General features: G+C 41.7%; 1 protein-coding gene and 1 long non-coding RNA gene across 2 annotated transcripts; one reads left to right on the top strand and one right to left on the bottom strand.

Annotated features, from left to right (window-relative positions):
• Positions 1–9,215: 9,215 nt before the first annotated feature.
• On the bottom strand, positions 9,216–34,906 carry LOC113938202 (interleukin 18 receptor accessory protein). The gene is made up of 10 exons (XM_027623480.1): positions 34,716–34,906; positions 31,937–32,237; positions 31,651–31,840; positions 23,571–23,721; positions 18,778–18,843; positions 16,988–17,111; positions 15,014–15,165; positions 13,752–13,889; positions 10,759–10,932; positions 9,216–10,007 (listed from the first exon to the last, which is right to left on the bottom strand). The coding sequence occupies exons 1-10, from the start codon at positions 34,783–34,785 to the stop codon at positions 9,592–9,594; spliced, it is 1,782 nt and encodes a 593-aa protein (XP_027479281.1). The 5' UTR covers positions 34,786–34,906; the 3' UTR covers positions 9,216–9,591.
• On the top strand, positions 25,519–42,058 carry LOC113938203. The gene is made up of 3 exons (XR_003524851.1): positions 25,519–26,144; positions 34,858–34,935; positions 41,936–42,058. It is a non-coding gene; the product is annotated as an uncharacterized LOC113938203 (long non-coding RNA).
• Positions 42,059–51,843: the final 9,785 nt, after the last annotated feature.

The raw sequence follows: 51,843 nt of genomic DNA, 5'->3' as shown, positions 1-51,843 counted from the left end.
GGGGGAGCTGAAGAATTGTCATTCCCACAGCATCCTTGGGGTTTGGATGTACAAGGGTTAAAAAAAAATCTTGGGGGAATGTGGCATTTCTCCTTTGGGATTCAAAGATCAGACTGGTGCCTGACCCTCAGCAGAATGTCATGGGCAGTGGGAGGTCAGCTGGGGCAACTGCAGTGGTGGAGAAGGTGGGCATCTGATTCCTCCTGGGCCAGGGGAATCACGCTGAAAGAATCGGCCAGTTGGGGCTTCACTGCACGGGGCAGGAGATGGGGGGATCCAGAGTAGGCATCATCTGCAGCAGATGCATCCCAAGCAGTGGGGGTCCTGGTGGGGCTGCAGGGGAGGAGGGGAAGTTGTCCCCAAAATTCACCGGAATGCCTCACCCAGAAGGAGCTAGTGCTTTGGCATTAGGTAGAAGAAAGGGCACTCCACCATTCAGAGAGAGTTTCAAATACCATCTGAGTTAAGATTTGTCCTTCTCTATTCCCTTGTCCCGCCAGACCCAGTGAGGAAAAAGGCAGAAGCAGACAGGAGTACAAAGAACAAGGAAGGAGAGGTAGACCTCATTCCTCTGTCCCGTTGCCTGACTATGGACTCATAGGTTGGGTCCAAACCAGGGTAAGGGGAGAAGTTTGAGATGGATTCGAAATTCAAGTTTTGATATTAAATGGGACTAGACTTAAACTTTTTATCTTAAAATTAAATCTAATAAAATGAAAATAATAGAATAAAATGAAATTAAAATAAAATATAGTAAAAGACAACCATGTGAAGGGTAAAACACACATAGGTTCCCATAATCACCAAGACAATCAGGCTCTCTCTATTTTTGTGTCCCTTTGTCACACCCACCTTCATTTTTAACCCCTGGAAACTACAGATCTGTCCTCAGCCACAGTTTTGCCTTTTTTAAACATATAGTATCAATGAAAAAAATCTAATCTTTTGAGATTAGATTTTTTTCACTCAGCATGATGCTTTGAGATTCATCCAAGGTAATGTGTCTCACTAGGGAACTCTTTTTTATGGATGAGAAGTATTTAATTTATTGCATGAACAACTATTTACTCATTGATTTGGCCTGTGCCAGTTATCACTTTATTACCTGTCAGCCCCGAATTTACCATTCAGTACCTGCTCTGCATAACGGACTGGGTAAGAATTTTGGAGCATTTATCCTTTACAGTGAGCGCAATGTTAAACTCTGTCAGTAGAGGGAGCTGGAGGGGCATTGCAGGAGGGTCTTCCTGGTTCCAGTGGCTGCTTGTGTTTTTCTTGCTCAGGCTGCAACATCATTCAGTGGTGTGGGTGTGTGAGACATCTGTCGGGCCCTACAGAAGCCATGCACCCAGAGTAAGCAGTCTCTCAGTGACCTTGCCGTCCTGGCCTGAGTCACGTGGCTACCTTCCCACAGCCTCCTGCCACGGACACAGCGCTCCCAGCCTCATGCCCACGGTGGCACTCCACCTGCCCCTGTGCACCCCCACATCAGCTGCAACTCTCCTGTGCACCAAAGCTTTGTTCCCTGAAGCTCCCTCAGTGTGGACACCCTGTGTTCCAGACCTCATTTCCCCAGCCGTGTCTTGATCCCAGAGGTCCGCTTGCTGCCTTCCAGCAACTGTGGGATAGCTCTGACTCAGGCAAACAAGAGAACTTTGCCGTTTCCTGAACAGTACCTACCATATCTTCTCTAACAATATCTGGGCCCCAGACTGGAGGAGGGCTCCCTTCCAAGTTTGTCTTCCCACCCTGCTTTGGCCCTAAGATACTCTGGAGTTCTATTCACATTTTTTAAAGATACTCTCTTATAGCCAAATAATTCTTTATATTAAAGTTTCCCTTTTAAAATTACTGTGTGGTTTCTGTCTTCCGATTGGACCCAAACTGATACATTAGTTGAAGGTCGTTGAGTTTTTTCCAGATATTGATGATGTGAATAGAACTGCTATAAACATTCATGTGCAGGATTGTATGTGTGTGTGAGGTAAGTTTTTATTTCTCTGGGGTAGATTTTCTAAGAATGGCTTTTCTGGGGTATATAGTTAAGTGGATATTTCACATTATAAGGAATTGTTAAGCTGTTTTGCAGAGTGACTGGACCATTTTTCATTCCCGCCAGGAGTGCATGAGAGTTCCGGTTGCTCCACATCATCACCTGCATTTGGTATTGTCAGATTTATTTATTCTTTCTTTCTCTTTTTCTTGTTTTTTTTTAGCCAATTTAATTTGTCATTTTATTTTGCATTTTCCTAATGGATGATGTTGTACATCTTTTCGTGTGCTTATTTGCCATCTGTGCATCCTTTTCAGTGAATCGCCTATTTAAGTTTTGTGCTCCTTTTTTAATTGAGTAGTTTGCATTTTTATTATTGCATTTAGAGAGATCTTTATACATTCTAGATCCAAGTCCTTTGGGGGATATGTGATTTTACAAATATTTCCTACCAGTTTAAAGCTTGTGTTCTCAGTCTTTTAATAGCATTTTTCTCAAAACAAAAGTTCTTAATTTTGTTGAAGTCCAATTTATCCATCTTTTTCTTATAGATCATCTTTTGGTTTCATATCTAAGAACTCTTTGCCAAATCTCAGGTCATGTTTTCTTCTAAACATTTTAGAGGTTTAGGTTTTACATTTAGTTGTATGGTCCATTTTGAGTTAATGTTTGCATAAGGTATAAAGTGCATCTTATTGCATATAAGTATGTCTAATTACCCAACACCATTTGTTTAAAACTCTATCTTTCATCACTGAATTACCTATGAAACTTTATCAAGAACGGGCCACATTTGTGTGGGTGTATTTTTGCACCTTTGATTCTGTTCCATTGATCTGTCACTTTGCCAATATCACACTGTCTTCATTGCTGTAACTCTATATCCATACATAAAATTGAATAATGTAACTCCTCCAACTTTCTTTTTCAAATTGCTTTGGTTATTCTAGATCATTTTCCCTTCCATATAGTTTTATAATGTTTGCCTGGATCTATAAAAAATCTTGCTTGGATATTGATTGAAATTTTGTTAAACTTCTAAATCAATTTGGGGAGAATTGCAGATTTGAGAATATGTTGAATTTTTATGTCAATGAACAGGCTCTGCCTCTACATTTATTTAATTATTCTTTGATTTATTTCATAAGTATTTTGTAGTTTTCAGTGTATGGAACATCTGCATGTTCTGTTGATGTATCCCTAAGTAATTCTTTTTTGGAGGGAACTATTGTAAATGATGATGCTTTTTAATTTTTGGTCTTGAATTGTTCATTGCTAGAGGTAGAAATGTATTTGATTTTTGCATGTTAATCTTGTATGCTGGGATCTTGCTAAACTCACCTTTTAGTCCTAGGATTTTTTTTTTTTTTTGTAGCTTTCTTTCTACACAGAAAATCATGTGTCAGAAATAAGGACAATTTTATCTCTTCCTTTCCAAACTGTATGTACTTTATTTCTTTTTCTTGCATTATTGCACTGGTGGAGACTTTCAGTACAAACTTGAATAGGTTGTGAGAGCAAACAGCCTTGCTTTTTTCCCAATGTTGTGAAGAAAGCAAACAGTGTGTCACGATCAAGGATGATTTTAACTATAGTTCTTTTAAACTATGGTGAGAAAGTTTGTTGAGAATTTTTATGATGAATGGGTGCTAAATTTTGTCAGATGCTCTTTTGGAATTGGTTGATATGATTATGTGGATTTTCTTCTTCAGACCGTTAATATGGAGGGTTATATTGTATGATTTTTGAATATTAAACCAGTTTTGCATACCTAGCATACACCTAGGATACATTGGCTATGGTTTATTGTTGTAATTATGTATTGTTGGTTTCAATTTGCTAATATTTTCTTGAATATTTTTTGTGTCAGTGTTCATAAAGAATTTTTGTTGGTAATTTTCTAATGCTTTGTTTGGTTTTGGTATTAGGAAGGCTCTGACCACATAAAATAACTTTGGAAACGTTCCCTCATCTTCTGTTTTCTGAAAGAAATTGTGTAAAATTGGTGGAGGGTTTTTTCCTCTTTAAATGTTTGGTAGAATTAGGAAGTGAAAACATCTGGTTCTGGAGATTTTGCTTTTGGAAATTTTAAACTAGAAATTCAATTAATTTAATAGTTATGTGCAATTCAGTTTTTCTATTTCATCTTGGATATGTTTTGATAGCTTGTGTTTTTTTTGTTTTGTTTTGTTTTGTTTAGAATTTGTTCATTTCATTTAGGTTGCCCAGTATGTGTCCATATAGTTATCCATAGTATTCTCTTCTTAATCCCTTAAGATGTGCAGGGTCTGTAGTGTTACCATTTATTTCATTCTTGATTTTGATAATTTTTTTTAATATCCTTACTTTTTTTATTATGTTATGTTAATCACCATACATTACATCATTAGTTTGTGATGCAGTGTTGCATGATTCATAGTTTGTGCATAACACCCAGTGCTCCATGCAGAACGTGCCCTCTTTAATACCCATCACCAGGCTAACCCATCCCCCCACCCCCCTCCCCTCTAGAACCCTCAGTTTGTTTCTCAGAGTCCATAGTCTCTCATGGTTCGTCTCCCCCTCCGACTTCCCCCCCTTCATTCTTCCCCTCCTGCTATCTTCTTCTTCTTTTTTTTTTTTTTAACATATAATGTATTATTTGCTTCAGAGGTACAGATCTGTGATTCAACAGTCTTGCACACTTCACAGCACTCACCATAGCACATACCCTCCCCAGTCTATCACCCACCACCCCATCCCTCCCACCCCCCACCACTCCGATTTTGATAATTTTTTTTAAAAGGTTGTATTTATTCATTAGACAGAGAGAGAGAGCACAAGCAGAGGGAGAGGCAGAGGGAGAGGAAGTAGCAGACTCCCTGCTAAGCAGGGAGCCCAATGTGGGGCGTGATCCCAGGACCCTGGGATCATGACCTGAGCTGAAGGCAGATGCTTAACTGACTGAGCCCACCCAGGTCGCCCCTAATATTGGTAATTTGTGTCTTCTCTCTTTTTTTCTTGATCAGTGTTGCTAGGGATTTATCAATTTTTTTTATCTTTTCAAAGATCCAGCTTTTGGTGTTGTTAATTTTCTCTGTTGTTTTCCTGTATTCAGTATAATGAATATAATAATTTTGTACTCTTACCTTTATTATTTCCTTCCTCTTCTTGCTAAAGTGGAAATTTAGATTATTAATTTGAGACATTTTCCTTTTCTAATGTAAGCACTTAACATTTTAAATTTTCCCCTAAGCACAATTTTGGCCTCATCTGCAAATTTTGATATATTGCATTTTCCTTCAGTTGAAAATACTATTTAATTTGAGACTTCCTGTTTTAGCCAGGGATTATTTAGAAATGTGTTGTTTAATTTCCAAGTGTTTTGAGATTTTTTCCTGGCACGTTCTGTCATTAATTTCTAGTTTAAATCCATTATAGAGAACATATTTTGTATAATTCTTTTATTTTTGGTGATGTTTGCTTTATGACTTAGGATATAGTCTATCATGGAAAATGTCCTACATGTACATCAAAATAACATATATTCTGCTGTTGTTGAGTTTCTGCTATAATTGTCAAATAGATCCAGAAATTACCAATGAAACGGTATTGTTCAGTTCTCTGTCCTTGCTTAAGTTTTGTTTACTAGTTTTATCAGTACCTGAGAGGAGAATATTAAAGGCTCCAAGTACAAGTGTGGATTTATCTATTTCTTCTTTTAGTTGTCAGTTTTTACTTTGCATATTTGGAATCTCTGTTGTTAGGTGCATACCCATTTAAGATTGTTACATCTTTTTAGCAAATTTTTATCCTTTTAATCATCATATGATATTGTCTTTATCCCAGTAATTTTCTTTGCTCTGAAGTCTACTTAAACTGATGTTAATACAGGCACTCCAACTTTCCCTTAATTAATAATCATATAATATATTTATATCTAACTTTTACTTTCAGCCTACCTATACCATTATATTTGAGATGTGTTTATTGTAGAGGGAATATAGTTGGGTCATTTTTTTAAAAATTGTGTTCTAATAACCTTGGCCTTTTAATAGCTATGTTTATACATTTTACATTTAATATAATTATTGATATGTTTAGATTTATGTCTACCATTTTATTACTTGATTTCTGTTTGCTTTCTCAGTTTTTTATTCCTGTTTTCCTTTTCTTTCCCTCTTTTGGGGGGAAATTGAACAATTTCATTATTCTATTTTTGTTTAAATTTGTTTTTTCTTTGTTTGTTATAATGGTTGCCCAAGGCATTAAAACATACTTATGTTTTCACTTTCTATTTAAAATCAATATTTTACCACTTCAAATGATATGTAGATACCTTACCACCACATAAGTTCCCCTACCCTCCCTTCTTTATGTTGTAGTTAACTTTTATATTATGTCTACCTACATTGAAAACCCTATCAGAAAAGGTAATTTTTTGCTTTCAGTGGATTGTGTCCTGAACATTTTAAATATTATGTTATGCAACTTTGGATCTTCTTGAAATCCTGTGTAGAATGCTATTTTTGTTTAGCAAGTACTTGACCCAGTTGGATTCAAGCCCCAAATTCTAACCAGCCTTGTGGTTTCAATGTCAGTTCTGTTTCACTGTCTTTTAGTTCTTTTTAGATGTATTCCATATATACACCTTTCAGTGGTCAGTCTGGAACTCTGGAAGTGGTCTATCCTATAGTTCAATTCTCAAAATTTAGAGTATTCTATTTTGGGCCAGATTCAAGCATATGTAGCTTAGGGATGAGCCCAGGGGTTTGCAAACAACTTCATGGGTTTGCTTTCCTGGGATCCTTTCTGTCTGCAATCCCCATGGTACTTTCTGGTTCTAGAGGCCTCTTAACCTCTTTTTTGCAGTTCTCTGCAAAAAGAGTGTTGGTGTTTATATACCCTACAGTGCACTTCCCCAACTGCTTCTATCTCCATACCTAAATGGTAAGAGGACAGAGAAACCAAAAAAACAATCAAAAGAGGTTTGCCACACTCTGTAGGGACCACAACTTCTTGTATCAAAGTGGACAATTCTCCTTCCACAGAGATGGAGGCTCTTGAGGGCCCTCTCGCCTCTGCTTTTGCAGAATTGCCTAGAGGCTGGGAAGTAAAAGAACATAGAAAGGAAAAAATATAAGAGTGTTAGGAAACTCCTTCCCCGGTCTTCACGGTGAAACGAGAGGGCTTCTTCTGGAACTCTCTGTTATTACCAATATCCACTTTTGGGTTTCAGACTGCGTTGAGTCCAGGCCAAGGGATATTGGAGGAAAGTAAAATCATGAAACTTTGAATTCTTGTTCTCTCCAGTCATGCTGCTTTGATTTACATTTCAAAATCCTCAAACTGATTTTCTAAGCATTTTATTCAGATGTTATAGTTGCAATGAGCGGGAAAGATAGGGTGGTGTGTATTTACTCCATCTTACCTGGAACTGTAATCTGGAAATAACAGAGATAGAAAATGTAGGTATTAAACCCCAGAAGACCCCAGGATGATTGTGAGATTTGCCTGAGGTATCATCCACAGTTAGTAAGGCATACCTTCCAATGTGTGTCAGAGGCAGAGTGACAATCATCCAAAGTAAAGCATGTTTTCAGAGTGAGATGTTATAGTTAGACAACAGGTATAAACCAGAAAACCAGAACATATGGTCACCTTATCTAGAAATTGAAGTGGGAAAAGTATACTCTTTTCTCATTGTATTCCACTGAGTTCAACTGTTTAACTACCATATATAGGAGACATCCTATATATAGAAAATTTGTTTCAGTTGTCCACTTTGTTTTGGTTGATTTGCATGTAAGAAGTGTAAATCAACCTTTGTCCCTAATGCTGATTTGTCATCTTCAGTGTATCTGCCAACCTGGCAAGAATATATTCCATAAATGTTGGCTTAGATAGACCTCCCCCAGCCCCCTTTTCTGAGTATGTACAAACCTGAGGCACAGTGTGAGTTTCTGTTAAGCTAAGGACAAAACTCTAGACCACTGGATAGATCAGTTTTAGAAAAATTTATTTTAGAACAAAATAAACCTGGGTCAACTGGCCCAAAGAGGTTTCTGAATCTTAGAGCTCAGGGAGGAGTTGGCAGGAAAAGCAGAGATTCTGGCCATGGCCATAGCACAAGGGCACAATGGCAGCATGGACGCTTCCCCACCAACACCCTGCAATGAGCCTTCCCACAAGAAACTTCCTCCAGGAATAATTTATACCTTTTAACTCATCTTTAACTTCATCACTGAAATTCCCAGCAAGGATGTCGCTTGGTGCCAGAGCCACAGTGGTTTTTCTGATGTGGGAGCCTCTGTGGAAAAACCACTCAAGATCATTTCATACAGGCTCCAAGTGGTGGCCAGATGAGGATGCCTTTTCCCCATTCTGAACGTGGATGGCATTCGGACCAGTGAATGGGACACATTACATTTGAATGAGTCCAGAAGTTGCCTGTCTTTATTGCTCAGACGAATCATTCCATTCAGACAGGGATGGCAGAGTGTGAAGATTTTAGAGTCCTTGGGGACCAGAACACTCTTGTAACTATAGATTGAACTCCCCGAAGGAAAACCAATTTACAAGAATGAGATCGGCCTTGTCTATCAGGACAACTACTGGGGGCTCTAGCAAATCACCCTGTTACTCAGGACGGTCAGGAAGCACGTACAAGGAGTGCCAGCCTCGACAGGCAAACGGCTCAGACCAAAGCTCCGTTCAAGCTTCATTCTTGCTGTCTTTTAACCAATGTATACATTTACTTCCCAAACTCATACCTTGGCTGCTAACTCTTGCCACTGCCTTTCTACTTTCTAAGTGCTAAGCTGTTCCTTGTCTCCTCATTGGCCTGATCATTATGACCTACTTGGTCTCTACTTCCAGTGGCCCAGAGTAAGGTTGTGTACGTCATGCCCTGCCCAACGGCCAAGCGGACAAGGAGGGCTGAAGTTAGCCCTACTCTGCTCCCCTAGCCTTGTGTCCAGCACAAGGCTGCCTCCCTGCTGGCCCCCCACGTCCCACCCCCCACAGGAAGGGCTCCTTCCTCTATTTCATCTGCTCAGAGGGGGCACTTCCCTCAAGGACAGAGTAGAGACTGACGGTGGCCCTGTCTGCCCCTTGTCTCCCTCTGGTTTCTGCCTTTCCCACTTACTTTCTGTGCTCCAGAGTTAATGGGTGAACACGGAGTAAGAATTGTTGTTGTTGTTGTTGCTTTTTACAGAGAAGTTTTAGGCAAAGTTTAAATCAGTCACTTTGAATAAAATAATATTTATTTGATTGCAAATATATATAAATTTATATGTATAATAAATAGCAGACATGGTAGCCAATAGCCCCAAAGCAAAAGTGACTCTATCTGCCAATTCTGCTCAGACAGCTCGGAAAGTCTGAGGGGCATTGTGTGTTGAATGTGTGCGAGCACCTGAAGGATTTACTCTCCCTCGGTCCAGAGGCTATCAGAGGCTCTACCAGAGCTTCAGAGTCATTCCAGGGCCTGTCAGGCTTGCTCAGAGTCGACAAAACACTTCCCATCTTAGAGCAACTCGATCCGTGCTGTGTGGATCTCCACTCACATCCACATCTCTACTCACCAGGGGCGGGGAGGAGGAGGTTCAGGGTCCGCTTCACCGTTCCCTAGGCTGGGAGCTCCTCCCAGAGGTTTCTGTTTTACTGAGTCGTTTCCAGTGGAACAATTCGCGGATACTTCTGAGATGGTTCCACTGCAATTCTTTAGAGGTTTTCACTGGCATATGGTAGCGCATCTGAGTCCAGAACCTGGAATTGGGAGGGACTGATTTTAAGTTTCTCCAAGTGACTGTGGGCAAAACCCGGAGAGCTCTTTTCACAAGATGAGGTAGAGACCCTGGTTCTTGGAAGGAGCAGAACTTAATTAAAATTAGTTTCAGTGTTTGATCATCCAAAGCCAGATTCACTGCAGCTTGTAGTTCAAAGATACTGGGTCCATTGACATAGTTGGGGCTCAGGATAAATATTCCTCTTCGACTTTTCTTAATCACGTTCACAATGTCTTCGGCATACACTGGAAATAAAGAATTTAAGGAACTGTTATTGCTAAACCTGGAGTCTCACTAACCCCAAATCTCCGAATCTCCCAGATCTACCCCGAGGGTTCCTTGCAAAGGCACTCTTGGGGAAGGAGGAAGGGAAGCATGTTCGCTATGCCGCTTTTGCTGTTATCAACGCTACTGACAGTTGAAGATGTACTCTGGTGTCCGGTGACTCCCAACTTCACATTCCTCTCTTTGTGTTCCCTGTCATCAAATTCTCAGTTCCTCTAGGAGCCCAGCTTGTTGGCACAAGGCAGGCTGGGATAACAGGGGGACACGGAATGCTCCAGGCTCCCTGGTGGGGTGCCTGGGGCAGAGGAAGGGGGGGACGGAATGAGATCCGCACATTTGATGAGTGGCCATTGTGCCCGGCTTTATCCAATGCTGAAGGGTGTGGCCAATAGAGTCCTACAAAGCCGGGGGACCGCCTGTTTGGGATGACAGAGATGACTTCCTCTGGAGGAGCCAGGAATTCTATCTTTGTTCAGGAAGGCCTGCCTAGGGCCTAATAATTTTTTTCTGAAGATGGATTTTTTTTTTTTTTTGGATGACGGAACATGTCTCTGCAGCACATATTCTGTGCTGGGGCCCAACATATTCTAAGCTCATGGAACTTTCCAGAAGAGGTATATCCCAACATAAGGAATGATGGGAGAGCCCAGAGAGTGCTTGTATCCAACTGTCCTTTGTGTTCCAGATCTTCTCCTGGCATGCAGGACCTACCTCCTCCGGGGGCCACATCTCTTTCGAGCAAACACAGGTTGTATCCGTATTTGTTTTCCAAAACTTCAGGGAACAGATTCAGAGCCAGGTACTCCTCACTCAGAGATAAAGCGGCCTCACTCTCAAAAGAGCTCCATTTCGCATAGGATACGAAAGCATCAAATACCTTTTTATCTGAGGAAGAGAAACGATAAAAAAAAAAAGTCAACCATTTACCTATGTTTTACATACATGGGCCTTGTATCCTATGACATATGGGCAAGAATTAAGTGTTGGGCTCCTTACTGCATTGATTTAACAATAAAAAGCAGCAGCTGTGTCCATTTCAGAATCACACTGCTGAGTGGTGTCGATTATCCAACCGCATTCAAATTTTTTTTAAAGATTTTTATTTATTTATTTGTCAGAGAGAGAGAGAGAGAGAGCACAAGCAGGGGGAGCAGCAGAGGGAGAGGGAGAAGCAGGCTCCTCACCGAGCAAGGAGCCCGATGCGGGACTCGATCCCAGGACCCCGGGATCACAACCTGAGCCGAAGGCAGATGCCCAACGACTGAGCCACCCAGGCGTTTATGACGCACTCCTGCCTTTTCACTGAGGTCAGATCAAACAGCTGTGGCTTCTCTGATTAAATCACATATACCGGGGGTTCCTCTGAGTTTTCTTTGCACTGCGCTGTTGCTATCTCCTGAGTTACACATCAAAGAAGAGTCTGTTCCATCAAGGCGTGGTAACATCCAGCGAGCAAAGCACTGCCAAGACCCAGCACCTTGCAGAGGCTAGAGCTGACGGCTCATGTACCTATATTAGAATCGCCATATGTAAAATGCTGCAATAAGAACCTCCCGGTGGACAGTTTTCAGGGTTGCGTGATACAATGTATATAAAGTGCTTGGTGTCTGGCTCACAGCAGGCTCACAAGATAAATATCTTTTCCCCCTGATTTCTAGATGGGAAATCGTATTTATGAAGCTCATCTCAGGATATTCGTCAAGTCTCATGTACCTCTGTTGAGCGGAGTATTACAAATGCACATTGAGTACTGGGATGTGCTTCATAACTAGCCAGCCAAGAGAGGTAGAGAATCTCAAAAGTTAACTCATGGACATTGGCATCCGGGCATACCTGAGTCATATTCCAGTCCTTTGCACAATGACTGGCAAATAGCGGTGTTACAATAGCAAACAATAGCCCAGGGGGCCAATGCAATTGGCACTACACTTGCTGAACATGGACCCAAGGAGAGGCCCTGGTGGATGGAAATGCCAGCAGTAGAAAAAAGAAGAGGGAGCGGGGGAGGTCCAGGAGACAAGAAAGGGGGATGCCGAAGACTCGAGGCCCAGGAGGCTTATCTGCAAAGTTCCTCACTGCCCCGGTGGGAAGGAGGAGGCTCGTGGGGCATGGCCAGCAGGGAAGGGCTATGTGGTTTAAATGTGTGACACACCCTAGTCACCTCCATTCCTTCCATATCCCTGTGAAACTCCAGCGAGCGTGGCTTTTTCTATAATCTGGAAACATTAAATTTCTTTGGTAATAAAATTAGCCAGTGAGAGTATTAGAACTCTCCTAGGTCCTTTGCAGCTCCGCCCATCTACGTCTCTCTAAAATTTTGGATATTCAGCATTAACTTCATAGGAAACAGGCATTTTGCTATAAAACATTAGATTGGCCACAGAAGGGCACTGAATCACTGTGCTTTAAAACCGGGTTCTGCCTCCTCATCAGGTTACTGTCTGTGCAAAGTAAAAAGAGCAATTTAAAAGTTTTACGGTTGATTGGCTCTTCTGTACAAGCTCTAGAATCTTAAGATAAATATCATTTCAGTAAAAAAATAAAAAAGCGTAAGTCATCTAGGGGAATGATTATGACATTGGTTAAATAACTTGCTCAACTCGTAAAAGCTAAGAAGCTAATTTAAATAAGTAAATCTCAAAAAACACTCTTGGCTTAAGGACTGCTTGCATGAATTCTCAATAATTAGTCTAAAGAAAGATACGATTGATGCATCGCTTTACTCCTCCTTTTCCTATAGATCTGACAGCTCCTCGCTGTGTTCCCAGTGTGGGGCAAGCACTGGCGTGGGAAGTAATTAGCCTGGAATCCAGCAGAAGGGATCCTGCCCTTTCCAAGCAACAGAATCATTCACTAAAACTGCAAACCTTCTCATCTTAGGCAACTCCGGGGCTAGAAAAACACTCAAACCGGCTCTTTTATTCTAAAGAAGCAAACACCAATAAGCACTATGATCCCATCTCCTGGGGAAGTGGGCAGATAACTTCATTCATTGTAATAGGGGGGATTTTATAGAATTTCAACACTTTTTGAACACCGCCACCATCTTCAAAGCCCCTCGTTTTATAGATGAGGCTAACCGAGGTAATAGCTATTGGGGGCTCTAAGCCAAACCGCCTGGGTCCAAATCCTCAATTCTAGCACTATCTTGCAGTTCAGTTTTGGGCCCATGACTTTATGTCCCTCTGCCAGGCTTGCAGGACCGCTGTGACAGTTGAAGCAGCTAATACACCTGACTGGCATGCCCTCAGTACTCAAGAGATAATAACAGTTGGCTTCTACTGAGTGTTTACTACGTGCTAGATGCTGTTCTAAATGATTAATATGTCCTAACTCAATGAGTCCTCAGAACATTCGTTGTGATTGTGATTACAATCCCGTTTTACAGGAGAGGAAACTAAGGCGACGTGATGTCATTTGTCATATTGCGTTAGGTTGGTGAGCAGCAAGATTATGTTCAAGCCCAACATGCTCTATCTACAATGGCATCGTCGGTCAGCAAGATTCCTGGTAAATGGACTGAAAAAAAAGTTGTTTATCCACTGGCTCCCAGCTCTCCCAGGTGTGAAGCCACCAGACCTGGAAGAAGGTCTCAAAGGCTGAGGGGCATGACTTTCTCCATCAGGGAACACCCATTTCTGGAGTTTCTTCCTCGAAGTCAGTTCTGAGAGGAAAATTCAGAGGCAAGTTGGGGGTCACCTTACCCCCGAGCGTCTCATCCTTGCTCCAGTAGGTTCGGTACAGCAGGACTATTTCAATCCAGTACATGTAGAGCAGAACAGCTGCCATCAGCACGCCGGTCAGGGTCATGACGGTGCCAAGTAGGAGGTATATGAACACCACTGGGGGAAAGACAGCAGCCATGAGCAAATGCAGAGACAGCTTTCCTGGGACAAGGCCACATTCCAACCAATGCTGTGGGCCCACCCAGCACCTTTTCAGACCCTATTATTTTTATCAAAAGCACTTCTCTTGGAAGCATTCTCTTGAATCTGGAAATGCATACAATTACATCTTGCGGGAACTGTCTGACAATGAATTGGAGACAATTCACGGGAACCGGCCATTCCTGATTGGGGTGGCCAGGGAAACTGATCATGACCACTTTTAGTTATTTTTCCCCCATAAACCTCCACACCACCCACGTGCATCCCTCTCATTGTATCTTATAAATTATTTTCATGCACTGTCATCACCAGTAAAGTCTAAACTTCCTGAGGCCAGGAGCTCTGTGTGGCTTGGTTTTGTACCCTCCACGGTACCTAACACATGAGACCTTCCACACACCTCTCTTGACAGGAGCCCCATTACAGAGCATCCACTATGGCCCAGCACAAATTTTGTCTCATGTAAGCCTCAGTGGCATTCAAAACTTGCTTGTTCTTATAATCACTTACTAATTGAATGAAGGATATCAAGCTCATCATTGAGTGTCTTCTTAAGGAAATTTCAAAACTGTTCTTTACCAGGAATTTCCACTCCACCTTTAAAAGGTTGTGATCTGTGATATTACACATACCACCCTGAGCAATGAGCAAGATGACTCTTCTCTCCATTCTGCAATACCCGACCATCACGTTCTCTGGATTGAGAAGCCAGGAAAAGAAAACCCTAAAAAGAAGCTAGGTCCTAGCACAATACCTGTTACACAGGATATGCCCTTTAGGTATTTGTAGAATGAATAAATGAGTGAGTGAAGGAATGAATGAATGAATGACTGGCTTATCCAACACAGCACCCATACACAGGGTATTAGTTAAGGGGACCAGTTCTGGATCACTGATATGAAACTTAATAGTGATGTGCCCTTGGTCAAAGTATTAAATGGTTTACTACAAGCAAAGTGCATAGTGTCCGGCATCTAGCAAATGTTAATTGCTATCATCATCATTACAATTTAAGGAAAATTCCTCTCCTCTCAGATAAAAGCAGTTGTGTGCATGGTGTGGCAATATTCCAGGCTTACCTCCTTTTTTCTCTTTCAGTTGGATGGACTGGGTAGTGTTCCCGATGGAGTTCTGGGCAAAGCAAATAAGCTTCCTGTGAAGCTCCCTCTGAGTAACTTCTTTCAAGTGGATAACGCGGGCAATGACTTTATCCTTTTTGGTGGATTTAACACTAGGAAAGAAGAATGAATACTTTACTCATTCAGTAGCATGCGCTGACCACCTTTTGCAGTATTTGGAATCCATATTAGCAGCCAGCAGTTCGGCTTTCTGAAGAGCTAGGGGATTGTCCAGAAGAACTTGAGATTGACCATCTTATGATGGGGGTCCATTTTTTGATTATTGAATCTTCTAGGCATCATTTCATGCACTTACCCAAGAATTTAATTTACGGTGGGTCTCATCTGACCTTAATTACTCTAAGCATTCCCCTTGAAAACAGACAATAACAATAATTTAAGAATAGTATTGACTAGTGACTCCCTTCCACCAAGGGTTTACCACGTATCTGTGCTCACTCTTCTGAACACTAACTGTGGACTATGGAGTCTCCTGCATGCCTCACCTCACAGGAGCCCCCATGAGGTAAAAGTATGATCATCCTGACTTGGCCAGCAACGCAGACCACGCACAGAAGGTAGGTGGCAGTCCAAGGTCATTCTGCTTGGAAGTGACAGCCTGAATCCTGCCATTCTGCCCCATCCAGCAAGTTGTAAGTCTCAGTATTTATTCACTATTTGGGCTCTCTAAAGTTGCCGATCTACAGTCTGTCTTTACATGAAGGAATATTATTTAGATGGATGGTGTTTTAGGCCGTGTTGCTTGGAGCCTACAATACCAACTCATATTCACTGAATGCTTCCTACTGGCCAGGGACCATGACGAGCATGTCACCTCTACAGAATCAGCTCCCTACAGGGACCTTGCAAAGTGGACCTAAGTGTCCATAGATTACAGGTGGTGGGATGGAGTCTTGTAGGGGTCAAGGGTCACATTGCCAACAGGTGGAAAACAGAGATTCAAACCCAAGGGCTTGTGTGACTTCCCTTGTCTTAGAAGTTCTTGCTAAAGTCTATTACTGTTATCAAAATTTGTTCTTTTTGTAGTAATGCGTACTTTTCAAAATAGTACATTTGTTCATGGAAATGTTTTAAGAATCATAAGGAAAAGCTTAATCCATAGACTATTACTTTGGAACAGATTTTGGAAAAACAAGGAACTCTATTTTTTAGTGACGGCCCTGACCAATTGGATCCAAACCCTTAATCCTTCCAGGGACCAGAGTCCAGCTTCATGAGGCGTTGGTTAGCTCTGAATAGCTAGAGTTCTCCTTTCTCTTGAGCTAAAGTGTCTTCCCAGTAAATTCTGTCCACTAATCGGGGTTCTGTGCTCCAGAGGGGAACAAACTAAGTCTGGTTTCCATAAAACGTAATGGCTTCCAAGGACTTCAAGACAGATATCTCATCTTGGCATCTCCTTTTCCATTTGGATTGCTTCAACTATTCCTCGCTTCACCTATTTTTCGTCAGACTCATTAATGTGCGTTTTCCTCTGGGTACATTCCAGATTGTTCATAACTGAAGATTTGGATTCCTGAACTCACCACTACTCTAAGTGGATGGCACTGGGAAAAATGGGGTTGGGAGGGGCAGCATTCTTTCCCATTAGTTGGACGTGCTACTTCTATTCAGGCAGCCTGGGTCCGTATGCCTGTATGCTTGTCAGCTTGATGTTTAAAGCAGCCCCATCAAACTGTTGATACAAACTGAGCTTCACAACAACTTAAATATTTTAGGGCCTGTCAGAAAGGGCTGTTTAAAATGAACCTGCCCTTTGCATTTCCATGCTCTTCTAGTCACCACTAGTTGGCGCTAGTGGCCACACTGTGAACTGGGCCTGTTGGCTCGCCTCTGGGTGTACATTTTTAAGGTTTCCAAAGGTGAAAGCATTTAGTGTGGGCGGCAGAGAATATCGTCTGCTAATTTCCTTCTTACCCGATCTCTTCAGATGTTGGGAATTCCCACTCCTGGTCAGAATCTTTAATGTACCATTTTATTACAGGCATAAAGTTCTTTTGGTAGCCAAATCGTGCTGTGCAGTTTAGAGTTAAAGGCTTTCCTGAAAATGAAGGCGACACAGAAGATAGGAAGTCCGTGAGAACACTTTGTCCTGTGCAGGAGGAAGACGCCGCCCCCCCCAGGACCGTTCATGACCGCCATCACGTTTGTAGGTAAAAAACAGGTGTGCCAGAAAATAACCGAACAATCTAGCTGTCTCTCATCGGGAAACAAATAAGACCAGGTCTGTTTGTCTCCAAGTGGGCAATACTTATATCTCAAACCTGCGGCGATGTGGTCATAGCACTAAGCATTCTGATGTGGTTTAAGGTTAGACACCAGGAAAATGAGGAGTCCCCTCAGTGACCAGCCTGCTCTTCCAACACTGCTGTTGAGTACAAGGTGTGTCAATAAAGAACATTTTACTGCTGACCGATATTTGCATATTAAGTTAAAATTGTGAGGTTACTCTAACGTAGTTTAAAGAAGAAATTATTTAGATATTCAGCAGTTTCTTGAGGAATGCACTACTGTGGGGATGCAAATTATCACACTATCCTTTTTCTACCCATTTTTTCCAGTAGGGGTATCCAGATATACTCTGCCTCAAACCCAAATTTTCACCTTTAAAAAAATCGTCTTTGCACCTTAATAATGTCCCTCTGCCCTGAAATTCTTTAAAATTCACTGAAACCAAATGTAGCTTGGCTATTTTTGAATTATTAATTTTTTTTTCCTTTCCTCCTTCCTTGCATTCTTGTGATGCTGCTGGTTTTGCACATTCTATTTCCAGAATCAGGACACACTGATACCGCCATCTAGCGGTCTTTTATCGTAGTATCTATTTTGACATTTCTGTAATTCTAAATATTTTAGCATTTAAAGGAGCACTTATTTTATTGGAACAACCAGCACTTGGTTTTAAATAGAGCAGTCCTTATTTTACTGTGTGGGAAAATGTAGATGTTATTGAAGTTGATAAAATACAAGGAGACCAAGAGGAAAGTCACTCTGCAGCTCTACCCAAAAGACACTACTAGGGAATATGAGTTGCTTGAGCAGGGGATGTAGTTCCTCTCTAATTATCTTAAGACCACACCAAACACCATGTTTGCAAAGATTCATGCTATTCGTGTTGGTAAATTGGTTAAATTTACAGACTTCCCCAATGGACCTAATATACACAATCAGCTATTTCTGGGATGAGTAAGGAAGAATCTAAAATCTATTGATCATGTCCACCGCACCAGCCACCTAACAAACATTATCCTACATTTCTCTGTGCATCCAGATGAGGTCAGTTTTCTTCTGTCTGTTTACAGATTTAAAACCTGAAGCTTAGAAAGAATAAGTAACTGAAGCTAAGAAAGAATAAGTTATCTTAAGATCACAAAAGTAGCCAGTGGCTGAGCCAAGATTCACATTCAATTCTGTTTGACTTAAAATCCCAAGCCTTGGGATGCCTGGGCGACTCAGTCGTTAAGCGTCTGCCTTCGGCTCAGGTCATGATCCCAGGGTCGTGGGATCGAGTCCGCATCGGGCTCCCTGCTCAGCGGGGAGCCTGCTTCTCCTTCTGTCTGCCGCTTCTCCTGCTTGTGCTCTCTCTCTCTCTCTGACAAATAAATAAAATACTTAAAAAAATCATGAGGTTCTTTCCCTTATATCGCACTTAGACTTACTCCCAGAAGCACAATGTCATTCAAGGGTGATAACACAACCCACCTTACCAAGTTCTACTTCCAGTGTGTCCTCGATGGGATCCAGAATATCTGGTTTGTGATTAGTATCTTTCACTAAAAGATGAAAATAAAAATTATTATGTGCACTGGGAAATCTGAAAGCCTGCTTGCTGAAGATGTGTGTACAAAGGGGCACTTTGATCTCAATGCTTTGGAGCTTTCTCTTCAATTTTGATTCATATTCTATAAAGCTAGGAACTTAGGTTTCCATGTGAAAAACAAGCCTCCAAAAATGACCATGACATCAGGTCGTAGGTGCTAGCAAAACATTAGTCCCTGATAAACCCTATCCACCTGGGTGCATTTTCTTCTGCACCAGCCCTGCTCAACCACCGCAGACCTGAGCCCCCATTCCTGTCTTCTCCTACAAGATTGCTTGTAGCCCCATCTGGCTGAGTAATCCAGAAGAACACACCTGAGAAAATGCCCACATCAGCCAGACTGGAGGCCACCCCGTCCATCACTAAGTTCGTGGTTTATTTCAAAATAAAGGTGAGTCCGGCCCTCCATTACTCGTTTATCCCTCAACTTCCTGCCCCGAACTGTCAAATAGGGCTCTGTGGTCAAACTTCCTCCTGACTATGTCCCATCTCCTGATAAAGGGAAATTCATTGCCTCTGCTCTGGACATTGTCCTCCTACTTCTCAGGGACCTCCTTCCCTCAAAGATTCCATCTCTTCCCTGTATATTCCCCTCTCTCTCTTTCTCTCTCTCTCTCTCTCCTCTCCGCTCCCCCCACCCCGCTTCTTCCCATTGGCACTTATCCATGCTCAGTCTCTCCATCTTAAAAGAGAGAAAAATCCCTGCACCTCACTTCCTTGCTGCACTCATTCTTCCTTCGCAGCCACATTCTTGAAACAGCTCTATATGCTCATCTCCATTCTCTCACTTCCCTTGTAGTTCGAGTCCTGCCCCCATCACTCCACAGACACTGCTTTGTCTAAAGACCCCAGTGACTTCCTGGCACCTAAATCCACTGGGCATAACTGAGTTTTTCTTCAGCTTTATTTCCCTGCAGCCTTGGACACTTGTCAGGCACCATCTCTTGGAACCCTCTCGTCTTTTGTTTCCCTGCTCCCCTACTCTCTTGTTCACCTTCTGCCTCTCTGCTCACTTCCCGATGTGTTTGGGGGCCCCGCTTTCCCTGTGCTTCTTATGAATATCGGTTTTCTTCCTTGTTCTCTGTTGTGGTGCTGTTCACTCTCTAGGCTTCTTCCCTACGAAAGCTCTTGAACCTTGAGATGATCTCTCTCCCACGTCATCAATTTCACTTCCTTTACAGCTCTCCTCCCCACCCTTCCACCAGTACCCACTCGCTTATGTAAATATTGTCTGCCGTCTTCCCAAACCCAATGATGAGTTCTCAAACGCTTATGTAAATGATGTCTGCCGTCTTCCCAAACCCAATGATGAGTTCTCAAGCATCACTCCCTCTGCCCGGAGATACTTTAGTCACTTGCCCTAGGACAGTATCCCTCTGTTCTCACACCCCTGCTCTGCCCCCTCAGGGGATCCTCCTTTTCCTCCCAACCTCTCCAAGTGTTGCAGTGCTCCAGACCTCAGTTCCAGGCCCTCTTCTCTCTGTACTCACTCCCTAGGTGACCTCATGCCGTCCCTTTGCTTTAGATACCATGTTGACCACCCCCCATTTCATCTCCAGCCCTAACATCTCCAGACTGGTTTATCCAAATTCCGTCTTATCATTGTGATTTGGATCATTAAAAGTCCTTTCAAACCCAGCCCTTCATTTCTTCTTTAGACCTCTTCTTTTTCAACCTTTTCTTGTTTCATGAAATGGTGTCACCGTTGACCAAGTTAACAAAAGCATTTTTTTTGCCAGAAAACAAAAACATCCTTCATTTCCCTCTTCACACATTAAATCCATCATCACGTTCTGTTGATACACAAATAAAGCTGTTTCTCATCACCTTTGCTAAGTCTACGCAGTGAGCAACCAGGGGCATCTTTTCTTTTTTTTTTAATTTTATGTTATGTTAGTCACCATACAATACATCATTAGTTTTTGATGTGGTGATCCACGATTCATTGTTTTCGTATAACACCCAGTGCTCCATGCAGTACGTGCCCTCCTTACTACCCATCACTGGGCTAACCCATCCCCCCTCCCCCCTCCCCTCTAAAACCCTGTTTGTTTCTCAGAGTCCATAGTCTCTCATGGTTCATCTCCCCCTCCGATTTCCCCCCCTTCATTTTTCCCTTCCTTCTCCTAATGTCCTCCATGCTGTTCCTTATGTTCCACAAATAAGTGAAACCATATGATAACTGACTTTCTCTGCTTGACTTATTTCACTTAGCGTCATCTCCTCCAGTCCCATCCGTGTTGCTGTAAAAGTTGGATATTCATCCTTTCTGATGGCTGAGTAATATTCCATTGTATATATGGACCACATCTTCTTTATCCATTCATCTGTTGAAGGGCATCTTGGCTCCTTCCACAGTTTGGCTATTGTGGACATTGCTGCTATGAACCCTGGGGTGCATATGGCCCTTCTTTTCACTACATCTGTGTCTTTGGGGTAAATACCCAGGAGTGCAATTGCTGGGTCATAGGGTAGCTCTATTTTTAAATCTTTGAGGAGCCTCCACACTATTCCTCAAAAATTTAAAAACCAGGGGCATCTTTTAAGAATATGCATCAAACCTGCTGTGTTCCCCCTTTTGTGCCCTATGTCAGCTCTTATCTATGCCATGCAATGCTATCTTCCATCAGTATCTAACAGAAAGTCCACCTATAACCCAACTCTCTTGTCCTGGATCCCTCCTTGTCCCTCTTCCTCCCCGCCAATTCCCAGATCCTTTCAGATGTACTCCCTCCATATTTCCTGAGTCTGTCCCCTTGTGTCCATCCCCACCGCAGCTCCTAGCTCAGGCTACCATCAGCAATTGCTCTCTCCATTCTTGCTCCCCCCAAATCCATTTTCTACACAGCAGATGGAATGATCTATCTCAAATACGATTCATGACACTCTCCTGCTTAGAACCCTCAATAGCTCCCCACTGTTCCTTAAATAAAGTTCGAAGGCACTAAAACAGTGTGAGGTCAGTCCTGCTTCCAGACATTCACTCTCAATGGACCTTCTTTTTCTTCCTGGACTGTGCATGCCCTCTCTCATCTCCCAGACATTGACTGTGCTGCTCCTTCTGCCTGGAATGGCATCTTGACCACCTTCATTGCTCTGGTTTGGGCTCACCCCTCAGTTCTCACTTGGACATGGTGTGTCCGGGTTTGGGTTTGGGTTTGGTGGGCCTCCCATATGTCCCCTTTCTTGCCACTCATCGAAATGTATTATGATGGCCTGTGTACCCCACAAAGTGGGAAGTTCTGGGGGTGGCCACAAAAAGTTTCAAGGAGCTCATTCTTACAGCCTTAGCACTAATCCCAGTGCCCGATATGTATTACATATGCAACAAGTATCTGTGTAAAAATGAATATGTGAAAGAATGAATGAGTGAGTGAGGAAGACAGGAATGCTTGGTTAAAAGAGAGGTAACAGATTTTATAAGGCATCCCTTGGGAGAAAGAGAAAAGCAGATTCTGCCCCTGAAAATTTGAAGGGCTGAGTTATCATACCTGACGTACAGTGGAGGCGGCAAGGGGTACAAATGGGACACTTGCATTCTAGCTTCTCCACCAAGGAACAATCTAATATAAATGTAAAGTGCTGAGATCCAGGAAGGAGGCAGAAGTGGTTAACTTGGCCTCAGGGTGTTTAATGTAACTTGTATCTTACACTAAAAGGAGAGGCGGTAAAAATAATCAATGTATTTATTAAGTGCTAAGTCAACCATTCTGTAGCTCTTTAATACAAAGCATGAATGACCGACCCTGTTGTGTTTTGACAAAAGCCATGCTTAAATTAATTGCAGTGTACAATTTATTCATGTGGGCACTTGTAAATCTAGTAAGAATGACCCAATGGAAAGACTGGGCCAAAAATAGATCATAGAAGAATAAACCCAACAGACCAATAAACATATAACAAGATATTAAACTTCATTTGTACTCATGGAAATGTAAACTGGGACTTAAAAAAAGAGAGAGAGGGAGAGAGAGCTCACTTGACACCAGTCAAAAAGCCTGATAACACCAAACATTATTTGGGAATAATGGGAATCTGTTCCTTGCTGAAGGGTGTGTAAATTGGCAAAACGGTACCTTAGAATAATACCATGGGTTTTTAACACAAAACACATTTTATAACATAAAACCATGTTCTATTTTATTAATGTCTATATATGTTTATAGAAAAGCATAAAGACATAAATGGAAGAAGATAAGCTATAGGATTGGACTACTGCTGGCAAGGGAAGGAGCAGGAAGAGATAAGAGCATAGGCCTCAAGCTGTCCCTTCAATGTTTTGTTTATTTAAAGAAAAAGCAAGATTGTAAGCATGTGGAAAGACATTAACATGTATTAAAGCTGGTGATAGCTTCATGGTGTCACTTACTGCTGTGTGTGAAATATTTCATATCATCTTTTAACTTATTACAAAAACAAACCAGGGATTGATCAATGCAGGGAAAACCCAACTTGCGACAATTTGAATGTGATCCGGAACTAGGCCTTCCCCAGGGATGGAATCTAGGTTAATGGGAAATTAATGTTTTCATGCTTTTAGGGCTTCACATGACTACCAGTGTATGATTATCTTTTTTTTTTTTTTTCCAAAAAGGAAGCCATGACTAAGCCAAAGGAAGGTAACTTTAATTGGGTAACGGGGCTTCAAATACCAGATCTAGAAATGAAAATCTCACTTACCAATGGTTGTCACTTGAACAACAGCTCTGACTGTCCACTCACTTGTGTTATCCGACTCAGTGTAATCACATACGTACATGCCGTCCTGTTCTTCGTAAACTTCATCCACTAGGATTGAGTTGCTCTTTTCTTTAAGGAGTAGCTTTCCATTCTAATCCAAGGGACAAGAAAAATAAATAACCTTCTTTAACCAGAGAATCGTTACTACTACTAGTCATAACAACAGAAAAACTTCACAAATGAGAGCATCACCCAAGCTATGAAGAGCTTCTGTCCAGAAATTGTATTTGTAAGATTCTCATTTGTTCGTGAGGGCATAGAGGCACCAAATCTGACTGATCCACAAAGAGTTGTTTAGCCTAGTATTTCCCAAAGCATGACTCAGGCCTCTGAGACTATTCTAGAAAACTCATAGTGCTTTAAGGAGCTGATATCTCAATGAATTTTTTTAAAACCATGTATATTTATATTTATGGACATTGGCATAGGTTTTTTGTGTGTGTAATGGGTTTAATATAAAGTTTTTTATCTAAATAAATTCAATTCAAAAAAGGTGAAATTTAAATTAAAAGTATTAAGTAAGGGGCACCTGGGTGGCTCAGTCATTAAGTGTCAGCCTTCGGCTCAGGTCATGATCCCAGGGTCCTGGGATCGAGCCCCGCATCGGGCTCCCTGCTCGGCGGGAAGCCTGCTTCTCCCTCTCCCACTCCCCCTGCTTGTGTTCTCTCTCTGTCAAATAAAGAAATAAATAAAATCTTTAAAAAATATTAAGTAAATAACTAAACAGGTGTACATAGATATGACAAAGAACGACTAATGAGTGAGAAACAATGAACTCATGGTGGACCCAAACTCAAGTGGAAACTAAAATGCAATAATGAGCACTTCTCTCCCTTATTTAGCATATCTATCATGGATGCTAAGGTCTAAAGTTCTCCCATGGCTGAACTTACCATTCCTTCCTGCTCTCATTTCCTGCTACTGCTTCTCCACCCCCTTGCCATTCCCTAAATAACCATGTTCTTTCTCTATTCATGTGTCCGTACATCTCTCCCACCACTTTCCCCACCACCGGGTAGGCTGCAGCTCAGTCTTTAACTCCAACTCAAGAGGTAACTCTCACAGAGGGAGTGACCAGGCACTCTCCCAGCAGAACCGGTCCCTGCATGCTCCCAGACCTCCACGATTACCCAGAGCCCTCTGATCGTAATTTATGTATACAGTTACCTCTTTCTATGTCGTTGTTGAGACAGCCATTGTGCCAAGACACATAGCTGCTCCTAGACACAAAGGCAGGAATAAACATAGATCCCTCCCATCAGAGGATATGGAGTCATGAATGCCTTCTGAGACTGAGAGAGTGCTCAGTCTAAGAAGGCAGGCCCCGAGCAGTAAGCCAGAGTCTGATGCATTTGGGCAGCCTTGGCTCGGTTCACAGGAAGCAGGGATGCTCCTTCCAGGCTAATCAGAGCCTTGAGTAATGTGTAGGAATCACTCCATTGAAGGTAAATGCCATCCTGGAAACATCTGAAATGGAGCATGGATATAGGAAATAAGGCCACGGTGAAGAGGCTGATCTGCGTAGATGGACTTGGTCTTTGTGTCTCTAGTATATGGCAAGCAAGCCAGCAAGAGTAGGCTCTTTGTAAATGATGGGTGAATAAAGTATGCATACTTGAAAGGTTCTGAAGCCTAAGAGTCATGTAATCACCTTTGTATCACTAGGGGCTGGGACATAGTAAGGGCTCGATAAATATCAGTTGAGTGGTTGAGTTCCACTGTACCAGTAATTCTGTAGCCCCCAATTTCCATGTGGCACATGGCCTTCCAATCTCCAACAAATAGCCCTCAGTGTATCTCTCACCACAGCAGTCAAAAACAAAGAGATAGGCAACAAAAACAACAAAATAATAAGTATTTCTTACCTATACAGATTATAAAATTCTTTCTCATGTATTATCCCATATGATTCACTCAAAGGATTCTCTGAATTGGATTGCACAGACTCTACAAGAAAACTGAGGTTTTGGAACTCATGTGTTGCCCTGTATCACAGAGCTAGCAACTGAGAGGACCGAGGGTCAACATGAATTTTTCTGACTCTTGAGCTTCATGTTCTCATTGAGGAATTTCCCTTCTACTTCCCATGCTAACTCACAGGAGCAAGGATTCCCCTACTCCAAGTCTCTGGTGTGGTTCCTGTGGCCCAAGAAGGGACTTCCAGTAGGTTGGCAAGGAGCCTAAGGGGAGGGTCAGAGCAGGTCAGAGAAGGGCAGCCACAGGCAGGAAGTAGAAGAAAGCAAACAAGTGGGGCAGACAATGTTAAATATCAACCAGCTGATCTCAAGGGTCAAGGACCCTTCAAAAGAAGAGTCAGAGGATGGGGTAAAATTCAGAGATAAAACTCTAGAGAATACAATAATGACATACAAAGGGCAGAAACTGAAGCAGAAGTGTGTCGTGAATCACCCAAGAGAGTAACGGGGAGAGGACGGAGAGTCGTGACTGAGACCTCAGTTGAGCCACAGTGGGGATGGGTCAAAACAAAGTGGATTTGATTTTTTTCATAAAAACGTAAGTGTGGGGGCGCCTGGGTGGCTCAGTTGGTCAAGCATCTGCCTTCGGCTCAGGTCATGACCTCAGGGTTCTGGGATCGAGTCTCAAGTCAGGCCCCCTGCTCAGCAGGGAGTCTGCTTCTCCCTCTCCCTCAGCCCCTCCCCCTGCCCCTGCTCGTGTGCTCTCTCTCTCTCTCTCTCAAATAAATAAAATCTTAAATAAAAGTAAAAAAGGTATGACTTCATATGTATTCTTAAGACTTAATGAGATGGAACTAAAAGGAAACATCAAAGAAAAGAGAGAAGGGAGAGGCCACTTGTGTCAAGAATGATGGGAAACCCATTCTGGTAAGATGATCGCAAATGATTTCAGGAGGAAAAAGAGGTGCTAATGGGGCTGTTTCGCTCAGCTGTGAAACAGTCTTGAACAAAATATGGAAAGAGGAACATCTCAATGTGAACCTGTACGAATAGTATCAGTAAGTCCTAGACAGAACAGAGACATGCAGAAAAGAGGAAGACACTAAAACGGGACTTTTAAAGGAATGTGTGCAGCAAGAAGAACAAAGAAAATGTATTCTAGGAGGAGCAGTTATTGAAATACTACCCGCTATTGTCATCAAGTTCTAATAGTACCGGCCAAGACACAGTGGAGCTCCTACCAGGGCTTTTGTTACCTAGTCTGGGAGGACTCCCAGCATGGACATCTCGAGCCCTGCCCTCCCTGAGGGACTTGACATTTCCATGTCTGTTTTAATGACACATTATGTCCAGATCTGTGTATGTGAGCTCTTTTCATCCCTCATTGAATTCACTTTTACTTTCTCAACTTGCTAAATGTTGTGAACATATTTGAGCCAGAAAGACCCAAAACAGGAGTCATCTCTTTTATGTCCCCCAAAGTATTTCATCTTGTATTTTATTCCTTGAAGATATCACTAGCCTCCATCAACTCCTTTCTGTTCCCACAGCTAGTTCCCTGGATCAGGATTCACACTTGTAAAGTTCAATCACACCAATAGGGACCTCCAATAACCATACCACATAACCAACTTACAGCCTTTGTTTTCAGCCCTAACCCTAAAGTCGCTCAGGAACTCTCTGCTCCCACTATGTTGAGCCACTCACCATTCACAGAATGTGACCCTTGTCCTTCTGTTTTCTGTCGCCCCTCTGCCTTTTTCTGCAGCTTCTGTCTCTTGCCCTAATCATCAACCGACCACATTCTACTTACACATAAATTTTGCACTCGTATTTATCTTTTAAGTGGAAAAGGGTACATTATGAAAAATATAGACCGATGAGCTAGATGTTCATCTCTAGCCAAAGTCTTGAATGGATTATTGGACAGATGACTTATGAGCCCTTAAAAAAGAAAATGTATGATAAAATGAATAGACAAGAGGCTCAGAGAATACAGGAATACAGTAGATGTTCTGTCTTCACTGTAGTGAGTCATTGGGAAAACATGTTGATGAGGTCTTTGTTAAGTAAAATAGATATACCTGGGCTGAATGGGTCACCATTTGGGTGCCCTTTTCAAGTTAATTGAGCAGTAATACTCCCCACGTTGTGGATTAAGGGATCATGGGATCATGCTAGAGTCAATAGCTGAGTTGACTGGCAGTTGAATGCCAAGCTGTTCAGTATTTTTGCTAAGACCTATCATGCCTGCATCTCATCCTCAAGTCACACAAGTCTGGGAGTCATGGCTTAATATGGTGGATTTCAAAATCAATTCCAACCTCTTGATATGTAGAATGATGAGCTGAAACCAACAAATCAGAATTTAATTAGAATAAATGTAAAATCATGAACGTGGGTTACAAATTCTACTCCATTAGCAAAAACTGAATTGGCTTGATCACTGTTCTTGTGAAAACAAACAAACAAAAACAAACAAAAAAAGGCCCTTACCTGCCAACTAAGAATGAACAACCACATAATGGAGCCGCCCCAAAGCTAATGCAATCATAGACCGCACTGATATACTGCTCAGAACAAGGAAGAAAATAGTTTGTCTGTTTTCACTATTGGTTAGGCAACATGTGGGTTATAGCATTGCACAGACGTTAGGAAGTTGTGCAGGATTGTGAGCACTCTGAAATTGCTCAGTGAGAACAACCGAATGGGCCAATGTACCGACCTTGAGAATACTTTTCAGAAATCAAATTGAAGTGATCTTTACTTCTTCTGTACTTGGAACCACATTGATCTTTGGTCGAGCCAGTCTCACCAACTCACCAGGTCTCTGGATCACTAGGCTTACAGAATGCTAGGCAGTACTAGTGACTGTGAGAAAAGTAGGCCAAAAAGAAATGAGAAGGAGAAGCAGCAGGTTTGAGTGCGTACATTCCATGGAACGCAGGGCTCAGAGGAGATGCACCAGCCACGTCAGCATCGTGGTCAGTGAGTGTGGCATATGCGTGAGATTGTCGTAAGCCACCAGTGGAAAGGTTGCTTGGGGCACAAATCTAACTGACAAGAAGTCATAGCAGTGTCACTGATACCTGTGTCTCAATGCCATTGTGGAAGGACCTCTCCTGCTGCCCTGTTCTAATTTTGCCCATATCAAAGATTTGCTTAGCAAGAGAATGTAAAATACCCTCTCATTAAATGTAATTCTCATTTATTTAAGAGGAAGTCTGTGTAGGCTATTTCTTTATTATATTTTTAAGAAATTGGCAAGATATGGAGAAAATATTCTTTGAGTAAAGAACAGATAATTCACTTTAATTCTGACTTCTTGGCCATTTAATATTTCAATTAAGAATCTCCAAGCCTCTGCATGGAGCACTGGATGTTATACAACGAATAACAATGAATCATGGAACGCTACATCAAAAACTAATCATGAAATGTATGGTGACTAACATAACAATAAAATTTAAAAAATAATAAATAAAAAAGAATCTCCAAGCCTAAATATTTTGACGTGTCTATTAAAAATCTTCCAAAAGCCCCCAGGGCCTTGCGCCCCTGGATTTATTTCAGTGGGACATTCTATACATCTGGCAGATGCGTCCCTGGTCAGGAGTTTCATCTGAATTCAATAACACCATGCTTTCATCTGCTCAGCCAGTGTTAGCCTCTGCTGTCTATTCTGAGATGGCTTAGGTGTGACCCACCCACCACCTGAGTACTGGAGGAAGGAAAGGAGCACTGTGTATTATTTGCGGCCTAATGTCACAACTTCTAGTGATACACTCCTTCCGTGAGGGCTGTGACTTTTCAGGTTACTGCACACATGCATGCAATTGGGAAACATAACTTGAACGATAACCTATTCAAATCTGTGTCAGAAAGTACAATTTTATTTCGTTTTTTAATATTTATTTATTTGAGAGAGAGTGAGCGAGAAAGAGCGTGAGATGGGGGAGGGAAGAGGGAAAGGGAGAGGCAGACTCCCCCCGGCTGAGCAGGGAGCCAGATTCAGGGCTCGATCCCAGGACCCTTGGATCATGACCTGAGCTGAAGGCAGATGCTTAACTGACTGAGCCACCCAGGCGCCCCTAGAAATTTTATTTTATTTATTTATTTTTTAATAGTTTATTTATTTGACAGAGAGAGACACAGCAAGAGAGGGAACACAAGCAGGGGGAGTGGGAGAGGGAGAAGCAGACCTCCCACGGAGCAGGGAGCCCGATGCGGGGCTCTATCCCAGGACCCTGGGATCATGACCTGAGCTGAAGGCAGACGCTTAACAACTGAGCCACCCATGCGCCCCAAAAGTGCAATTTTAACAAGAGCCATTGTTTGCCTGCCTTTAGGACCCATGCTTATTCACCACTAAAAACAGCCTGACCTTTGCAGTCAAGACCCCAGAGCCTCCTTCTGTGAATGTCATACACTGTCAGGGTTTAGTTTACAAGAGTAATATATATGAAGAAAGCTGACAACTATTGTGTGGCTTCTGTTTACCTGAGCCTGAAAATAGCCTTCATTTCAGGGATATAATCATTGAAAATTTAAATGCATTTTGATCTGAAATGGCTGGGGGCAAGCCTGCCTTACTGGCCTAAGAACAGCCTACATTGACATAGCAGGATATCTGTCATCCCAGACCACAAATACTTTTGAACCAAGGGAACTTTTGTTCTTAAGAAAACTGAAAATAAGGAAGCCTGGGTGGCTCAGTCAGTTAAGCGTTTGCCTTGGGCTCAGGTCATGATCCCAGGGTCCTGAGATCGAGTCCTGTGTGGGGCTCCCTGCTTAGCGGGGAGTCTGACTCTCCCACTCCCTCTGCCCTTGCCCCCGTTTGTACCCTCTCTCTCTCTCTCTCTCTCTCTCTGTCAAATAAATAAGTAAAATCTGTAATAAAAAAGAGGGAACTGAAAATAATGAACAGAATCATGGGCTCTTCTGGCTAACCTCATTTTAGAGGTTATGAAATTAATGTGTTTCTTAAGTTAGGATTTTATTGAGGCCAGCATTTTTTCAGTGTCACTTTAAAATACAAATGTGAGACCTACAGCACATCTCATCACTTGTTCTCTCTGTATACTTATTTCTATAGCAGACACGATAATGCCTGTCTACCCTTTGTCACCAAGTGTCAGGGGAATCAAGTGAGGAAATGGCTTCTCACACCGCAGTGCTTGTACCACCACGGCTCTCTGATTGCTGAGTCTTGGAGTGTGTAGAGCCACCAGATAAATATGGGCCACTTGTGTGACTGATCAGTGGCAATTTAAAATGATATTTTTATATTAACAAACATGGTTTGAAGTCGAATTGAACGTTTTACGTGGCTTTTTACGGCAAAGTATTGGACTTCCAACAAGTATTACAAGTGTAGGAGGCAATTTAAGTTCTATTTTGTTTCCACCGCCCAGAGGTCAACTACCATGGGGCTATGTTGAAGGAGATGCTTATGGCATTTATGTATCTGTTAGCACTTTGGAAAACTGTAAGACGCCATAGCAATGTGAAGTGTTTTTGTTATGAAGCTTACTCATATGTGGTTCATAACTCAAAATCATTAGGAAATTTGCCTCTTCCTTGCCCCCACCCCCTTTCCTCTTTACTGACTTCCCGCCCCCCGCCCCCCTCTCATCTGTGCAAGATACCTGTCGCCTGGGCCACCGATGTTTGCCATAAATGTCCTCCCAGATGTGCTCTCTTTGGAAAGCATTCCAGTCTCTTATTTTGCTCAGAAACCCTCCAGGCCTCATATGTTGGTGTCTCCCTTCCCCCTAATAGTGCCCATTGCTTTCCAAAGACAATAGAAATGAACTCAGCTGGTCTTCTGCATTAGCGGATGTTCGTAAGTTTATGTCTTACTTCATACGTAATGCACTTAACTTTCAGAAATTTTGCTAGCACTGATCAAAAAGATGGTTCTCCTACTTGCAATATCACACTCTGTGGCTCCCTGGGAGAAAGACGACTTTAGCAGGTCAGGTCTTCTTTATAGGCACAAGGTCAGTACTTGCGAAGCTCTAGGCCTCAGATTCTCAAACCCACATTTCTATAAAGCACCTATAGGGATGTTATCACATCAGTTTTGGAGAAGTCATTCTTACCTGGTACCAGGTCACATTTGGACTCTGTGCATCACTTTGGCAGTTGAAGCTAGGGCAATGAATATAGTCAGTGCTACCAAGAAGAAGGTATTGCTCATGTGATACAGAGTTATTTGGTATACAGGATAGATTTGTCTTAGGCTTAACTTCTAAGATGGTCTTGACACAACAGGCCTCATCCCGAGGGCTCCTAGGAGAGTTAACAAGGTCTTGTGAACACAGATGTTATATCCAGGTGATATAGGATTTGGGAATGTTTTCATATAAGAATGCATTTGGGACATACCTAATCCTGGGTCTACAGATATATGACCCAGCGTTATGTATTCCTGTCGTCAAAAAGTGTAGGGTGCTCTTCTGGATGATGTGAGCAGAGTTGTTAGTTATTTCCCGTAATGGATCTCCATTTTGAGGTTGTAAGTACCACTGGACATCAGGTAAGTCCTTATGACCACTGTAGGGCAAGTTTTCAGAGCCTTGGGCTGGTGAGAGTTGACTTCTGTGGCACGACTCTGTTAAGCCACAAAATAAGACAAACTGCTCATTCGTTGAAGAATATTCCCAAAGCAGTTTCTTGGTGAAGCAATCTGAAAACCACAAGGAACAAAGCAACAGAGAGATGCATTAGAAGATGAAACTCTCCCTTGGCAATGAGTTTTTGGACATGACATCTAACGCACAAGCAACCAAATAAAAAAGTGTTGGGTGCCTGGGTGGCTCAGTCGGTTAAGCGTCTGCCTTTGGCTCAGGTCATGATCGCAGGGTCCTGGGATCGAGCCCCACATCGGGCTCCCCGCTCAGCAGAGAGTCTGCTTGTCCCTCCACCCCTCCACCCCCGCCCATGATATATCTCTCTCTCTCAAATAAATAAATAAAATCTTTAAAAAAATAAACAAGTAGAACTACATCAAACTAAAAAGCTTCTGCACAGCAAAAGAAATGTAAAGATGATCTACAGAATGGGAAAAAGTATTTTCAAACCATGTATCTAATAAAATATATCTGATTAACATCCAAAATACATAAAGAATACATACAACTCAAAAGCAAAATCAACAAATAAACAAGAACAAACAAACAAACAAAATCCCCCAAATAAGCCACTTAAATATGGGCAATGAATCTGAATAAGCATTTTCCAAAGAACATATATAATTGAAACACAGGTACGTGAAAAGGTGCTCAACAACACTAATCATTAGGGGACTGCAAATTAAAACCATACTGAAATATCACCTCACACCTGGTAGGATGACTTATCAACAAAAGACAAGAGATAAGAAGTGTTGGTAAGGGGGTGGGGAAAAGGGAACCCTTAGGCACTGTTGGGATTATAAATTGGTATATCCATTATGGAAAACAGTATGGAGGCTCCTCAAATAAATTAAAAATAGAACTACCATATGATACAGAAATTTCATTTCTGGGAATATACCTAAAGGAAATGAAAACACTATGTCAAAGAGATATTCTGCACCCCTATGTTCACACCAGCATTATTCACAATAGTCAAGATATGGAAACCTTATTTGGTGAACACCTAAGTGTTCATCAACAGATGAATGAATAAAGAAGTTGCACACACACACACACACACACACACACACAAATATTATTCAGCCGTAAAAAAGGAGGAAATCCTGCCATTTGCAACAACATGGATGGAACTTGAGGGCATTATGCTAAGTGAAATGTCAGACAGAGAGACAAATACCATATGATGTCACTTATACATGGAGTCTCAAAAAAAACAAAAAAACAAATAACAAACTTATAAACATAATAAAAATAAAGAAAGAAAGAAGAAAGAAAGAAAGAAAGAAAAGAAAGAAAGAAAGAAAGAAAGAAAGAAAGAAAGAAAGAAAGAAAGAAAGAAAGAAGAAAGAAAGAAAGAAAGAAAAGAAAGAAAGAAAGGAAGAAAGAAAGAAAGAAAGAAAGAAAGAAAGAAAGAAAGAAAGAAAGAAAAAGGAAAAGAAAGAAAGAAAAAGTGAAATTTAGTAACACTAAAAAAAAAAAAGAAAGAAAGAAAAGGGGAGGCTGGGTGGCTCAGATGGTTAAGCGACTGCCTTCGGCTCAGGTCATGATCCTGGAGTCCCGGGATCGAGTCCCGCATTGGGCTCCCTGCTCAGCGGGGAGTCTGCTTCTCCCTCTGACCCTCTCCCCTCTCATGCTCTCTCTCTCAAATAAAAATAAATAAAGAAAATCTTTTTTAAAAAAAAGAAAGAAAAGAAACTGAACAAATAAAATTATCTAATATTATTTTCAGTGTCCAACCATGAAAAAATAAAACAAATAATAGAAAAAAAAAAAAGAGCTCAGATTTGAGGTTACCTGAGGCTGGGTGGGGAGTGGGGAAATTGGATAAGGTAGTCAAAAGGTACAAATTTCCGGTTATAAGATACAGAAGTACTGGGAAGGTACTGGAGAACACAGTGACTGTAGTTAACACGACTTACTGTATGATAGATCTGAATGTTGTTAAGAAAATGGGTTCTAAGAGTTCTCATCACAACTCAAAAATGAGGAAGCTTCTTTTTTTTGTCCTTTTTTTGGGGTAGCTATATGAGATAATGGATATTAACTAAGCTCACTGTGGTAATCATTTCACTCTACATATAAGTCAAACCATTTTGCTGTGTATCTTAAATTTGTGCCGTGCTGTCTGTCACTTACATCTCAACAAAACTGGAGGAAAAAAAGATCAAACTCTAACTTATGTTGACAAAGAGCACATGATTTAATGAGGAATTAAGCTCCCTTGTCTGTCTTCTTCACTGCTTCCATTTAGAAGGTCATGTTTTAACTCGCTCCCAGGGGACTTGAGCCTCATTCCTCTTTAGCAGCTCCCACTGAACACCCAGCTACCATAACTGGGCTCCTCATTGATGCTTGGTTTCAGCAGAAAGCTGTTCACCCCAGTAATTTCTCTCTTCCTGCACCCATCTCAACAGTAAGAAGGAAATGCTCTGTATTAATAGGTCAAGCTGCTGATATACCAGATTACCTGTCACTTCAAACTTTGACCACAAGACTCACAGTGTTAACATGAAAAGCCAAAACCCTACCTGAAATAGTCATTCCTTTAATTCTCTCTCCTGTGACAAGCCAAAGAAATATCCAGCTCAAATAAAGCATCGTTCTCCCTGGGTCCTGTCATCACTTCAGTGAACTTGCTCTGTTGACAGGCTGTGGTATGTTGTGTTTCAGAGCTCCTCCCTGAGAATCATCTTCATTTCTGGAAGTCAAGAAATGAGAAATGAAGAAATTAGAACCAGTGATCAAAATGTAAGTCACACAGGAAACCTTGAAAGGGGCGGGTCCTACCCAAATGCGACTTCCCATGCCCACAGTGGTATATGGCAGTCTCTGCATGTGTCATTTCCTCTACATCTAAAGGAGGGAGAGTGTCTCAAGCTCACGGTAACCACTTGGACCTCTGCACTATACCGTGTGTTCTTTTGGTGCCATTTCTTCAAGGAATTCTTTTTCTTCTTTTTTTTTTTCTCTTGATGTTATCACCTAGCATGTATATTTCCATGAGTGATTTGGAGAGAGTTAAATGAAACTTTTCCTGAAAAGGTGACCCGAGTTGATTAAAAATGTCAGGATCGCCACAGTTCCGGAAGCCTATGCTATATTTCATATGTACAAAATTTGAGAATGTCTGTTTTATTTACTTTATTATTGAAAGGAAAAGTTGTCACTGGATAGCAATACTACTGTATTACTCTGTGTATCACCCTTGGGGTTGGTTGTAGGAATAAGGAACTTTATCTAAAAATCTGCCCTAAAACACTCCAATCCTGTCTTAAGCTCTTTAAAGTGAAGGGGGGCTGGGGATGGGGGACAAAACAATCCTCTGAAATAGAAAAGGTGAGGGAGCAAGATCACCTGGAGAGAAAGAATGAAAATCTTGCCTGTGTTCGTGGCACTTTTGTCTCCCTTATTGATAGGGTGGCCATTGGAATTTTCAAATCATTTGTAAGAAATGAGCGATAAGGATACTGCGTGGGTGTCTTAGTCCATTTGGGCTGGTATACCAGAATACCACATGGTGGGTGGTTTATGCACAACGGAAATTTATTGTTCACAGTTCTGGAGGTTGGGAAGTCCAAGATCAAGTCACCAGCATGGTTGTATTCTGCTGAAGGCCCTCTATCTAGTGCATGGTGCCTTTTCATTGTGTCCTCATGTGGTAAAAGTCGCTACAGATCTCTCTGGAGTCTCTTTTATAAAAACACTAATCCTATTCATGAAGGCTCTACCGTTATTACCTAAACAACTTCCAAAGACCCCACCTCCTAATACCATCATTAGTGGTATCATCTTTAAAGGTTAGAATTTCAACATATGAATTTGGAAAATCCAGAATAGTGTGTAATATTTGGTTATTGATTAATGTTGTCTTGAACAGAAAATAAAAGTAATTTTGTTATATGACCGTTTCATCTGTCCTTCTAGAGTCCTGAACTATTATCACTAACATAAAAAGTACTCTATATTACTCTGTGTGTTACTCTTGGGGTTATGGGAATAAGAAGATTTACCCCTGAGCTTTGCCTAAAAATTCCCCCTAAAACACTCCCATGCTGTCTCAGGCTCTTTAAAGTTAGGGGAGGGTGAGACAAAATAAACAGTATGGTCCCTGTCCTCAAGCATCTGTCACAATGTGAAGAACTTTGTGAAATAAAAAATTATTCTGACACTGATTGAAATAGTAAGAAAGACTCTTATTCAAGACTGTGGCAATAGGGGAGAGAAATCAAGCTCAACTCAGAAGACAATAAGAACAGGGGAGGATATAACCAAGGAGCAAGTTGAGGGGGTTCAGGGGCTGGAAAGTTACTAACGAAACGTCAAAGTAGAGGGATTCTTACTAAACTGACCTAACAGAGTTCGTGCTCAAGGTGAGTCAAGGACTTAGATATTGAGGGTAGGAGGATGACTTAGCAGGACTCTTTGCTAAGACTGGTAAGACCAGACATTCGACTGAAGAGGGGTTTGAGGCCTAGTAGAGAAGAGGGTTCAGAGAAGCCTGACTAAAATTTGGTCAGGAAGAGAGTCTTTGTCAACACAAACATGGAAATAAGCAATTACAGGAGGATGCAAGACAGAAACAAATACAAGGGATGACAGAAAAGAAAAGAAAAAATAAAGAGGGAAGGAAGTAAAGGAAGGAAGGTAAGAGAGAGAAAAGAAAGAAGAAAGAAAGAAAGTAAAAAGAAAGAAAGAAAGAAAGAAAGAAAGAAAGAAAGAAAGAAAGAAAGAAAGAAAGAAAGAAAGAAAGAAAGAAAGAAAAAAAGAAAGAAAGAAAGAAAGAAAGGAAGGAAGAAAGAAAAGAAAGAAATGGAAAAAGAGAAGGAAAGAAAAGGGGAAAAAAGGAAGAAAAGTTACATGAAATGTCACTTGGCCCTTTAAAAACCTTCCCACAATACCCATGTTCTTTAGGAAGCTGACAAAATCAATCTCCCTCTCTTTCTACATCTAACCAGCCAAGCAAGTTCCTCTCCTCACCCTCCCTGCCTTCCCTGGCCCTTCCTGTGACCCCCTGCCTCTGCTGCCAACCTTCCCAGAATCTTTCTTTCCACCCTCCCTGCCTTCCCTGGCCCTTCCTGTGACCCCCTGCCTCCACTGCCAACCTTCCCAGAATCTTTCTTTCCAGGAATCTCCATTTTTTTCTTATAAATACATACTGGGATTTCCTCGTCTTATAAAATTCTTCATTTCCGACCAGTTTCCAACACACACACACACACACACACACACACACACACACACATACACCATATCTCTAACATCTTCAGATGCAGGAAGGAGAAATTTTAATATCTATAATTTTTTATTAATAAGTAATGTTTTTCTTAATTTAAAAAAAATGTTTTAAAAGATTTTATTTATTTATTTGCCAGAGAGAGAGCGAGAGAGAGCCCAAGCAGGGGGGCGGCAAGCAGAGGGAGAAGTAGGCTCCCCGCCGAGCAGGGAGCTCGATGCAGGGCTTGATCCCAGGACCCTGGGATCATGACCTGAGCTGAAGGCAGATGCTTAATGACTGAGCCACCCAGGCCCCCAAGTAGTGTTTCTCTAACAGAAGAATTGAACTTGAGGTGTCTTTGGGGCCCCAGTTGGAGCACTGCAAAGAAAGCCGGGTGACTCAGAAAGGCTTCTGGGGGTCAGCGGCATGGAGAAGAGTTCAAGCCAGGAGCATCTGTAAGCTGCAAGGAGAAGGCAGACAGATTTCCTTGAAGAATACCAGACCGGAGAGGTTGGGTCAGGGCCAAGGCTGAAATGAAAAAGAATAAACCCAAAAGGAAGAAAAGAAACAGAACACGGAGACCATCCTGATACTAAGCACAGAGAAAGTCTGGAGGCAAGATGGGATGTCAGCATCAGAAGCTATAGGGTTGGCATGAAAAAGACTGAGAAGTGTCCTGTAGGTTTGGCTCCAATAGATCAGATCAGCTTGTGCGGGGGGCCGGGGGTGAGCTGACAGGGAGCAGCACAAGAAAAGGAAGTAGCGGAAGGAATGTGAGGGGTGGGGACAAGCCCTGTAGTCCACCGGCTACACTGTGCAGGGAAGCCGGAGTTTGAGAATTTGTTGACAAAGGCAGAGCTTAGACACCATTCAGCTGTGAGGGGAATGAGTAAGCAGGTTGGCAGGTCAAGTACAAGTGAGAGTGAGGAAGTAGGAAGAGGTAGAATCCCTAAAACCACGGAGAGATCAGGCTTGGACAGGAAGCTGCAGAGCCATGCAGGGTGGGAAGGTCTATCCAGACCAGTTTACCCAGGTGGGAACCAGAGTAGTGGCGGCTGACCTGTTGAGAGGAGAGCACGCTCAGGGGAGGAGAGGCTTGATGAGATGGTGGAGCACCTTGAAGAGAGCCGGGCACGGGGACTAGAGTCACTGCACTGTGTATCCCCATTGGTGACAATGGGTGGCTCTTCTTACAAGGACTATGGTTGAGGAACAAGGCAGGATCAGCAACTGCCTTTTGAGATGTGTTCTCCCCTTCACCTTTCTTTCCTTTCCCTCAAAGAATAAACTCCCATCTCCAACCTCTAGAAGCATCTTCCTAAAAAGCAAACCTGAGCGTGCCATTTCCATGCTGCAGACTTTATCAGCTGCTCCGCACATGAGATAAAGAACCCATTCCTAGGGGGCCCCTGGGTGGCTCAGTCGGTTGAGCATCTGCCTTCGGCTCAGATCATTATCTCAGGGTCCTGGGATCGAGTCCCACGTTGGGCCCCGTGCTTCAATGGGGAGTTTGAGGATTCTGTCTCTCCCTCTTCCTCTGCCCATCCCCCTGCCCACTCATGCACGCCCTCTCACTCTCTCTGTCTCCCTCTCTCTAAAATAAAGAAATAAGTCTTTTAAAAAAATCCATTCCAGCCACCATTTGCAAAACACCGTGGGCTTTGATTCGGCTCTCTTGTGTCTTATATTGCATTTCTTCTCCAGAGAGACCTTGCATTGATATAATGAAGCCCATCCCTCCCTCCTCACTACTGCACCAGCCAGCAACCATCTTGTTAGTTATCTTATATGACTGTGTCTTAGCTCACATTATGATCTCAAAATATGTTGTTTTAAAAACTTATGCCCCTACAAGAATTGAAATTCCACGACAGTAGGAGCTGGGTCTGTCTTTTCCAGCCTGCATGCTCTCTCCAGGAATAGTGCCAGGCTAACAAGAGGGCCTCAGTAACTCCTTGTTCATGGTTGACCCACACCGCAGTATCATTGTTATCTTGTATGCTGTGTTCTCCCACTAGACTGGGAGCTCCTTAAGAGCAGGGATCTTGTGTCAGAAATCTTAGCTGCAAATCCCAGGACAAAGCTTTATGTATGAGTCACAATCAGTTCTATTGTCCAGATAAATGCAAAACACTTCAGGAGGAGTCAGGACAAATGCATATCAATCTAGGTTTGACCATTCACTTGTTGTGTGACTCCAGTTAAGACACTTAACCTCTCTCTGTACTTCAGTTTTCTTATCTGCAAAATGAATTATTTGGGCTGTATCAGTAGTTCCTTCACCTCAGAGCTAGGGAATCTGAAGTTCTGGGGCTTAAACTAGGAAATGTGTATTTTTTTTTTTAAAGCTCCTTGGCTTGGGAACCGTGAGAACATGATTGCTAAGATCATCTCAGCTCTAACATTTTGTGATCCCATGTTTGAATGTCCGAGCCTATAGCCAATTGGTTACCATACCCAGCAGCCTCCAGACCTCCGGAATTTCCAACCCAACCCTGAGCCACCAGAAGCTCTCTCTATGATGTACTCACCTGCTGGCTTATGACCTCAGGCTGCCTGGAGCTGTTTCCAGACTATATCTCTGTCTCTGGGACATTGTTTCTCAAATTTTCTTGATTACAGTAGTCACCTGGAACACTGATTAAAAATGCAGAATTCAGGGCTCTCCAAATCACATTAAATCAGATTCCTGAGGAGAATGTTGGCATCTACAGTATAAACAAGGGTCAGAGCAATCACTATGATCCAGGAAACATCCTTGGGAACCCCATTCAGGAACAAGAATAGACCCTGGAGAGGTGGGTCCATGCTGAGTTATAACAGCTATTGTCAGCACTGTTGGCAACTGAACAACACAAGGACAAGCCTATTCTGGAAACTCCGTTTAAGTGGGATAACACACTGTGTGACTTGTTTGTCAACATCTACCTTTTTAGGACTATTTAATGTCTAGGTGATGACTCGCATTCTACCATTACCAAAACGCTTTCAGAATCATAAGGAATCACACAAGATGCAGAGTATATGGTTTATTGAGCAAGGGCAACTTAATCCAAAACAGTCTGTAGAGTCTCTGTTGAGGGAAGTTAAAACAATGGGCTGGTGTCACTGAACATAGTGCACTGCTCTCATTTATTTTCTGGTCACACATGGGAAGATGATTATCTTTCTTATTGTACTAATGGGCAACCAAAGCTCACATTGCTTGAAATAGTGGACCCCACTATTAATGATAATCACGCATCTGGTAAGTATAAAAAGAATTCATGTCCAGATGTAGAGGGCCTCCAACCTCTGATTTTCCCATCACCACATGTTACCCCCTCACAGAAGGAGATAAGAGCCCAACAGGGCAACTTCAAGTACTTGAAGGGTCTCTCCAAAACATTTTCATACCTGATTTTTGAAAGCCACAATTCTTTTGTCAGAGGTTGATGATTCCCTGCCTCCACTGGTCAAAGCTAGACCTTCAACTCTCTTTGGTTAAGAGTGAACCAAAATTTTTGCTGACCAAAGTTTTTGATGGGATAAGGCAAAAGAGAGGAAAATGCTGGAGAAGGCAGGTGTCAACAGAGCTTTAGGAATGGAAATCTTACTGTCAAAGACAAACTGCTTTAGGGGCACCTGGGTGACTCAGTCAGTTAAGCATCTACCTTTAGCTCAGGTCATGATTCCGGCTCCTGGGATTGAGCCCAGAGTTGGGCTTCCTGCTCATCGGGGAGTCTGCTTCTCCCTCTGCCCCTCCCACCACCCTGCTCATGCTCTCTCTCTCTCTCTCTCTCAAATAAATAAATAAAATCTTAAGAAAAAAACTACTTTATAATTGCCCTCAGGATCAGCAGTGACTACACAGAGAACACAGGTGCACATAGAGATTTGGTCTACTGTAATAGTGACTGTTTAATTCAACTAATATTGTTATGATTTTCACATGGTCCATGTTAGGTTTATACCCCATTATCTGAGAATTACAGAAAATCCAGTGTGTAGTGACTGCTCTCAATCACTTGATCTTATGGTCACATCAAGATGAACATTAGAATTTGGCAAACATCTAGAGTCTCTCTACTCTTAGCCAACATCCACAAAATGCTCAAATCACTATACGTTGGTTTTTTGATAACTATCATGTTTTTATAAAGTGAAGACTGTATAGATAGGGAGATATAAATTTTCTTAGATAGCACAACTGTTATTAAAAAATTTCATGAGGGGCGCCTGGGTGGCTCAGTTGGTTAAGTGTCTGCCTTCGGCTCAGGTCATGATCCCAGGGTCCTGGGATCAAGCCCCACATCGGGATTCCTGCTCAGTGGGGAGCCTGCTTCTCCCTCTCCCTCTGCCTGCCGCTCTCCCTGCTTGTGCTCTCTCTCTATCAAGTAATTAAATAAACTCTTTAAAAAAAAAACTTAAAAATTTTCATTAAAAGGAATTTCTAAAATCACTTTGAAAATTATTTAAGCTCTTTTCTCAACTTATATTTTCTGGTTAGGAAATCTAGCAAAAATAATTCTTACATTTATTTCCTGTTCTTAGGACATAAAAAAAAGAAGAAAGAACTTTGAGTCCTTATTTCAGCAACTGCCAGCTTTTGTATCTGAAGAACATGTGAAAATATCCATTTTCAGAGTTCTACTATATATCTCTTCCTAGCCAGAGAAATACCTGGAGAAGACACAACAGCCATTTAACTCACACATGTTTGGAAATGATGAGTTAAATCTGGAGAAAGGAAGAAAACATTTGTTATTTTGCAAATGATGATTGTCTTTGCCAAATCTCTGGCATACAGAGAAAAATCAAATGAACTACCTGTTATCAATAGAAGGAAATATCATGAAGATGAAGCATCTAAAACTCTTCTCTGACCAACCACCTCAACTAGATAAGGTTTGTGGTTAGGTTTAGTTGAAAGAATGAGTAAGCCTGTTTCCTTTACAGGAATTTCCTGTAAAGAAAATTAGCACTCAATTTCTCAACTTTGTTTTTTTTTCTTTTTTGTCTTGTCAAACTAACCTCTGAAAGTGCAACCCTTACGATATAAGCTTAAGACTTTCTGATGACTAACTTTAATTCTGGAAGAGGAAAAAATCTCTCTCCCACACTGTTTATATAAAGCAATAATTTATTGACAGGGAGGGAAATAAATTTAAAGTCTAAAATCACCAAGGTTTTGGGTACCTATTTATTAATAGAGAAAGCTTCAAAATATAACATACAATTAAGAGCACCATTGTCCCTTTGATAGAATAACTGAAATCACTTAATAAGGATCCTGAGATCACACTAGTCCAAAAGAACTAGCGCTGCCCAGAAAGCATATTGTTAAGCCTTGATTGATATCACTGTCCCTCAAGAGTTTTATATTCTGGCAAAGATAGGGCTGATTCATCTGAGCACATCAGAACTCCACAACTTTCTCTACACGTAACTAGAGGAGAACATAAAACACAAGTGAAGACTGAGTCCACTTTGAGATGAAGGCAAAATAAGTGTTTACCTGAGGTGAGGGTAGAACGGTAGAAGGAATTAGCAATTACAGCCAGAAATAAACCCCCAAAGGTATCTGCCACTGAATATAAATCTGCCTGGGATTCCAAGAGGATGTGACTGCTCTTTTCAGACCTATTCCAAGAAAGGTCATAGGAAGCCGCTAAAAGGATATTCCAGGCATGTAAAGCTCCAGGCTCACAGTGGCCTGTGGGAGCTGCACAGTGACAAGAAGAAAGGCAGCAGACCTGGGGGCTGGGGAGAGACATGGGTAGGATGGAAGAAGTTTAAACATAAGGTGTTGTTGATGATAGGTATTCAATAACTGTTAAACTGGATTCGAGTGAATTAGAGTGTGGAAGCAGTCTTTCTGAAGTTTCAGAGATCCTAATGCAGACCTTGATAATGAATTTGAACACTTTAATAGGATTTAAATAGGTTTGCCAGAGATGGGCTATCCTGGTATAGGCATTGCAAGGATAGTCTCCCAAAATGGCTGCTGTCAATTCCTCTGCCTCCTCATGTGCATTTTGCTTTACATGTCCAGAAGGAGAGTCTATTTTCCCTGTCCTTGAATCTGGGTGGACTTTGTGACTTGTTTTGACCAACAGAATGCAGTGGAAGTGACCATGTGCCAGCTCTGAACCCAGTCTTTGAAAGATCTTCAGCTTCTATTTCCTCTCTGTTGGAAGCCAGGCACAATATAAGAATTCCAAATATCTTAAAATCATTTGTAGTAAGGAAACCCTAGCAAGCCAGGTTGTAAAAACATAAGGAGGGAGGGAGAGAGACAGAGAGAGAAAGAGAGAGGGAGGGGGAGAGAGAGAGAGAGAGAGAGAGAGAGAGGTCTGGGCAGGCTTCGGTTGCTCCAACCATCCCAGCTTCAGACATATGAGTGAAGAACATCCAGAAAGTTCCAGTCCCAGCAGACACCACATGGAGCAATAAAACAGTCCAGCTGAGCCCAACCAGATTGCAGCATTGTGAGAAATAATAATAAAATCTTATGTTTAAGCAACTAAGTTTTTTCTTTTTTTACACCATTAGTTTTTAATGTAGTGTTCCATGATTCATTGTTTGTGCAAAATACCCAGAGCTCCACGCAGAACATGCCCTCTTTAATACCCATCACCAGGCTAACCCATCCCCCCACACCCCTCCCCTTTAGAACCCTCAGTTTGTTTTTCAGAGTCCATCATCTCTCATGGTTCATCTCCCCCTCCAATTACCCCCCCTTCATTCTTCCCCTCCTGCTATCTTCTTTTTTTTTTTTCTCAACATATATTGCATTATTTCTTTCAGAGGTACAGATCTGTGATTCAACAGTCTTGCACAATTCACAGCACTCGCCATAGCACATACCCTCCCCAATGTCTATCACCCAGCCACCGCTTCCCTCCCACCCCCCACCACTCCAGCAACCCTCAGTTTGTTTCCTGAGATTAAGAATTCCTCATATCAGTGAGGTCATATGATACATGTCTTCCTCTGATTGACTTATTTCACTCAGCATAACACCCTCCAGTTCCATCCACGTCGTTGCAAATGGCAAGATCTCATTCATTTGGATGGCTGCATAATATTCTTTATCTTCTTTATCCATTCATCTGTCGATGGACATCGTGGCTCTTTCCACAGTTTGGCTACTGTGGACATTGCTGCTATAAACATTGGGGTGCATGTACCCCTTTGGATCCCTACATTTGTATCTTTGGGGTAAATACCCAGTAGTGCAATTGCTGGGTTGTACGGTAGCTCTATTTTCAACTTTTTGAGGAACCTCCATACTGTTTTCCAGAGTGGCTGCCCCAGCTTGCATTCCCACCAACAATGTAGGAGGGTTCCCCTTTCTCCACATCCCTGCCAACATTTGTCATTTCCTGACTTGTTAATTTTAGCCATTCTGACTGGTGTGAGGTGGTATCTCATTGAGGTTTTGATTTGGATTTCCCTGATGCCGAGCGATGTTGAGCACTTTTTCATGTGTCTGTTGGCCATTTGGATACCTTCCTTGGAAAAATGTCTGTTCATGTATTCTGCCCATTTCTTGATTGGATCATTTGTTCTTTGGGGGTTGAGTTTGATAAGTTCTTTATAGATTTTGGATACTAGTCCTTTATCTGATACGTCATTTGCAAATATTTTCTCCCACTCTGTCAGTTGTCTTTTGGTTTGGTTCACTGTTTCTTTTGCTGTGCAAAAGCTTTTTATCTTGATGAAATCCCAATAGTTCATTTTTGCCCTTGCTTCCCTTGCCTTTGGCGTTGTTTCTAGGAAGAAGTTGCTGCGGCTGAGGTTGAAGAGGTTGCTGCCTGTGTTCTCCTTTAGGATGTTGATGGATTCCTGTCTCACATTTAGATTTTTCAACCATTTGGAGTCTATTTTTGTGTGTGGTGTAAAGAAATGGTCCAGTTTCATTCTTCTGCATGTGGCTGTCCAATTTTCCCAACACCATTTGTTGAAGAGACTGTCTGTTTCCCACTGGACATTCTTTCCTGCTTTGTCAAAGATGAGTTGACCATAGAGTTGAGGGTCCATTTCTGGGCTCTCTATTCTGTTCCATTGATCTATGGGTCTGTTTTAGTGGCAGTACCATACTGTCTTGAGGATGACAGCTTTGTAATAGAGCTAGAAGTCTGGAATTGTGATGCTGCCAGCTTTGCTTTTCTTTTTCAACATTCCTCTGGCTATTCGGGGTCTCTTCTGGTTCCATACAAATTTTAGGATGATTTGTTCCATTTCTTTGAAAAAAGTGGATGGTATTTTGATGGGGATTGCATTGAATGTGTAGATTCCTCTCGGTAGCATTGACATCTTCACAATGTTTGTTCTTCCAATCCATGAGCATGGAACGTTTTTCCATTTCTTTGTGTCTTCCTCAATTTCTTTCATGAGTATTTTATAGTTTGCTGAGTACAGATCCTTTGCCTCTTTGGTTAGATTTATTCCTAGGTATCTTATGGTTTTGGGTGCAATTGTAAATGGGATCGACTCCTTCATTTCTCTCTCTTCTGTCTTGTTGTTGGTGTATAGGAATGCCACTGATTTCTGTGCATTGATTTTATATCCTGCCACTTCACCGAATTCCTGTATGAGTTCTAGCAGTTTTGGGGTGGAGTCTTTTGGATTTTCCACATAAAGTATCATATCATCTGCAAAGAGTGAGAGTTTGACTTCCTCCTTGCCAATTTGGATGCCTTTGATTTCTTTTTGTTGTCTGATTGCTGTGGCTAGGACTTCTAATACTATGTTGAATAGCAGTGGTGATAGTGGACATCCCTGCCACGTTCCTGAACTTAGGGGGAAAGCTCTCAGGTTTTCCCCATTGAGAATGATATTCGCTGCAGGTTTTTCATAGATAGCTTTTATGATATTGAGGTAGGTACCCTCCATCCCTATACTCTGAAGAGTTCTGATCAAGAAAGAATGCTGTCCTTTGTCAAATGCTTTTTCTGCATCTATTGAGAGGATCATATGATTCTTGTTCTTTCTTTTGTTAATGTATTGTATCATGTTGATTGATTTGCAGACGTTGAACCAACCTTGCAGCTCAGGGATAAATCCCACTTGGTCGTGGTGAATAATCCTTTTAATGTACTGTTGGATCCTATTGGCTAGTATTTTGGCGAGAATTTTTGCATCCATGTTCATCAAGGATATTGGTCTGTACTTCTCCTTTTGGATGGGGTCTTTGTCTGATTTGGGGATCAAGGTAATGGTGGCCTCATAAAACGAGTTTGGAAGTTTTCCTTCCATTTCTATTTTTTGGAACAGTTTCAGAAGAATAAGTATTAAGTCTTCTTGAAATGTTTGGTAGAATTCCCCTGGGAAGCCATCTGGCCCTGGGCTTTTGTTTGTTGGGAGATTTTGGATGACTGCTTCAATTTCCTTAGTGGTTATAGGTCTATTCAGGTTTTCTATTTCTTCCTGGTTCAGTTTTGGTAGTTGATACATCTCTAGGAATGCATCCATTTCTTCCAGGTTATCTAATTTGCTGGCATAGAGTTGCTCATAATATGTTCTTATAATTGTTTGTATTTCTTTGGTGTTGGTTGTGATCTCTCCTCTTTCCTTCATGATTTTGTTGATTTGGGTCATTTCTCTTTTCTTTTGATAAGTCTGGCCGAAGGTTTATCAATCTTGTTAATTCTTTCAAAGAACCAGCTCCTAGTTTCGTTGATCTGTTCTACTGTTCTTTTGGTTTCTAGTTCATTGATTTCTGCTCTGATCTTTATGATTTCTCTTCTCCTGCCGAGTTTAGGCTTTATTTGCTGTTTTTTCTTTAGCTCCTTTAGGTGTAGGGTTAGGTTGTGTATTTGAGACCTTTCTTGTTTCTTGAGAAAGGCTTGTATTGCCATATAGTTTCCTCTTAGGACAGCCTTTGCTGCATCCCAAAGATTTTGAAGAGTTGTGTTTTCATTTTCATTGGTTCCCATGAATTTTTTTAATTCTTCTTTAATTTCCTGGTTGACCCATTCATTCTTTAGTAGGATGCTCTTTAGCCTCCATGTATTTGAGTTCTTTCTGACTTTCCTCTTGTGATTGAGTTCTAGTTTCAAAGCATTGTGGTCTGAAAATATGCAGGGAATGATCCCAATCTTTTGGTATCAGTTGAGACCTGATTTGTGACCTAGGATGTGATCTATTCTGGAGAATGTTCCATGGGCACTAGAGAAGAATGTGTATTCCGTTGCTTTGGGATAGAAATGTTCTGAATCTATCTGTGAAGTCCATTTGGTCCAGTGTGTCATTTAAAGTCTTTATTTCCTTGTTGATCTTTTGCTTAGATGATCTGTCCCTTTTAGTCAGGGGGGTATTAAAGTCCCCCAGTATTATTGTATTGTTGTCAATGTGTTTCTTTGCTTTTGTTATTAATTGCCTTATATAAGTGGCTGCTCCCATGTTCGGGGCATAGATATTTACAATTGTTAGATCTTCTTGTTAGATAGACCCTTTAAGTAGGATATAGTGTCCTTCTTCATCTCTTATTATAGTCTTTGTTTTAAAATCTAATTTGTCTGATGTAAGGCTTGCCACCCCAGCTTTCTTTTGGTGTTCATTAGCATGGTAAATGGTTTTCCATCCCTTCACTTTCAATGTGGGGTTTTTTTGGGTCTAAAACGAGTCTCTTGGGCGCCTGGGTGGCTCAGTTGGTTAGGTGACTGCCTTTGGCTCAGGTCATGATCCTGGAGTCCTGGGATCGAGTCCCACATCGGGCTACCTGCTCAGCGGGGAGTCTGCTTCTCCCTCTGACCCTCTTCCCTCTCGTGCTCTCTGTCTCTCATTCTCTCTCTCTCAAATAAATAAATAAAATATTTTAAACATAAATAAATAAATAAATAAATAAAAATAAAACGAGTCTCTTGCAGACAGCATATCGATGGGTCTTGTTTTTTAATCCAATATGATAGGCTGTGTCTTTTGATTGGGACATTTATCCCATTTACATTCAGGGTAACTATTGAAAGATATGAATTTAGTGCCATAATATTGCCTGTAAAGTGACTGTTATTGTATATTGTCTGTATTCCTTTCTGGTCCATGCTGCTTTTAGGCTCTCCCTTTGCTTAGAGGACCCCTTTCAATATTTCTTGTAGGGCTGGTTTCATGTTTGCAAATTCCTTTAGTTTTTGTTTGTCCTGGAAGCTTTTTATCTCTCCTTCTATTTTCAATGACAGCTTAGCTGGATATAGTATTCTTGGCTGCATATTTTTCTCATTTAGTGCTCTGAATATATCATGCCAGTCCTTTCTGGCCTGCCAGGTCTCTGTGGATAGGTCTGTTGCCAATCTAATGTTTCTACCATTGTAGGTTACATATCTCTTCTCCCGAGCTGCTTTCAGGATTTTCTCTTTGTCTCTGAGACTCGTAAGTTTTACTATTAGATGTCGGGGTGTTGACCTATTTTTATTGATTTTGAGAGGGGTTCTCTGTGCCTCCTGGATTTTGATGCCTGTTTCCTTCCCCACATTGGGGAAGTTCTCTGCTATAATTTGCTCCAATATATCTTCTGCCCCTCTCTCTCTTTCTTCTTCTTCTGGGATCCCAATTATTCTAATGTTGTTTTGTCTTATGGTATCACTTATCTCTCGAATTCTGCCCTCGTGATCCAGTAGTTGTTTATCTCTCTTTTTCTCAGCTTCTTTTCCATCATTTGGTCTTCTATATCGCTGATTCTCTCTTCTGCCTCATTTATCCTAGCAGTTAGTGCCCCCATTTTTGATTGCACCTCATTAATAGCCTTTTTGATTTTGACTTGATTAGATTTTAGTTCTTTTATTTCTCCAGAAAAGGTTTCTCTAATAACTTCCATGCTTTTTTCAAGTCCAGCTAGTATCTTTAAAGTCATGATTCTGAACTCTAGGTCTGACATTGCACTAATGTCCATATTGAGTAGGTCCCTGGCAGACGGTACTACCTCTTGTTCTTTTTGCTGAGGTGATTTTTTTCATCTTGTCATTTTGTCCAGAGGAGAACAGATGAATGAGAGAACAAAATGCTAACAGGTTAGCAACATCCCCAGAAAATATATTCTAATCAAATCAGAAAAGACCTGAAACCAGGGGAAAAGAAAGGGAAAGAAAGAAAAAAGAAAGAAAAAAGAAAAAGATAAAAACAAACAAAAACAGAACAAAACAAAAAAAAAACAGAATATGATCAAATATGATCAGGCTGGTGTATAGATCAGTGCCACACACTAGATTTTGGGTGTATTTTAGTCTGTTAGAAGAAAGTGCCTCCTAAAATTTTAAAGAAAGACTTACATATGTACAAAATAAGGGTTGATACAATGAAGGGATGGAATATGACTGTAAAGATGAAAATTATAAAAAATTTTAAAAAAGAAATTGATAAGATGTTTGAAAAAAAGAAAGAAGAGAATTAAAAAAAGGAAATAAAGAAAGAAAAACAAAGGGGGGGGGAGAGAATGTGATCAGGCAAGAGACTAGAACAAAGCCATACACTAGAGATTCAGGGTATATTTTGGTATGTTAGAAGAAACTGTATCTCAAAATTTTAAAGAGAGAACAACTGATATATATTTCTACCAAAAATAAGGGTAACTACTACGAAGGGATAGAATATGACTCTAAAAATGAAAAATAAAAATGTTTTTTAAAAAAAGGGGATTGATAAGATGTTGGTTGATAAAGGGAAAAAGAAAACTTCAAAAAAAAAAGCAGTTAAAAAAAATAACTTTGAAAGACTAATCAATCATGGTAAAAAAAGCCATGAATTCTATATGCAGTATTCCCCTAGCCCTGGAGTTCTGCCGTTCTCATTGATCAGTAAACTTGGTCTTGGCTGGCTGTTCATGCTGATCTTCTGGGGGGGGGGTCTGTTGCGGTGGTTCCCAAATGTCTTTGCCGGAGGTGGAATTGCCCCACCCTTGCCAGGTCCGGGCTAAGCAATCTGCTCGGGTTTGCTCTCGGGAGCTTTTGTTCCCTGCAAGCTCTCTGTAGAGTGTGGGAGGATGACAGTGAAAATGGCGGCCTCCCAATCTCCGCCCTGGAGGAACCGAGAACTTGGTGCCCCGCTCCTCAGTGCGCCCCCAGAGAAAAGCAGTAAGTCACTCCCGTCTCCCCAGTCTCTGGCCGCACTCTGTGCTCGCCCAGCCTGTGAACGAGAGCCTCTATCTCTGGCACCCAACCCCGTGGGCAGTCCCCAAACCCAGCAGGTCCCTGCGGTGTGCTCCTGCACCGCTCCTCCTGGGGGAGGAAGGGGAGTCTCCCAGGATCTGCCCTTGTTGGGTCCCTCTTGGAGGAGCAGTGGCCCGACTGTTTCCCCAATCATAGTTTATGGCAACCCCGAGCTGAGAGCCCACGCCTCGGCTCCGTCTCTGCAGCCGGCTTCTCTGCTCCGATACCTGGGAGCTCTGCCACACTCAGGCACCCCTGGTCTTTCTGTGACCCCGAGGGTCCTGAGACCACACTGTCCTGCGAGGGTTCCACCCCCAGCTTAGCCACTGGAGCAACGTCCCTCAGCGGAGCCGACTTCTAAAAGTTCCGATTTTGTGCTCCGCTGCTCTATCACTTGCCAGAAGTGGCCTATGGAGTCCCCCTTCCCTGCTGTCTATCCTCCCGAATATCGCCTCGGATTCACTTCTCCCCATGTCCTACCTTCCAGAAAGTTGTCGCTTTTCTGTTCAGAGAGTTGTTGCTATTCTTTTCTTCGATCTCCTATTGAGTTCGTAGGTGTTCAGAATGGTTTGATCCCTATCCAGCTGAATTCCTGAGACCAGACGAAATCCAGGTCTCCTACTTCTAAGCAACTAAGTTTTAGTATAGTTTGTTAGACAGCAATAAATAACTGAAACATATATTACCATTGGATGAATGAATTCTATTTCACTTGGGGGTAAATTGCCAATGCAATTAAACAAGAAAAAACAATTAGAGGCACTGGAATTCCCTTCCAATTCCAGTGCCTCTAATTGCTTATCTCTAGGTAATTATGTCTAATTGCCAGTCTCTTTTTGCAGATGATATGATTATATAGAGAGGAAAAAAAACAAAGAATCAATTAAATAATCACTACATGCACTAAGAATTTAATAAAGTGTAATAGATGATAAAAACAAAAACAATATAGAAGATGTAAGAAAGATACCATTTTAATAGCAAAATAGCATGAACTTAACATAAATAGCCAAAATCTTTAAGACAAAAACTATCAAACTCTCCAGAAAGAATCAAATACATATTTAAACAAGGAGAAAGACCTTCTATGTTCTTGGTTAGGTAGACACAGCCTCAAAAAAAAAAAAAAAAAAAATCAATCCTCCCTATGTTAACTTAAAAATTTTAATGTTAACCCAGTAAATGCCATCAGGTTTTTCTTTGGAGTTAAGCATGCTAATTGTAAAGTTCATTAGGAAAACAAAAACATGTGAGAAATATCAGAAAATCACTGAAAAATAGGAGCTTTGGGGAGCAGCAAGGGACATAGTCTCT

This window comes from Zalophus californianus, chromosome 8, assembly GCF_009762305.2.
Source record: "Zalophus californianus isolate mZalCal1 chromosome 8, mZalCal1.pri.v2, whole genome shotgun sequence".
Lineage (NCBI taxonomy): Eukaryota > Metazoa > Chordata > Mammalia > Carnivora > Otariidae > Zalophus > Zalophus californianus.
This window is presented reverse-complemented; position numbering and strand designations above follow the sequence as displayed.

Bases quoted from the DNA above. Each gene is read 5' to 3' on its own strand.
- LOC113938202 (XM_027623480.1), bottom strand. From the start codon at position 34,785: ATGCTTTATTTGAGCTGGATATTTCTTTGGCTTGTCACAGGAGAGAGA. The intron at 31,841-31,936 runs GTATGTCCCAAA...TAACTCTCCTAG, and splicing joins ATCTGTAGACCCAGGATTAG to GAGCCCTCGGGATGAGGCCT. The intron at 10,933-13,751 runs GTAAGGTGACCC...TCTCTTCCTCAG, and splicing joins CAAGGATGAGACGCTCGGGG to ATAAAAAGGTATTTGATGCT.